General features: G+C 37.4%; 2 protein-coding genes, 1 long non-coding RNA gene and 1 pseudogene across 6 annotated transcripts in view; 3 read left to right on the forward strand and 1 right to left on the reverse strand.

Annotated features, from left to right (window-relative positions):
* Window positions 1-21567: 21567 nt before the first annotated feature.
* Window positions 21568-29525, forward strand: TSLP (thymic stromal lymphopoietin). Of its 4 annotated transcripts, none has more exons than XM_072597378.1 (6): window positions 21568-22994; window positions 23184-23329; window positions 24082-24120; window positions 24874-25017; window positions 28530-28653; window positions 29320-29525. In XM_072597378.1, exons 1-6 carry the CDS (start codon window positions 22955-22957, stop codon window positions 29355-29357), a joined length of 531 nt encoding a protein of 176 aa, XP_072453479.1. In that variant the 5' UTR covers window positions 21568-22954; the 3' UTR covers window positions 29358-29525. The 4 variants fall into 4 exon arrangements, with proteins under 4 accessions (XP_072453479.1, XP_072453482.1, XP_072453481.1 ...); XM_072597381.1 differs by having other exon boundaries at window positions 21569-22547; XM_072597380.1 differs by having other exon boundaries at window positions 21570-22311.
* Window positions 29526-43822: 14297 nt separating this feature from the next.
* LOC140496963 (uncharacterized) lies at window positions 43823-55431 on the reverse strand. The gene is made up of 2 exons (XR_011964478.1): window positions 47012-55431; window positions 43823-45753 (listed from the first exon to the last, which is right to left on the reverse strand). It is a non-coding gene; the product is annotated as an uncharacterized lncRNA (long non-coding RNA).
* Window positions 55432-55694: 263 nt separating this feature from the next.
* On the forward strand, window positions 55695-56941 carry LOC140496961 (dnaJ homolog subfamily C member 5 pseudogene; annotated as a pseudogene).
* A 6610-nt stretch (window positions 56942-63551) lies between these two features.
* WDR36 (WD repeat domain 36) overlaps window positions 63552-72089 on the forward strand; it is a 58349-nt gene continuing 49811 nt past the window's right edge. Inside the window, exons 1-4 of the mRNA XM_072597382.1 lie at window positions 63552-63892; window positions 66569-66596; window positions 69900-70000; window positions 71640-71757. Coding sequence (XP_072453483.1) covers window positions 63716-63892; window positions 66569-66596; window positions 69900-70000; window positions 71640-71757 — 424 coding nt within the window. The 5' untranslated portion in view covers window positions 63552-63715. The remainder of the gene's footprint in view (window positions 63893-66568; window positions 66597-69899; window positions 70001-71639; window positions 71758-72089) is intronic.

Genomic DNA, 72089 nt, shown 5'->3' on the forward strand with positions numbered 1-72089 from the left:
TCAACTCCCCTTCTTTTTACAGATAAGGAAACTGAGGCCCATCAAAACTAAGTAATTTGCTCATGGTTGCGTTAAAAGAAAATCATTGGGCATTACCGTTATGTAACAAAAAGCACGCCAACATACACAGGGGGGCTGCTATCATTAGATCTGCATTCATAAAACGAAAGCAGTTTTCAAAGGGTTAACAATCACTTTAATCAAGCACATGTATCATTCCTTTAACCAAGCACATATACCATTCATCTAGTTCAGGGGTGTCAGCTCCCTGAACTTCAAAGAAAATACAGAGAAATTCAAGATCAACAGACATGGTTTCCTCTGTCTGAATTCAACAGACACCTCCAACAGTCTGACCATAGTTACCAGAGAGGGAAGCACTGACATCTGGGTTTTCAAAGTCAGGGGGCTCCTTAGTGGCTTCCCAGAGTTCTCATCTGGCCAAGCAAACACTTCCAGTCAGTAACGCCAAAGTAAAATCTCAACTCAGAGTATTTATACCTTTGTTAGAGCCAGAGTGCATCACAACCCTTGAGAACCAGGGCCTCATTAACAAAAGGCTTGGGCCTTCCCACAAATCTTCCCTAATCAAACTCCCTTCAATGGGCAGGCCCATTAATGAGTGGGGAAGATCTTTAATTACATTAAACTAATTAACAATACAAATATATATATATGTATACACACATATGTATATGTATACTGCTTCTAGTTAAAGAAATTCTTGTTTCTGTACTTTACTCTTAGTAAAGACTCTTGATTGATAAAGACAAGATTCATTCAGAGGCACTTGATTATACTAAAACAAAACAGCAAAAGATCTTATTTTGCTTGCCATCGCACCTCAATAATGAAACAAACTCAGGAAGAGAAAATTAAAAGAAGTTTATTAAGCACATGAAGGCAACACTGTTACATGAGGTTGGCTAATAGTTTCAAACTACTCACAGCTTTTATAGACAACTTTCCTAAGAAGGGAAAGACAATCCTGATAGGTGCACATTTCTAACAGGGGATGGGCTATTCACAAAAAGATGGGATCAAAACATAAATAGCCTCCTTTTTCTGTGGTTTGCTTGGCATGTACTCCAAAGGTTATGGAGATAGGATCACCCTTTCCTGTGGGTTGCCTGGCACTTAGTGGCTGATTATGCACAATAAGTTCCCCCTTTAGTGTAGCACTGCAACCAGACCTATATTGCTCTTCTATCCTCAACTACCTTATCCTAATCTCTGTTGTTTATAACATATCAGTTTGAGTAAGCAGTAGTGGTTATAAGCTAGGGAACTTAAATTTACTATAGCCATGAGTAATACAAAATTCATAATCCCATGTTTTCTTCAATGTAATAAAAGTTGAGCAAACTCAGTTAAGTATAGTCATAATCTCATACATCCCTTAAGAAATCAAACCTTGATAAATAGATTCTCTAGATAAACTAAGTTGGAGTACAAATTAAACTCCCTAAAGGACTTACCATGGACTAATTTTAGTGATTTACATGTCACCAAGGTAACCAAGAAAACTCAGTGTAAGGGAAGTCCTCTCTTATATAGTTAATCAGGGTAATAACTAATTAATTTTGAGGGAGCTTCAAACTTCTCTGGCTTCAACCTGAGAAATGTCAAAAAGTTAACAGTATTAATCCATAAGTCAAGTTTTGGTCAGGTGAGGTTAATATAAACAGAAAACTTTCAGTTACCAAAAGCTGCAGGAGGAATGATCCTTGTCCCAAACAATAAATAAGAGGGATCAGGACATACCTTTCTTCCAACAAACATAAACACCATGAAACATTGAAACCAAAATAATACAATAATGATCATCATTATTAAGCATTAAATACCCTTGTAACATGTGTTCCATTCTTTATGTCCATTTAATGAGAACATTTCAGGTTAATCCCAGATGTCCCATGCAGTTGTCTGGTCCTTGAAAACATCTTCCTTCAAACATTCTCAAATAGGCCTCATTCTCAGGACAGCTCTGAAGGGGGATCTTCCTAGTAGATCTGCTTCTCTAGTTCCAAGTCACTTGCAAAAATATTTAGGTAATTCTGCTAAAATCTGCCAGGAATGAGACTCAATACAATTTAGTACAATCTTCCAAATTTTCTTTTCTAATAACTAATTCATGTGGTGAAACTAACTCAAATCCTGTAGAACAGAATTATACAAATTATACAACAGTTATACAAATTAGGCATTCATAATTCACCTGATACTTCAGAGAATTTCAGTTTTTACCCATCACTTACTCTTTCTATCTTTACCCAAATATTGTACCTGATATCGACAATGCCACCAAAAAGCCCTTTTATTTAGTTGCTTAGGATATGAAGTTGATCAGAAATCGAGATTAACAATGATAAGATTTTTCCTACTTCTATGCAATTACAGCAACTTATTTATTTTAATATTATTCTATTAATGGAAAGATTTAGTGTTGCAATAGTAAAAACTTCTACAATTCACAAATCCTGATTATGTACTTGCTATGAAAGTATAATTCACCTACCTTGGTTGTATAAATTTACTATGAAAGGAAGAAGGAATGATCAATCAATGGTTATGATGTCAAGACTGTTTTTTCAAGGGCACAGATAAATCTTACATTTATTACATTATTTAGAAAAAAATTCCATTAGCATTGTTTGATTCCAGGCTAGAGCCATTGTTAACATACAATTATGCAACAAAGTTCCACATTATTCACTGGGTATCACAGCCAGGCCCAGAATTAGTCAGGTCGGGGAAATGTTCTGTTCAGAAAGAAAATAACAATGGGAAACTGAGTTGAGAGGATCTTACTTTTCCCTACTCAAAATTATCCCCTCAACTTTTCCCAGGTCAGACATCCACCTGTAGCAGTTCTTAGACTGAACTCCCTTGGGCAGTACATGACATTCCCCTTGAATGGTGAACATTGGTATTCAGATATTTGCACATGAAGTTTAAACTTAAAACAATGTCAAGTTATAGACCCAAGAAATTTTACCTCAAATAATTTTTTTTTTTACTAATCACCACTTAGGACTAAATTATTATTAATTTTCTCATGTTTCAATAACTGCTAACTCATCAATGAGCACATAGAAGTACATTTCATTTATCATTCATTTATAAATTAAGAGTAGTCACTTTGGAGTTCCACACATATGATGAATACATGCTACTTGACTCAAAACCCCAGAAAATGTTATCTGTTGTCAGTTTCTAGGCTAAAAGATATTCATACTACCTATTAATCCCTAAGGCAAAATTAAACCTTTGACTCTAAGGTCTCTTTTTACTAAGTTAGTTCAAAGATGCAACTTCAATGCATACTATTTATTAACAAGCACAATATCATAATAATCACTAATGATAACCAAATAATCTCAGATAAGCTCACTCTTTACTAAAACTCAACTTACAAGTCTCCTACTTTGAATGAGAGTTATCCTAGTTTCTCCAACTTCATTACTTTAGCATTTTACAATATGCTGTCAGTAGGGCTAATAATTTCTTATAACTCTGCCTGAAAAGTCCCCCAAACTTCACATAACAACATAAAGAGATCTTAATTTACTTGCCCCCTAAACAGTAAGTTATCTATTTTTAAGCAAAATATGCCCAATTAAATATTTAAGTTTTCAAACAATTTGACCACATTCTTTAACATTTAAAGTCATATCTAATAGTATACAGGTTAAAAAAGAAATTACCTTTCTAATGATATTTCTGACACAATGGTTTCCCAAATTTTAAAATGTAAGAAATTCAGAAGTATAAAAATAACAAACAATATTATGGATTCTAAAAAAAACATAAAAAGCCCTTTTCACCAAACAAATAATATCAATTCATTTGAATGCATCTCTAAATCCACTTATATAGAAAATCACCATCTATCACTTTGGTTTTCTATATTAATCACATTCAAACACAGTACAAAGTAATTACAATCAATAATAACAACAGCCAACACTTCTATAGTGCTTTGCATGTGTTACACATGCTGCCAAAGCATTCACAGCCTATTCCATTTTCTACTCACAACAACACTGGGAAATAGCTACCATCATTATCTCATTTTATAGATGAAGAAACTGAGGCAAACAAGTCACATAGCCAATAGATTTCTGAGACCAAATTTGAATTTAGGTTTTTCTGATACACGCTGTTTCTAAGCATATCACCATCATACCAAATTTCAAATGTATTTTGTGTTAAATTCTGATTTACCACAAATATCCCAATAGGGAGAACACATCCCACTTTAAGTGAAACCATATTATAATTTAGTTTCAGGACAAACCAACCAAACCAAATCTGTATTTAAAATTACTAGCAGCACTCCAATAATTTTATGCTGCAGAATGACTTCTAAGAGTTTCCATTAGCAAACATTATAACTTAATCAAATACTGTCCATCTGAAATTGCTAGCAGGAATTTCCCGAAAAAGTTTCTCAAATCTTCCTTATCTAAATAGAATGAAAAACCTTCTCAGATATCTTTCCAAAACTCCAAACTCTTAACTAAACCATGACTTGGAAGTTTACAATAAAGATACTACATGTTAATTACAAATTTTAGTGTCTAGTTTATAATAGTGTGGATTTCTACCAACCAGAGGGAAAAAAAGAAAGAGAAAGCAAAGTAAAAAAATCCTTCCTCTTCTTATCTGTCTTTATTTCTGCAATCTCCAATCTGGCCAAGGTTGAGAAGGCAGAGAGAAAGAAAGAATCTCGCAGCTTTCCTCCTGTCTTCCACCGACAGTTTAATCAAAAGTCAGTGACAATAAATGTCTGCTTAAAATCACTGACAGTTGAGTTTGGTATTCTTGCTGATTTGAGGCAGAGGGAGAACTCCAAGTTAGCAATGAACTTCCTAAGAAAAAAATCCCTAGGACCAGAAGGTTTCACAAGTGAATTCTAACAAACATTTAAAGAACAATGAATCCCAGTACTATATAAAGTATTTGGAAAGATAGACAAAGGAATCTACCAAATCCCTTTTATGACACAGATATAGTACTGATACCCAAACCAGGAAAAGTCAAAAAAGAGAAAGAGAATTATAGGCCAATTTTTCTGATGAATATTGGTGCAAAAATTTTAAATGAAATATTAGCAGAGATACAGCAACTTATCACCAAGATCATACACTATGGTCAGGTGGAATTTATATGAGAAATGCAGGGCTGGTTCAATATTAGGGAAACTAGCAGCATAATTGACCATATCAATAACAAAACCATCAGAAATAATTCATCATTTGACAAAAACTGCTGGGAAAACTGGAAATCACTATGGCAGAAATTAGAAACAGAACAACATACCATATACCAAGACAAAATCAAAATGGGCAGACAATTTACACATAAAGGATGATACCACAAGCAAGTTAAGAGAGCATGGCATAGTTTATCTGTCAGATTTATGGATAAGGGAAGAATTTAGAGCCAAAAAAGGTATAGAGAGCATTACAAAATGTACAATAGATAATTTTGATTATATAAAATTTAAAAGTTTTTGTGCAAAGAGAAGCAATGCAACAAAAATTATAAGAAAAGCAAAAAATTGGAGGGAGATTTTTACAGTAAATATCTCTGATAAAACCCTCATTTATCAAATACATAGGCAACTGAGTCAAATTTATGAAAATACAAGTCATTTCCCCAGTTGATAAATGGTCAAAGTATATGAACAGGCAGTTTAGAAAAAAGAAATCAAAGCTAGCTATAGTCATATCAAAAAATACTCTAAATCACTATTAATTGGAGAAATGTAAATTAAAACCACCTCACATTTATCAGAGTGGATAATGTGGCAAAAAAAGGAAAATGTTGGATGTTGGAGGGAATGTGGGAAAACTGGGACACTAATGTGTAGCAATTTGGAACTATGCCCAAAGAACTATAAAACTGAGAATGCCCTTTGATCTAGCAATACCATTACCAGGTCTATATCCCAAAGACATAAAAAAAAAAGCAAAGAACTTATTTGTTCAAAATTATTTATAGCAGCTCTTTCTATGGTGGCTAAAAACTGGAAATCAAAGGGATGTCCATCAATTGGAGAATGGCTAAATAAGCTGTGGTATAGGATTACAATGGAACATTATTGTGCTATAAGAAATGACAAGCAGCATGATTTCAGAAAAACATGCAAACACATGAACTGATGCATAGTGAAGTGAAGAGAACCAGGAGAATGTTGTACTCAGTAACATCAATATTGTTTGGTGAAGAATTACGAATGTTTTAGCTATTCTCAGCCATACATTGATCTAAGACAATCCCAAAGGACTAATGATGAAGCATCCTATCCACGACCAGAGAAAAAATGGATATTTATTGAATACAGACTGATGCATCTGGTTTTTTTGCTTTGTTTCATTTTTTTCTTTTGAGTCTTCTTATACAAAATGAAAATTTGTTTCATAATTGCACATGTATAACCTATATCTGATTGCTTACTATCTAAGAGAGCGGGGAGAAGAGGAGGAAAGGAAGGATAGAATTTGGAACTCAAAACTCCAAATAAAAATTGGAGGGAAAGTCTAATGTACAGTTGTGAAAAGTAATAAACAACTTAAAATTATTGATTCTATTTTCTTTCCTACTTCAGGGGGTTCAAATATTCCTTTGGAAATGAATTATTTTACCTTTAGCTTTGAATTTCTTCTTCAAAAACCTTTTATTAGTTGTGATTTTTCTTGGATGGTATTGAGTAAAGAATGTTTCATATATCTACTTTTCTAAGTAGCATGTCTAAACTCTTAATACAGTTTTAATTCTTAATACAGCTTTAATCCTCAATAGCTTAAAAAAGTCTTAGAGTAGTTTTAACATATTTTTAATGAAATTGTTATGTTTTACCTTTGGGCATATACATTAACTAATGGAATTATATCATTATCAAATTTTAATGCTTCCTTGTCTAAGATCATGATTTTTAGCCCTAATTTTTAAAATTTGCCTAAGGCATAATAAATAATGATCAGTTCCCTCCCTGATTGTAATTTTATATGAATCTTTATGTTTCAAGGTATTTATTGTAGCAACATATTGTTGGAATCTTTTTTCTAATCCATTCTGCTACTCTCCTTCATTCTCATGCTTGGTTATGATTTTTGATTGTGTATTTTCTTCTATTAAATCCTCTTTTCCTTGGAAGGAGAAAAAATAGTTAAGAATAGAAGGTAAAAAAAACTTTTTTGTTTTTGCTTGTCCTTCATTTTTGAAGAGGATCAATGACATCATGGGGTGATGTCTTGATTTGCCCATGAACTGGATGTAAGCGAGGCAGAATTGCACAAAGCCTCTCTTTTCAGAATTGTTGAAGTCCCAGAGCAAGAAAAAAGTCAGGATTAATGGTGATGGCTCAGGATGCAGTGGATGACCTTGGCATCTTTGATGTCTAACCAAATTCTGAATGCTCCACAATATCTGCTTCAGCTGCTTTCAAAATCAGTAAAAAAAAAAAAAAAAAAAACAACCCTCAAATAATAGATTTCTTGAAAAATAGAATGGAGCAAGTCACACTCAATAAGTTCACATAATAATAAGAAATATTGGAACAAGATCAAAAGTTTGTTTTTTAAAGAAAAGAAATCAGGCCAAGGAAAGGTAATTTGAGAATCATTGAGCTATCTAAAAGAGATAACCTTTCTTTGCTTCCTTTATCCTTATTTCCACAGAAGTAGGTGGTGAAAGGGAAAGAATGTGATAAAAAGAAATTGATCATCTATAACTGAAGTAAACTGTTCCCATTCCTTTGAAGTATGTTCTCTTTAGCTACATTATGCCCTGATCACTGCTTCTAATACTTGCCTATTTTTAACATTCTCTTTAAGATCCATTCTCCAAAGTTGAAGCTTATTTTATTTACAACTATTCCCTTACTCACTCCACCCTTCTTGGGAGGAGAAGTGAAGCTGGTGATCTTGCCCTTTCCCTTTCCCCTTTCCCTTTCCCTTCCCAAAACCTTAAACCTACCACACTCTGAAGCCCATAGATTGGACAACACAAGACCCCTGGCCAATCTCCTCTTAAGGGCTGTTTTCTGGACCCTCCTGGCTTATTATCAATAGTTATTGTTGCTGTTTCCCTGATGTAGTTATTTTTCTTTGCCTCATTAAAAGAGCCATCCCCTGACTACTTCTTAAACAGGCCTACTCACTCACCCTAAGTGAGTACCCAAAATATCTTGGCCTAAAGGGGCCAAGATCTCCCATTGTATCCTGAGCCATCTCCTGTTATCCTGATAAATATCTGGTCACTGGATTCAGATGGCTCTGGAGGGTAAGTGAAGCTGGTGACCTTGGACAGCCCTCCACTCAAAATAAAGTCAAGTGTAAGTCATGTCATCATTTTTCTGATGGTATGGTCTTCTTCTGCAGTGAAGGATGAACACAAGAACAACAACCACCCTTCTTGGACCTCTCTGTTCACACTTTTTTTCCCCATCGAGTTTAATATTTTATTATACCAAATTGATATATGAGTTCAACCCTTCTTTGCCTGATTCAGACAAGTGTGAGGTTCATGAGATGTCCACTTCCCTAATCCTTTCAAAAATTCAAGCCAGCTCTGGTGTTTTTAATTAGAACTGCTTGAAACTTATTCAATTTTAAATATGCATTTTCAGGGTAAGTTATTCTTAAAAGTATACCTTTATCTTTTGCCTTTTGGAATACTCTAAGATTTTTCTCTAATTTATCATAGTTGCAGAACCTGACAAAAAGATGGTTATTTGGTTTCTTGGTTCTTGAACTTTTTATGAATGCTTGGAATATTTTTTCTTAGACTTGGAAGATTTGGATTTTGCTATGGCTTTCCTGGATGTTTTTATTTTGTTTGTTTTTTGCATGTTTATTTTGTATGTTTATTTTGATGTCTCTTTATCAAGATGACTGCAGATTTCATTCCATTCTCATTTTATCCAATTGCTTATCAGTATCAGTAGAACTGAGCAACTTTCTTATGATTTCTTGAAATATGGCTTTCAAGCCACCCAATGATTATTAAATTATCTCTTCTTGACTAACTTTTCTATTTTTGGTCTTTTGTGTTGTTCTTATATATGTTGTTGTGTGGTATCATTGTTTGATTTGCTCCATTGTTTTTCAAGGAGTTTACTAATTGGATAAGGTTTTCAACCTCCTGTTCTCCTAATGTTTCTTTCTTCAAGAACTCTAATTCAATTCTTTAACTCTTACTTCTTTTATTCCATCCACCCCTGGAATTCTTATCGTCAAGCCACTTTTTCTCCTACAGAATTCCTCTTGTAGATCCTATGGAACTACTCAGCTTAGTTAATAATGGTCTTTCTTTGAGGGACCAAAACCCTCATCCATGGAAGCCACTAGAAAGAGAGTGAAACTGTCTCATGTTGACAGTTTTAAAGATGCAACCAATTCTGACTACCACCCAATGGAAATAGGTTCCCACTCTTGTAATAGGGAAATTTGGAATGTCTTCTACAAGAAGCAGTTCCTCCACTGTAAGTAATCTGCGAATATGCTTGGTTACACCAGAAAAAAAAAACAAAACTTTACTTAACATTATTCCTATTGTAATTTGCAAATTCATATTCAAATGCTAGTTAATTTTTTCTTATGGAGGCAAGGATATTACAATTGAAAGGTTATTGAAAAAGTTCAGAGATAAATTGGAGTGGCAGTAATGTGAGGGGAGAGTAGGAATGGATGTGAGGGATGTTGTCATGGAGTGTGACCTGTGCATTGTCAGGCTCTACAGATGGCAAGAACTAGTAAGTCCTCTTAATTGCTTCTCAATAGAAGTGATTACATTAACTTCTAGAAAAATATAGAACCTCCTCCATTAGATTTATCACTAATCAAAGAGATTAGTCAAATATTCATACAATAATCTATTTGCTTAAGAAAATCTAATGTCTAGACCATTGGTATAGTAGCAATCCACTGAATTAGACCACCAGTTTTGGACATTATATTTTAAACATTTTCAATGCACAAAAATTTAGGTTTGGAATGGATCATGACCTTGACTTAAAAAATAAGTATGCTGAGGCCTAAAAAGGTGAAATAATTTGCACTTTGTCATATAAGTAATTAGCAGCCAAACTATGTTTCAAATCCAGGTCTCTGATTATAAATCTAATGCATTTTCCACCACATAGTAATAGGGGAGTTATTTTGAGAGACCAAAATTCTTCAAATTTTAACATCTTACTTTTCCTGGAATAATTAAAGTTCTCATCTCTTTTACAACTTTGTTTAGTAACAAACATATCTCTAAGCAAGACTGACCTGAAATGAACTGTATCTCTTATAAACACTACTTCCTTTTTTCTTTATCTTTTAAAATAAATGGTTTATTTTTTTATTTTTATATCACCAGAATTTCTCTGAATATCCTTTCCTTTGCCCCCTTCCAGAGAACCATTCCATATAACAACTATTTTTTAAAGAAAAAAGGAAGAAATCAGCAAAGCTGATAGACATATTGAAAAATTTTGGAAATCTATGCAATGTTCCCTATCTGCATGTGAATCTATCACCTCTACAGGGGAGCGTGGTAGAGGTATCTTCTTATTACACTGAAAAAAAATTTGCATGTGAGCTGTTCCACCTTGAGAAACTGACAAATGCTGGAAATCATGCTTGATTTATTGTATTATTGATTATCTAGACTTAAGGAAGTGATGGGGGAAAGTGTTAATAATAAAGATTAAACATTATTATATATTATATATTATTCATTATTCAGTATATTATTCATACATGTTTAGAGAATTAGTTATTAAATATTTACCAGCACTCTCCTGGTTGTAGTCACTATGTATATTATTTCTTTGTCTTTCTTTATATCACTCTGCATCAGTTAATACAAGTTTCTTGATATTTCTCTATATTCATAACATTTGGCATTTCTTATAGAACAATAATATTCCATTACATTCTTGTGCCACAAATTCTTAATTTTTTCCAATTCTTTGCTATTAAAAAAAAGTGTTGCTATAAATATTTTGATGCATATTTCTTCTCATCAAAGACCTCCTCTGAGTATATGCTAGTAGTGAAATTTCTGGGTTGAAAGAAAGGAGATTTTAGTCATTTTATTTGCATAATTCCCAACTGCATTCCAAAATGGTTGTACCATTTTATAACTCTACCTAATGTACCTATCTTCAAAGAACCCCTCAACATTGACTGTCTTTTGTCATCTTTGCCATTTTACAGAGTGTAAGGTAAAACTTCAGAATTGTTTTGATTTACATTTCTCTTATTATTAGGTTTTGGCATGATCCTTCATATAGTTATTAATAGTTTATATTTTGAGAAACTTTCCTTAATTTTTTTTACCACTTCTCTATTGGGGAATAGTTTTTGAATATTACTTGAAATATACTATTATGCGTAATGAAGAAAAAGCCTGACCTTAACAAATGTCAAATCACCATTTGGCACCAAGTCAAATAATGATACTCTAATACATTGTTTAGAAACAATTAATCTTAGGATTTTTTTTACCTTTGCATATTGTATTGGCTAATGAGAATATAGGACAAGTTTCCCTCATTATACTTTGAATTACCTTGATCTTTTTTATAAAGAGAATCCAATTTTCCTATTGCCTTTCAGTACAGTCTTAGATATATTGTCACAAAGACAATACTCTAATAGTTGAAAACTTGAGGTGTGAAAGGGTCTTTTAAAAAATTATTAATGTGTTTTTTTACATTGCAAACATTTCCAGATTACTCTCATTCCACAAGAGTTCTCTTGTAATAAAGTAAAACAATTAAGAGAAACCTATAATATCATGACCTCATCTGAAAGTATATATGCAATATTTCATATGTGTAGCACACAACCTCCCCCCAGTTTCTCTATTTTTACGGTGTTTTGTTTTCTCTTCTTCCATTTTTAAACTTAAAAACAAAGAAAGGGACCATCTTGCATAAGTGGGATACAAAGTGAGATGCAAAAGTAAACTGCTTAATTTCTTGTTACACATTTAGGTGGAGAAAATAAACATTAGACACAGACTTCTTCTAAGGCTGTGTCTAAAGATAGGTGTCTCCTTCCTTGTGTGTACCATTGTGTAATCACCTCAGTAGATGCTTTTAAATCTGTCTGACTTGCCCAAACAGAACTTTGTACCCTTACTTTATCCAAATTCAGCTGTGTCCTCTCTACCCACCAAGCCTGGGACTATACTAAGTGGAAATCAAATTGGTGGTTAAAAAGGGAGAACCTAGAGTACACTAAAGGGGAAAAGGCCAAAGTATTAGCTTCAGAATGTGAAAAAGAGAAAAAAGGAAAGCAACATTAATTAAGCATCTGCTATGTGCCAAGTAGTCTTTTAAATGTTTATCAAAAAGTTGTCCTTTTAGGAGTTTTGATTTATTCACTCATTTTAGTGTTTTTGATTAATAGAAATTGATATTGAAAAAAAGAAAGACAAATTCCTTGTAGTAAACATGCCTAGTCAAGCAAAATAAATTCCTTCATTGGCTACATACAAATATAGAGGTGAGGAGGTGAAGAGTATATCTCATCCTTAGCCTCCAGAATCATAGTTGGTCATTGTATTAATCATAGTTTTTACAGCTTTTAAAGTTGTTTGTCTTAACAGTGTTGCTAATGTATAAATTGTTTTCCAGCATCTATTCATTTCTTTCTTCATCAGTTTATACAAGTTCTCAAAATTATTCATTTTTATAATAGTGATGTTGTAATATAAATTGTTCTTCTAGTTCCACTTATTTTGCTCTGAATCAGCTTATATAAATCTTTTCCAGACTTTTAAAGGTCATCTATTTCCTCATTCCTTAAAGTTTCATATTAGTTTCTATCGCATTCACATACCACAACTTATTCAACCATTCTTCAATTGCTGGCCATCAGTTTTTAGCTCTTTGCCACCATAAATAGAGCTACTTTACATATTTTTATGCATGGCAACTTTTCCTACTTCTTTAATCTTTTTTTAGGGGTATGGGTCTCAAAGTGGTATAGCTAGGTCAAAGGGCACATTATTTTCCTGTATAATTCCAAATTGTTTTTAAAAATGGTTATATCCATCACAGGTCAGCCAATAGTATATAAATGTGCCTGTTTTGCCCCAGACTCTCCAATATTTGTCACTTTCCTTTTCTATCAATTTTGGAACTCTGATGGATGTGAGGCAGAATGTCAAAAACACTCATTTGCAATTCTCTAATTAGTAGTTATTAGGACATTTTTCACATGGTTATATATAATCTGGATTTCTTCCTTTGAGAATTGCCTGTAACTATCCTTAGACCCTTTATTAACTGGAGAATGGCTCATATTCTTACAATTTGAATCACTTCCTTGAATATCTTATAAATGAGAACATTATTAGAGAAACTTGTGAAGATTTTCCCCAGTTAATTATTTCCCTTTATATCTTAGCTTCATTAGATTTGTTTGTCCAAAAGCTTTTTAATTTTACGTAATAAAAGTTATCTATTTTATCTTCTGTGTTCCCCTTTATCCCTTCAATTTAGTACACGTTTATTAGGGGTCTACTATGTGCCAGGCACTGGGGATACAAATAAGAAAATGAAAGACAGGCCCTGAAGGAGCTTACGTCTTAATGGGAGAAGAAAACACAAAACGAAGCTGGAAGGGAAGGGACAACACCAGGGGCACCCAGCAATGGGGGTGGATGGTGTAGTGATTCAAGTTCCATGGAGTTCAAACCAAACAAGCTACAGATGGAAAGTTAGCTGAAAATTCCAGATCCCTGCCCCCTATAAAGGAAAGCTTTGAAAATTTAGTGTTCTAAACTCCAATCAGAGGGGAGAGGAGAATGAGTGAGTTGAGAAGGTGTTGAGTATCCCAAAGCTGAGCTACCTCCATGATGATGAGATTTTAGGTCATCAACTTCTCCTCCTAGAAATGTTCCATAGACTTCAAACCTAGCAGTGCTGCAGATGAACCTTGTCATTAAATTTTCTTCTATCTATAGATCTTAAAGGTAATTTCCCTCATGTTTCTCTTGTTTACAATGTGAACTTTTATATCTTGGTCACATTCATTTGGAACTTATCTTGGTATAAAGCATGAGGTATGTCTGTTGAATTATTTCTAAACTGCTGTCTAATTTTCCCAAAAATATAAGAAAAAAATCAAATAGTGAGTCATTTCAGGAACTAGATTCTTTGTGTATGTCAAATGCTAAGCTACTATATACATTTTCTCCTAAATATTATATGCCTAATCTCTTCCACTGGTGGATCTATTTTTAAATGAATACCACATTTATTTCAAGAATTATAGTTTTGCAAATAATGGTAGTTCTAAGCTCCCTTTGTGACCATTTTTATCGCCATTTTTTGAAATTATTATTTACCTCCATATGAATTTCAACACTTTTTCCTAATTCTCTGAAATCATATTTTAGTAATTTGATTGGCATAGCATTAAATAAGTAAATGAATTTAGGTAGTAATGCCATTTTCAGTATATTGACTCATTCTACTAATATTTCCCAATTACTTAAGTCTATTTCTGTAAATATTTGTATTATTGTGTGCAATCTCCCAAGTATGGCATATATTTTGTTGTACTTTAAAATGAAATTTCTCTTTCCTTCTGTTCCTTTTCAATTTTATTCATATTTATCATGCAAGCTTGATGGCATTATTTTACCTCACTTTAGTTAATTCTTTAGGGTGTTTTAAATTCATCATATCATACGCAAAAAGTAATAATTTTATTTCAGCTTTACCTATAGTTATTTCCTCAAATTTCTTTTTCTTTTTCACCAGAATAATATTCTACTACAATGTCAAATAGATATAATGATAGTGGACATCCTGTCACTTCTGGTTTTATTGAAAAGGATTTAAGTGCATCTCCATTAATTATAATCACAGCTCTTGGTTTTCAAAATATACGATTTATCATTTTGGGGCAGCTAAGTGGCACAGTAGATAGAGGGGTCTGAAGACATCTTTCTGAGTTCAAATCTGGCCTCAGACACTAGCTGTGTGACTTTGGGCAAGTCATTTAAGTTTGTTTTCCTCATCTGTAAAATGACCTAGAGAAGGAAGTGGCAAACCACTTCACTCTCTTTGCCAAGAAAACCCCAAATAAAGTCATAAAGAACAGGACATGACTAAACAATAGCAACAAACTTGTCATTTTAAGGAAAGATTCACTTTTCCTGTTTTCTATTGTTTTTAACAGAAATGGGTATTATATTTTGTCAAAAGCTTTCTCTACATCAATCATTATGATTTTGTTATTAATACGGTTAATTCAGATTATGGTTTTCCTAACAGTAAGCTAAGTTATCTAATATTAAATAGAATTAGAGTTAGAATTAAATGCAGAATTAGGGTTAGAGGTAGAAGCAGGGTAGAAGTAGGGTTAGAGTTAGGTTTAATTGACACTGCATTTCTAGAATCCCAGAATGGTTGGAAGATCACTTGCCCCAGAGTACACGATGCTTTCACAGGAGCTATTGCAGGAAGTAGAATCCAGATGCCCTCTTTAGTAGCCATTCCAACCACTGGATGAGGTTGCTGCCATATTGCTTGATCTTGCTTCTTGTTACAATGTAACTTGTGGCTAATATTTCCTAAGTAGTCAGTCTCTATCAGGCAGTACGCTACTGTGAACTATCACAGGTGACTTTTCTTGAGAAAGACCACAGAGCTCATTTGTACAAGAGATCATAGGTATTGCATAGGTATTGCCCGTGGAAAATGAAAGAATTCTTTGAGTTTTCCTTACTTTTTGTTTATAACCTCATTCACATTATTCCTCTCCATATATTCTGTTATGCAGCCAACAAGGACTTCTAGTTATTTCCTGAATACGACATGCTATTTCCTTCCTCCATTTATGTAGCCTCCTTTTCCTCTCTCCTCTTCGCATCATTTCTAAATCCATTTTCTTCTTCAACACAGGTCAGGTGTCATGTTGCCTGTGAAGGCCACCCTGATTCTATCAACTGAAGATGCGATTTATTCCCTCAGATTTCTAGGAGAATATTGTTTGGATCTTTCTTTTGCTCCCAACACTCAGTCAGGAAACAAACATTTTTTAAAGCAGCTACAAAGAAAATCAAGACAGCTCTCCAGGAGTTCAGAGTCTGATGTAGGGAGAGGAGGCACATGAAAACAACTGTGTACAAAATGAATTAGAGATAACACAAGGAATAACTAACATTTAAGAGGAATCAGGAAAAACTTCTCATAGGGTTTTTAAATGGGACCTGAAGGAGGCCATGGAAGCCAGGAGGCAGAGATAAAGAGGAATAGCATTTCAAGCACTGCAGACTCAAGTAGGGAAATGGAGTAGCAGGTAGGCCCATGTCACTAGATCACAGAGTACATGAAGGGAATGTCATATAGAGGAGTTAATGTGAAACGAGGCTGGAGAGACAGGATAGAACCAAGATTTGGAGAGCTTTAAATGTTAGGTTGAGAAGTTTGTATTTTGTTCTAAAGGAAAAAACTACCGAGAGTTTTTGAACAGGGCTCAGGATTATGCTTTAGGGAGAATATTTTGATAATTGCGTGGAAGATACACTAAGGCCAGGAAAGACTAAAGACTCAAAGAGAGGGATGAATGTGAGAGGAGATGAAAAAACCTAAACACTGCTCCTCTATGTATAAGAGACATAGAGGAGCAATGGGAGTGATTTTATAGAGCTGACTGGGCAACTAAACAGGATGAGGAAGATCAAGAATAACTCTAAGGTTCTTATGAAAAAAATGGTGGTGAAGGTGATAAGTAAGTTTGAAGGAAGGACAGATTTTTTATTTTTTGTTTGAAGGAGAAGAACAATGAGTTCTGTTTTGGTAATGTTGAATCTGTGAAGCTGATAACCCAATACAAGCTCCTCATTCTAGAAATGAAGAAACTAAAGCCAAGGAAGATGAACAGACTCTCCCAAAGGTCACCCAGATACTAAGTGTCTGAGAACAGATTAGAACTCAGAAAGATGAGTCTTCCTGACTCCAGGCCTAGCACTCTATTCACTGTGTCACCTAGCTGCCCCATACTTACAGTGTACCTTAACATATACGAAGCATATTCTTCAGAATCCCTATGAGGTAGAGAAGGAGAGTACTATTATCCTTCTTTTGCAATTGCGGAAATAGACTCAGAGAGGTTATGGCTTATCAACAGTAATTCATACAGCTACTGAGAGTAGCAGATGAAATTCAAAAACAGTTCTCCTTGTGGCAAAACTCTACTAATTGAAAGAAGCCTAACAAAGTTATCATGGGAGGTCATGTTTATTTTATACAAATTGGGGTTTATATGGAAAAGGAACCTGCCATGGTGAATGGATTGCTGGATTTAGATTCAGGAAGACCTAACTCAGGCAACTCTGTAAGACTTTGAGAGACAGTACAGTGCAAAGGAAAGAGTTTTCTATTTGGATCCAAAGGACTTGAATTAAATTGCAACTCTTCCATTTACTAGTGTAGGACATTCAGCAACTCTCATCTCATTTCTCCGGACCTCAATTAAGCTGAAGCTTAAATACATAATGAGAAGATGGGACTCATTGAAAAAGACCAGGATGTTGGGAAAGATTGAAGGCAAAAGGAGATGGCAGAGGATGAAATGCATAATATCATGGAAACAATGAACATGAACTTGGACAAACTTCAAGAGATGGTGGAGGATAGAAGGGCCTAGTGTGCTATGGTCTATGGGGTCACAAAGAGTCAGACTTGACTGAATGACTGAACAACAATTTAGAGCATTCAGCCAGATGACCTTTGATCTTCTAGCAATAAATCTATGTTTCTATGATTCTACAACCTGCCAAATTACAGATGATTTGTGAGTTGGTGGAGGCAGTTCCCATACCAATAAAATCACATATTCTTGAAATATTGAAGTATTTATGGAGAAATGGAACACTCTGCTGCCCTGATCTCTCTGTCTCTGTCTCTTTTTCTCTTTGTTTCTATCTCTCTCATCACAGAATGCTCTAGACAAACTGTAGCATAGGCAGAATTGTTTGGTCTTCAAGCTGGCCTTGCTATTCAGGGTCTTTTCCATTCTTTGTTCCCTAAAGTTGCCCTCCCCATCCTCCAGATTTCAGGACTCTCATATTGCTCTATCTCTAGTCCTTAAAGGAGGAAAGAGCTCATCAATCTGATGTACACTAAATTAGCTTAATGGGGTGTGTGTGTGTGTGTGTGTGTGTGTGTGTGTGTGTGAATGTTTTTCAAAGGAAGTTTTGCCAGAGATTGCCTAACTCACAGGAATGAATTGCTAATGATGGGATTTCATGGGAGATGGGCCTCTTCAAATACAACAGTGTTGGAAATCATCCCTGAACTGACTCACATAACGGTCACACTACTTAGAATGCTTTTGGAAAATGAAGGTCCAGACATTAGACATAGGCAACTACTACATAAAAAGCTTCATTAGGCAAGCTGACATTTACAGTAGTCGTCAGAGTTCCCAATTAAAGAATGAGACACCCAAAATTAAGGACATTTACAGCATTTACTGGAACCTGCCATTCACGGTGTAAAGAAGTCATCACATCTTTGTGGACAACAATTTTTAGATCTTTTTTTAAATCAATCTAAAATAGAGATCAACCACTATGCAAGAGTTATCATTACCCATTTGTAATGTTATAGCTCTGGACACATATCCAAAGCAGCTGGTGGTGCATTGGACAGAACATTGAGCCTACAGTCAGGAGCACCTGAATTCAAATTCTCCCTCAGACATCCACTGTATGATCTTGGAAAAACATTTAACTTCTCATTGTCTGTTTCCTCAACTGCTAAATGGAAATAATAATAACACCTACCTCACAAGGTTGTTGTGAAAATCAAATGAGATAATATTTGTAAAAGTACAGTGGCTGGCCTATAGTAGGTGATTTAAGAATATTATTCCCTTCCTTTCTCCTATATATTCAGAGGATGTTGAAAAAATGATGAGCATAATGAAGTTATTTATTCAACACATATTTATTAAGTGCTCAATATGTGCAGAGTACTGGTTAGGTTCAGGAAAAAATATAAAGTTTATCGATATGACATATACAAAGACAGATAACCAAAATGAAAAAAAAATGAATGAAAAGGTATAGGAAATGGTGCTATGCTAAGTCTGAGAGGAATAACGTAATGCAGGGAAATCATATTTTGTAAGTATGCCAACAGAAAGCCAAGGCTCTAGAAATTTTTTGTTTCTGTACCTCAAAGGCTATTTGAATAGCTTCATGCCCTTGGTTGCTAACTCTATTGCCAAATGTCAAATCTACTGAATTTAAAGGGCCACCATTATGGAAGAGTGGTTAGACATAATTTCTCTAGCCTCAGAGGTCAGAATTAGGACCTATAAGTGGAAGATGCAGAGAGGCAGATTTCAAGTTAAAATAAGAAAAAACTTCCCAATGAATAGAACTATCTGAAAATTGAATGAGTTTTCTCAGAAGAGAGAGGCTTCCACCTCACTAGAGGTCTTAAAGTGAAGTCTGGAAGACCTCCTGATGGGTACATCAGAGCAAAGACTCTTGTTTGCATAAGTGTTGGACTAGAAGGCCTCTGGAGCTATAACTAGAACAAAGAAATCAGGGCTCTGAAGCAGAGCACAGAAATATAAAATAATTATTTCTAATGATTGTATAATTCAAGTGTTTAACAATTATATATATATTAACAGTATTTTTACACCTTCAGGAGCATAGCATAGAAACTAGGTAGCAAGAATAATTAAATTGGGAAGTTACCAGATAGTATCGCTCTTAGGTTAGTTGTCACATAACAGGTAAGTTTTTCCCCACCTGGGTCTAGTCTTTCTTTTTCTTCATAGTAACCCCTCCACTAGCACATCTTAGGTGCCCAAAGGGTAATTTTGTATCCTGAGGTCACTGTTTCTCTGCCTCTTCTTCACGGAGCAATCAGTGTACTGGAGTTCAAATGTACCCTATGGTTCATTTGAAGGATTGTTTAGTGTTGCCTGTTTTAGGCATCATTTCTGGTCTCAGACACCAAAACTGCTTGTTATTGCTTTGATGTCCTCTGAGGCACCTTCCAATTATCAGATTCTGTGACTCTGTGATATCCATCCCTCAGTTCTATTGAAACATTTCAAGAATCCTAAGCTGCTCCTTATTCTCCTCATCTCCTCATTGTCCATTGTAAATTTTTACCTGTTGTGGGGGGAAAGAGACTGAAGGAAATAGGATCTTCTTGTGCTTCCTGGAAAAGGGGTCTGCCACCTATCTTCAGGTATGCTCTATATCATCTGATAGCTTATATAAAGAGGAAGTTTCCCATATGTGAAAGAAAATCCTTCCCATTCAGGAAACTTTGAAAACTATGGGAAATTGAGAGACCAGAATTCATCACATATATTAAAAATTAGGTTTCCCACCCTATTTCTCCTTCACTGGTCCCAACCATGCCCACACATGAAATAAGTGTTGTATTATATTGGTCACTCTGAACTGCACACTAAACTATTTTCACATTTGTTTATATAAAGACTTTCTTGTATGTAGTAGAGACTCATGTGGTTGAACTAGATGATCTGTATGGTTTCTTCTGTCTCTTAGGATTCTTTGGTTCTATGATTCTTTCTGCATTGGAACTGTAAAATGCAACAAATTTAAGAGTATTGCAATGGAGTAGCAGTGCTCTAGTTCAAACCATCATGCTTCCACATCCATGCAAAATAAGTAGAAATGTACATCTTTCATAAAGCAAGCAATATTTTGCCCCCAATTTTTCTGCTAGGTGTAATTACACCAGTCCAGATGTGGATTGGCAACTTATTTGTAATTTACCATTTTCTCTCTTTTTAAAAAGTGTCATTTTTACATCATTTGTTTATAAATATACCCTTCATTCCCCAAACCTAGTTAGCATTCCTTTATAGCAATTTTTTAAAGTTCAGCAAAGCTAAACAATACATAGATTGTGCTTTACATCATATGCAACATTTCACACCTATCATTCCTTACTTCTCTGATGAAAGAAAGGAGGTGCATTCTTTCTGAGGTCAAGTTTGGTCATTATAATTTTACAAGGTTCAGTTTCATTTCATTGCTATTTACATTTACCATGAGTTTACATTAACCATGAATAAGGTTTCATTGGCATCCCACGGTACCCCCGAGTGGTTAGAAAAACTAGTTTCATTTTTTCTAGGGATACAAGGAACTAAGCCCCAACTGGCGTTGCCCTTTCCAGTCAAATCTTGCTGTGAATCATCTGCTGTTCGCTGCTCAAGTCGTATACACATTCCCTTCTCTCAGTCCAAACACCAGCAATTCCGGGTGAGCATTACAACTGACAGCTGTTTTACAAAGCCCTGGATCTGGTTTCTCTCCCATCCAATGCCCTTTCCTCTCAATTCCACTCCACCCACTCTTCTGGTTCCCGATATCTGATGCCTGTGACCTTTGCCGAGATTCATGTAGGGTGCTCTACCTCAGAGGCTCCAAGTGATGACTCCTAGGAACTTCCCAAAGGCTAAGAAGCAGCAGGATACAACAAGTGGGGGGCGGGGGGGGGGGGGGGGACGGGGGATAGGGAGGGGTATGAAATGTATCGGGGGCGGGACTGACTGAGAGGTGGGTGAGCTTCCTTGATGCCTTTGTCCTCCGAGTCTTCCTTCAACTTGGAAGTTAAAAGGATGCCTTGTTCAGGGACCTTCACAGTGAGACTGAGATGTCTAGAGCCTCCCCCCTCCTCATCTTCGCGTCCTCCTCTTCCCTTCCATCTCCTCCTCTTTTCCCTTTCCCACTCCATTTCTCTCTATCCCAATCTCTCCTTCTTTTCTTCCTTTCTCCCCCTCCTTTTTCCTCTTCCTTCCCTTCCCTCCCTTTTCCTCATTCCCTCATCCAAAGCATTAGACCTGAAAATGGTCAAAACAAAATCCAAGAGCAACACCCGATCTCTTCCCAGTTCTTTTGAAAATCCCTGCCCTCACTTCACTTTCTTGAATCCTAAGCTTGGTTAGTATTTCAGTTCGTTAACTGTCTGACAGCAGCTTGCGTCTCGTGACTGAGAGCTGGGCGTAACAGTATTGAGGAGCTCTCTGCTGCTTCTCCTACTTCTGTGTTGGACAGCACCTCTGTACCTCTTTCATGGAAATTTGACATTGGTGTCCAATATCAAATCCCTTTACACTCATTTGGAAACGATGCAATTAGGGAGAGAGGAGCTGGAACTCGAAGGAAAATAGCTCTTTGTCACCAGAATTTTACAAATACTTCATGCCAGTGCTGTGCTGTGCTCATAGCCCCATGGCTCCTTCCCTCTATATTTTAATTTCTGATGATTAGTCTCTTGAAGTAGGTATCTTCTCTGTACCTGTCTGTGAAAAGTATCTCTCCAGAAAGCAGAGGCTTTGTTAAAAACAAACAAACAAACAAACAACCCACCAGACCATTTCACTTTAAACTGCACCTGGTTCAAACATGGTAGCTCTAACCAAAGCTATTGTGATCTCCTTCAACCTGGCTGCTAGTGTCAAGCCATGATACTTCTCCCATCTCAAATGCACAATGGACTTTCTCCTATTCACAGGGTGAATAAAATGCCATTGAGTAAAATGGGAGCCTTCAGATGTTGTCAGATAGAAGGATGGTGGTGTCAAGTCTCCCCCAAAAGAATGATGTACTTAGGAATATCTCTTTCTCATTCTGTTAAGGTGTCTTTTCAGATCAAAGAAATTGTATGACTGGAGATGCTTCTTTGAAATGAATATACTTTTAAAAATCAGGATTCTTTGATAGATGAAAAGAAGGAGGGAGATAAGGGAAATTCCTGGTGATTTTACTTATGTTAAAATTCCATAGATTTGGCTGCTTCTACTTTTTTTTTACATCAGCAATAGAAAGTATGACATGCAAAAACATCATTGGCCTGTGAAAGAAAATCAAAATTCCCCGTAGGCGTCAAGGTACTTTATATGTAAGAGTCAGCCAAGCTCTGATGATCAACAGGGAGACTCCAACTTCTGGAAACAACATGGGTGAATATAAGACAACTTGGTATTCATTATTGAAAGGAAGGAAAGTCTTTCAGCATTGAAGTTAGTCCAACAAGTGCAGTGACTCAAAGTACAGGCATTGTATACTAGTGAATAGACCATGGGAATAAGATTAGCCAGCCAGGGGATTCCAAGTGGGATGACTGAGTCTTAATATATTTGTTTTGGTAGTTTTTTTCAGGTTGATCACCTTATTTCAACTGACTGGAATGGTGTTATCCTACAACTTCAGTAGCTGTAATCACTACCAAATGGCAAGTGACTATGAAAATATAATATATAATAAGAAACTGGAAACTTTGTATGATTCGGAATCGGTGAGTGACGGGATTTAGGATGAATCCCCATAGAAACACTAGTTGCAAAAAAAATTGTTTTCCAGTTTTTAAATTTAAGAAAAAACACAACAGTCACTAGGACACCAGGAAAGAGGGAATAGCTGAAGCACAGGTTTATTATAGACTTCCTAAAAGAGTCCCATTATCCCAGGGAAAGCTTGTGTTTGTGACTTCCTGGAAGTAGTTGAAAGATTGTTCTTAATTTATTTTATTGAGAACTTTATTCTAAGTTAATAAGATGTGAAATACAGTCAATGAATTTAATGCATACTCAATATGGGAATAAGGATGTTTTGTTGAATGTGAGGATGTGTGTGTGTAAAAGGATGTCTACCTTAGGCCAAAAACTTATTGAGTGTGTCTTGTACATATGCTAATTTTAAAAACCTGTTCTGACTTTTGAAAAAAGAATTTAGAAGTTTCCTAACTGAATATTTCTTTAGCTTGAAGGGAAGAAATGTGCCTTTTATGTGCCAGGCACAGGACTAAACAATTTACAAATATTATCTCATTCAAATATGGTAAAGGACCAGAATAAAAGAAGAAATTTCGCTCTGCCAATACTTCTAAACAATTCTAATTCTTTGAAATGGGTTGAAATAGGTTTAATGGAAAGGTTTGGTAGGAAGGCAATTATTCCCTTTTGATGAGATGTCCCTTCCTCTATACTCAGATTGAGAGCATTCACTCTTAGGAAAATTGCTATAGTAAGTTTGTCTTTTTTCTTCTAGTTATCGTCTGAAAATAATAATTTGTTCTGTGAAACCAAGGTGAGTAGTGTTATATCTGTTGCTGGGGGGTGAAGAGAGGCAACTCTGCAGTGGGATGGAAGTGGAGCTGTTGAGCTTGAGGAGGCAATGTTTAGAGATGGCTCTTCAGTAGGGACTGAGCCCCTGGACTGGATCGATCACATTTTAGGAACACAGACAGGATTCTTAAAGGGGATGGAGTAGACACCTTCTGGAAGGCCATGACTTTGACCTAATTAGAAACCTCAAGTAAGCCTCACTTAAGTTAGAGGGATCCTTCCAGCACAGATTTTCTTGGATATGGATGTGGGGAGGGAAGTAGGGAGGGAGCCAAGGGAGGAGGAGGAATGAAGGGATCAGAATTCAGTACTGGGAAGGTCTAGGGCGCCACCTATGGTTGTCACTCTGACAGTGAGCTTTGGGTCTGAGACTTCAGTAGCTCTAGTGAATAAAGGAATTTCGGAAAATCTAGTAGCGCCTTCTTCTCCTGGGCTTTCACATTGTTCTCTTTTTCCTCCTTCTCCTCCTTCTCCTCCTGCTTCTGTTCATACTCCTCCTGCTCCTCCTCCTTCTCCTCTTCCTTTTCCACCCCATTTACTCATCCCTCCTACTCCTCTCTGTTTGCTTTTCTTTCATTTCATCTTTCCCTACCACTCCTTTCCTTCCATTTCTCTTCCTTTCTCTCTCCCCTGCCACTCATTTTCCTAGCTTTCTCTTTTGCGGACTTTCCCCTTTCTTTGTTTTCACTTTCTCTTTCAATCCTTTCCGAAACAGAGTGATTGTCTAACTGTCATAGAGCAGCTTGCCCACAATTGGTCAAACAACTGTTCCTCTGAAATGGGGGAAACTGTTGAAGATTTCGTGAATAGGACTCGCATTGCCCTGAAGAATTATTGTCCAGTCTTCCAGGGAAATCAGGTACAGGCTGGCATCGATGGGGTTCCAACTCTCCATCATCAATACCTTAAGCTTTGGGGCTAATACTTAAGCAGTACTAACTGAACAAGAATTTCTGATCTGGGGTTTCTACAAAGGAGGTCTTTTGCTCCTCCCCCCCTTCCTCCCTCTTTCAGCACTTTCCACCTAACACTGAACAATAACTACGGTTTCGAGAACTTTGTAATTGTTCATGCTGAATAGAAAGTGGATTGAACCTGCTGTGAAAATGCAAAAACTAGTTTGGGAGTGTATTCTCCCTGCTACACCTGAGGGTGACTAATGAAGGAGACAGTCTGGTAAAGCGAAAAATGTATGACTTCGGGGGGTCTTCAGTTAGACTTCTAGCTCTACTATTTTAATTGAGCCTACGTGCATTAAGCACATGCATGACACTGGGTAAGTCACCACACTTTACCGGGAAAGGTTGCAGTTTCCCCCATTTGGAAAAGAGGGGGTGGGATAAGACCATCTCTAAAATCCAGCTCTAAATCTGTAGCTCTACGGCCATTCTTGAAACCTTAAGAGAGTCTAATCTTTCACTCTTTCCATTTTATAAACCTTCAGTGAAGCTGTACAGGGTATCTTTCAACCTTCCTTTGAACTAGACAGTCAGTAGCTTTGAAAATTTCTTGTGGTGGTGGTGCAGGCTTGTGTGTATTTTAAAGCTAAGTTCTTTGCTACAACACAACAATATTTTGCACATATTTTTCTAGGAAGGAAGGAGGGATGGAAGAAGAGAGGGAAAGAAGGAAGGAAAAATTACTGGTGCTGTCTGCAGGGAAATGAAACAAAAATAATTCCAGGATTAAAAAGATTAACAATTCAATTGAACGAACATTTATCAAGTACCAACTGTGTAAATATTACTGTGTACTAGGTAATAAGGAAATGCAAAGCATAGATAAGGTGCAAAATGCTCTCATGAAATTTATATTCTCTTTGGTTAAGTACAAACACAGATAATTATAATATTAAATGAGTCCACTACCAGCAGAATATTCCTAGTTAATAACTTGCACCACCTTTCAAATTGTGACTCTCTAGGAGTATCTGTGCCCATGTCTCCTCTCTATATATCTTTGTTTTAGGATATGGCTGGAGCTACAGAAGAGAAGAACTGGTTGGAATACAAATATAAGCTAATTTTGTTATAACATTCATAACAGCTGGCATTTTAATGGTGCTTGTCAGAATGTAAAGCTGTAATTGGCAATATGCAGGCTGGTAATGTCTTTCTATCAATCAGTCAGAAAGAGTGTGGTAGTAACAAAAAGAGCTCAGGAGGTAGCAGCCAAAGATCTGTGTCCAGATCCTGAGTCTGCCTATTAGCCAGTGTGACACAGGCCTCATTTGTAAAAGGAGTTAACTCTTGCCTACCCTGCCTCACAGGACTGCTTTGAGGAAAATATAGTTAACTTAATAAACATAATCTATTATTATTTTCCCCAAAAATGATTATATCCTGAACTGAGGGCATTTTCAACCTTCCACTGAGTCAGCTAGGTGGTCAGCACTGAGCCTGGAGTCAAGAAAATCTGAAGTAAAATTCAGCCTCAGATGAATACTAGTCATGTGACTCTGGGAAAGTGACTTAATTTCTGCCTCAGTTTCCTTTACTATAAAATGGAGATAATAATAGCACTTCATGGGACTCCTGTGAGGGTCAAATGAGATAATATTTATTGTTATTTACATCATATTACAAATATTATCTAGCACAATGCTTGGCTAAGGCATGTAATTGTTGTTCAGTCACATCTGACTCTTTATGAATCCATTTGGGGTCATCTTGGCAAAGACAATGGAGTAGTTTGCCATTTCTTTCTCCAGTTCCTTTTACAGATGATTAAACTGAGGTAAACAAGGTAAATTGACTTGTACAGGGTCACATAGCTAGAAAGTGTCTGAGGCCTGATTTGAACTCAGGAAGATGTCTTCCTGACTCCAGGGCCCAGGCCTCTATCCACTGCTCCACCTAGCTGCCCTGGTGCCACATAGCTGCCTAGCTTATAGTAAGTGCAAAATATATATTTATTCCCTTCCCTTTATAGTAAGATTATGAAACAGAATCCAGAAATTACAGTGGTTGCAAGCATGGGTCAGGAACCAAATCAGTGGAAGACCTATTTGACTTTTGATTCTGGATGAAGGTTGTCCAGCCCAATCTCTACATATTAAGTGGTCAAGAAACCCTTATGGATTGAAATGAATTCTCACAGATGGAACAAGGCAATGACAATACTAAGGAAAAGAGACTAATCAATGCCTGTAAGACCATGATACAGTCTAAGAAGAAGCAATCCTAGATGATATTTCCAAGTTCAAAGGAGAGATTGAGACCAATAGGACTATATCTTTAATACTCAAAAATTCATGATTTCATTAGTGTGGCTATACTTTTTCCACATCTTAGTTAATGATTTTATGAGCTATTATGGTTAAAAAGTCATTTCTCTACTCAGCCACTGAAGTAGAGTATTCATAGTAGAACAGAACTACAATCCAGAAAGTAATGAACCAAAATGGTTAAAATCAAGTCATACACAGAGAGATTATTGGAGGTTTTTGAGTTCCTAAATAACATGTTTTAGCACAGAAGAGGAGGTCAGTCTACCCCTGATCACCTACCACATGCTAGGTGGGATACAATTACTTTTTGAGCTCTTGGCATGTGCAAAATATTGTACTCAGATCAAGGAGAGGGGGTATGATTATTGACTGAACATCAGTAAACAAGACAGTATATAGTTAAGTGACAAGTTGTATGATTCATAATATAAATGTTGTAGGAGTTTTGAGGAGGACCAGAACAGTTAAGGGACATTTCATGAAGAAAGTATACCTTAAGCTGGCCTTTGAAAGATGGTTCAGGTTTAGATCGAGGGGAAAAGGAAACAACAGCAAAAAAATAAAAGATACAAAGGCAATGAGCACTGACAGGATGAAGCTGATCCGACTATACAGTAATAAAAGTAATAACAACACCCTGGAAATTTCAGTCTATATGGAAAAAGGTCTGAAGGATCCAACAAATCCCTGGGATGACAAGATCCATTCTAGGGCTGACTTGAAGGCTTAAATCTGTTTTGAGAACAGGCTCTTGGAAACCCCAAGAGTTTTACAATAAGCTTCCAATACCTCCAAAATATTCAGTTGATTTCAGAGCCTATTCGTTTTATTTTTCCTTTTCCATCTGGAGATCACCAAACAAAAGGACAACTGACATTCATATAGTTTTACATAGGTTTGCAATATGCATTATGTATGTTATTTTATTTGTGTTTCAAAACAGCTTCTTTTATTATCCTCATATAAGGAAAATGAGGCTTAGAGATGTTAAGTGACTTGCCCAGGGCAATACAACTAATAAAGGTCTGAGACTAGACTGGGTGCACGTTGGGGGCCAACCTTTGGCTTATAGCTTAAGGCTATAAAAAAGCAATTTTATAACTTGAATATTAGTATTCATTTAATATTCTCTTATTCCACAGACAAACCATATGCAGACACCACAAGAGAATATAGAAGAAAGAATTAAAAAAATGACGTGCTCTGAAATAGCTAGAAACTTATTAGAAATTTGGAGAGAATACTGGAGAGAAACTGAAAAGTCAAGTATGTATACTTTCAAAAATGCCTTGATGTTTTAAAAATGCTGTCAATAGTTTTTCTTGTTAATTACAAAACTTTTAAGAGCGTATTTTGTGAATATTTTAACACATATTTTCAGCTGATTTGAGGGGAGAGGTGGTCCCAGCAAATCAGGCTCCCTGGAAAACTAGAAAAATGCTGTAGGAAATTTCTCTAGTAATTCACCACTTACTAAGTCATGGGCTTTAGGACAGTGATTCTACTTTGAAACTCTACAGAAGTGTGATTCACATGGAAAAAGTAGAGTGGAGAGGAGTGGTCAGTGGTTCTGTTTGATATTTTGATAATAAGAGGAGAATAAATGCAGGCTCCAAAACCAATTATAGGCACCTAAGCAATATATACAATCTATGGAAAATGCAGTAATGACAAATAACATTAATGATCCCATGATTTGAAAATAAATTCTTGATTGCATAGTAATTATATCCAGAGAGTTTTGTGTTTTTAGATTCATTACATTTTATTCTTTCTTTTGTACCTTTTTGAACAGTAAACCTATGAAGATATGAGAAATAGTTGTTGGTTAAAGAAAAAAGTATAATGAATATGTATCTAAATTTCAAAATATTTCTTAAAGTAAATCATTTCACTAAAGCATCTTATTAATTTTGTACTCTTACTTCACAGCTAGAAGAGGGGGGAAAAGAAGAGAAGACAGAGTTTGAATAAGTGATATAAAACTACTGAAAAGAACTTGCAAGGAGAAAAAATGTAACCACATTTTTAGCTCAGATTTTTAAAATTCTTGGAATAAGAATAATGAGGTCAAATATGTATATCAATCCTGAAAAGTAGCTTTAATGTTTATAAAAATTATTTATATTTTTGAAACATTTGAAGAGTTGATTTTTAACTTGTTTTGTGAACACTTAAAATATGTATTGTCCTATACTATCATATAGGGTCAATATAATGGTTTTGCTGAACTTTGTTTTGCTTTTTTTCATTATTTGTAACTTAGGTTACTTTTTAAAAAAAAAACATTTTTGTTTTTGAGTTAACTGTGAAGGAGATGGGAGAGATAGCTAGAATTTAATATGAGGTAAAAACAAAATTAAAATAAAATATATGTACATTCAGGGATTTTGCAAAAGTTATTCCTTGCCCTGGATAATTGACTAAATGACCTCTAATGAGCCTGAAGCCAAGATCTTATGATTCTTTGAATTAGTTTGCATGAATAAATGTTGCTAGGTGGAGCAGTGGCTAGAGGGCTGGACCTGGGGTCAGGATTACCTAAATTCAAATCTGGCCTCAGACACTTACTATGACCCTGGTCAAGTCAAATAATCTCTGCTTGCCTCAGCTTCTTCCACTATAAAATGGGATAATAATAGCATCCACCACTCAGGGTGTTGTGAGGAACGGGTGGCTCGTCGTAAGTACTATGTAAGTGTTAGCAATTATTATTATCATGTTAGCTCCTTTTAGTATTCAGGGATGCTGAGGGGTTTTCTTTCTTTTCCTATTCACCCTTCCATGCTTGTCTTGGTCTGATCAGCCACAGTCTGACGCACTGTAACTTGACTCTAGCATAATGATGTCAGTGTGGTCCTCTTCAAGAACAAAGGACAACCACCATCACCACCATGACTAAATATAAGATAGCAGAAAAAAGGCACTGAAGTCTCCTGCCCCCTTAGGCTCTTGCTGACCTTCCCTGCCAAGCCCCAAGTCTGGAACATACTCACCATCCATTGTATTCACTCTTATTCATGTGCCAAATGAATAAGAATATGATTTTTTTAAGGGAGCTAGAATAAGTTGCAAAACTTTGCTGACTAGGTCCACTAAAAATCTATGTTATATAGCTTCAACTGAGCCTTCCCTATGGCAAGGCAATTTATTTATACATTGACCCTGGTGTCCTCTGCTCTTTCCCTGCTATATTATTTTGCTTGATTTCATTAGCTCCTATGGATTCAATTATCACCGTGTAAATTATTTTCAGGTCTATTTATTTAGTGCTAATCTCTTTCCTTGCCTCCAGTCTTGCATCTCCATCTGCCTGTTGGATATCTCAAACTGGATGTCCTGAAACCAAACTCATTTTCTTTCCCCAGCTTTCTGTCCCTTCTGTCAAGAGTGTGTGGGATGGAAAGCATGAATCCCTCTTACTCAGATTGACTGCTCAGAGGTGTCTCAAGATAAAAACAGAAAATCTCCTTTATTCGGTTCTCGCGAGAAACTGGGCAGTCCCTTCACCAGTAAAGCTGGAGTAGGGAGGCACCTTACAGAAGCAGAATGGCAATTTATATAGACCCTGACCCTGACTGAAATTCCCCTCCCACAGCTGACCATTATTCTCATTGCCTGAAAAGCACAGTCTTACATTCTAGGTGCGAAATCTAACCAATCCCTTTTGAAACCCGGTTCAAATTTCCTGCTCCTGGACGTTACAAAACCCGGGAAAATACAGGTCATTATATGCAAATTAGGCATTGAAAATATACGCAAATGAAGCATTGATGACTCATGCAAATTGGGCATTGAGAACTTATGCAAATCAGGTGGACCTGTGTGAGGACTGCAGACTAAATGCGCTTATGCAAATTAGGTATTGAGGAGTTAGTGAATCATATCCAATCTGATCCTAATGCAATACATAGCCTTATATGGGAATCACCTGACTCTGGAGGAATGGAAACCTGGGCCTAAGGTCTCTTCCACTCCAGGGAGAAGACTCCATATTCCTGAGAAGTCTTCACTAAATCTGTTCCCATTCAAGGGCATTACCATTCTCCCATCACACAGACTCCCACAACTTACATGACATCTTAGATTCCTTACTCTCCACACCTAATCTATTGATAAATCCTGGCCTTCCTACCTTCATAGCATCTCTCATATGTTCCCTTCTCTTCACTAGGCAGCTAAGTGGTACACTGCATAGAGTGCTTGACCTGGAAGACCTGAATTTGAGTCTAGCCTCAGATACTTACTAGTAGTATCACATTACAAGTAGTATGTTGGCAAGTCACTTAACCTCTGTCTGTATCAGTTTCCTAAACTGTAAAATGGAAATAATAGTAGTACCTACCTCACAGGTTTGTTGTAAGGATCAAATGAGATAATATTTGTAAAGTGTTCAGCAGAGTATCTAGCATATGGCAGGCACTTTCCTTCTTCCTTCCACTGTTACCAGCGTGGTGTAATACATTACCACACTATTGAACTACTGTGGTAGCTTTCTGCTTGGGTTCTCTCTCTCAAATTTTTTCCCAGTCCAGTCTATTCTTCCCTCAGCTATCAAAGTAATCTTCCTAATGTATGAATCTGACCATGCCATTACTCTGTTGATTAAATCCCAGAGATTTCCTATTACCTCTAGGATTCTTCAGTCTGCCCCTTTCCAAACTTAGTCCTTTCCCACCTTTGCAGTTGTCTTGCACATTACTCTTCTCCACATACTTAATGGTCCGGTCACTCAAGGCACTCCATCTCTTGGTTTCATGCATAGCCACTGGATGTTTCCTACGCCTAGAATTCTCTCCCTTCTTACCTCTGTTAGCTTCCCTGACTTTCTTCACCTTCTGCAAGAAGCTTTTCTTTGTCTTCCTTAATGTTAGTGCCTTTCCTCTGTGATTATCCCCAAATTATCCTGTATATATCATTTGTATATAATTGTTTGCATACTATTTTCCCTCTATTGAATTGTAAGCACCCTGAAAAGCCTTTTTTATACCTTTAGTATTAGCACAGTGTCTGGCATACAGTAGACACGATAACTTGTAGAGCACAGTGTCTTCAAAGGACCTGAGGCTCATCTGGGCTACTACCCCTAGGGTGCAATATCCCATTGGAAAAGTCAACCTGCTTCTGGACCAGATGTAGCAAATCACTTGGTGGTTGTGCTCATTCCTCACTAGACTCTGTTTGTGTGTGTTCCTCACCAAAATCTGCTGCTGCTGGACTAGGATGGGCAGGATGCTTAGCCTTTGTGTTGTTCTTAAGGTTGTGAGATGTCAAGGTATGTGCTAAGTGCTGGGGACTCAAATAGGAAAAGAAGATAGCCTTTGCCGTCAGAGAGTTTACTATCCACTAGAGGAAGATAATACACAAAAGGAAGCTGAAAGGGATGGTGGAGGGCACCAGGTGGAGTTAAAACCAAGTAGAGTTGCTCATGGAAAATGAAGAGTTATCTGGAAAATTTAGGTCCCAGCCTTTGGGAGTTTTTTGGTTTACCCTCCACTCCTCTGAAGTGGAGAGACAACTTAGGAAGTTGAGAAAGTGTTAAATATCAAAAATTGAATTCATCAGCATCGTGATTAGATATCAGGTGATCAGCTTGTCCTGTGGAAGATGGAGAATTACCTCATACCTCATTTACTGATTATCAGTGACCTCATTCAGATATTGCTTCATAATTTTACTTAAATTTGATCTAGAGGAAAGGAGTTGTAAAAAACAATATCTATAGTAAGATGTGACCTTACCTTTAAGCCACATGTGCTCTCTAAATATGTGTACTTGGGAAAAGGACCTTGTACACTCAAAAAGAGTGACCTTCCACATGACCACATGCCTTCCTTCTCCTGATGCATGTTCCCTAAGGGAAGAGGAAGAGGGAAATCTGTAGGGAGCAGGACTTCCTTCTCCTACATGAATTCTGTCTCTTGCTGAACTCTAGCCTACAGGACTCCTCTTTCTTATTCAACAAGTTCAGTACCTGGCTAACAATTCATATGTCCTCCCCAACTCCTGCATTCATACTAGAGAATGTCAACATACATATTGACAATATCTGAAACACCCTAACTGTTCAGTTCCTCAACCTACTAATTTCTCATGACATACTCTTCTACACACTTCAGCCAAACACAAAAAAAGATCATACCTTTCATATTGCCATCTTGCCCCAAAATATACCATCTCTGTTCATGAATTCTAAAATCTCCTTGCCTGATCACAATCCATTGATTTTTTACCTCTCTATCTGTCTTTCCTTACCAAACCATACTTTTTTGGTCTACATCATGACCTCCAATTCCTTGATCACTCAGTTTTCTCCCAGGTCATCACTTTTGAACTAGCCATTTTCTCCTGTTTTCCCCAACTTGACCTTCTGGTGAACCAGTTCAATTCTACATTGCTTTTTTCTCTTGACTCCCTGACCCCTTTATCATCTTGTTGATAGTGCTTTCCCAAGCCTTAGCCTTGGATTATCACCACCACCCACTACCTTCACTGTTATTCATGTGCTACTGAAAAAAAGTGGAGAAAATCATGCAATCATTTTGACTGCATTTACTACAAGTTTATGTTATGTGACCTCAACTGGGCCCTCACTGCTGCCAGGTAATCTTTCTATACCTCTTCTACCAATTCACCATTCCATTCCTCACAGTGGCTTTTCTGGAACTTTTCATCCCTCCTCAAACTCAAATGACTCCCCTCCTCCCACTCTCTTAGCTGAGAACCTTGCCCCATATTTTATAGAAAAAATTGAGATCATTCAGTATGATTTATTTTATTTATGATTGTTCTTACACTGCCTTCCATTCCATTCTACTACAAAACCTACCTTTCTATTATAAATACAACTCAATTGTAGACTGTTGTCTGTTTAATATGTTGTAATCTCTTTGCTAATCTTTTATTCAATATTTTTGGGTTGATAGTCATTAGGGATATTGGTCTATAATTGTCTTTCTCCATTTTGTCTCTTTTTTTTTTAGATATCAAGACCACATTTGATAGCATGTGTTAAGCAAAGGCCTGACTCATGCTGGTATCCTGTTAATTTATGTTCGATGTTGGGATAAAACTAGGTACTCAAGGGTCATTTGACACTGAACAAAAGGAGATTTACTTAGTCCATAACATGGAAAGACTATTCACTCAACAAAGATACTCCAGCACTTTAATTTCTGGAAAAAAGAGCATGATGTGTTAATGCATGAAGTGTTGGAATATCCACTAAGTCTGAAGGACCCAGGTCTCATATAAATGGGCTTTTTTATCCCCTTAGTTGATCACATCAGTAAATAATTGGGAAAAGTAGTTTCTGCAAGTTTCTTTTAATTCATCTCTAATTGTTATAAATGTTCCTTTTTTTCATTTCTTCATACCTGTTTTTTAACCAGAGTAACTACATGTTATTATATTTTACTAGCTTTTTTTTAAAACTTTAGAAAGCTACTTCTACTTCTACTTATCAATTTAATGTGTTTTTTCTTTTAATTTTGTTGATCTCTTTCTTGATTTTCAGAATTTCTAATTCTGTTCTAAAAACTTCATTAGTTTTTGAAAAAAATTGCATATCCCATTCATTATTTTGTTCTTGCTCTCTTTTGTTGATGGAAGTATTTAGAAATATAAATTTTCTACTAAAGATTGCTTTAGGTGCATTCCCAAACATTTCATAACATTTTCTATTGTTTTTCTGTGATTTATTGACCAATCAATTCATTTTGTAGTTTTCTCTCAATTCCTGTGTTTGCACTTCAAAGCTTCTACTCAGCTTTGGTCTTTTCATTAGGAATGCTTGAAAGTCCTCTATTCTATTAAAAATCCAACTTACCCCTATAGGATTACATTTAGTTTTTCAGGGCAAATTATTGTTGGTTATAATCTCTTCTCCTTTTACATTTAAAATATTGTATTGCAAAATCTTTTCTTTATAATGGTAACTGACATATTGTGTGAGATCCTAACTGTGGTTCTTGACAAGTAGATGGCACAATGGATAGAGTGCTGGACTCATGAGTTCAAATCATGCATCCAACACTTGCAAGTTGATGCATGGACAAAACATTTAAACTATTTCTGCCTCAATTTCCTTATCTATAAAATGAGAATAACAATATCTACTTCTCAGTATAAATGAGATAATATTTGTAAAGCACTTTGCAAATCTCAAAACACAATATAAATGGTAGCTATTATAATTGCTTAAATTCTTTCCCTCTGCCTTTTTGCCTAGAAGCTCTAGATTTGGCTATGACATTTCAGGAGATTTTATTTTGAGCTTCTTTTAGAAAGGGATAATTGAATTATTTCCGAGGCAATTTATGAATTTTTTCAATTGGTATTTCATTTTCCACATTCACAAGTTTCAGGAAAGTTTTCTTGTGCTATTTTCAGCATTATGTCTTTAAGGATTTTTGTCTTTTAATGTTCTTCTGGGAGACATATGATCTTTAGGTTGTCTCTATACATTCTGTCTTCAAAATCAGTATGTTTTGTTTGCATAGTGAGAATGCTTTCTTTTACTGTTATTGTTTTTTGCTTTTCTTCATCTAAATTTTTTTCACTTCTGTGTTTGTAGTCCCAATCTATCATGCTGTCTTTTGCGTCTTTAGTGAGATGTCATTGCAGAATTTAGTTTTTCTATTTTGTTCATTACTTTTGCTCTACATGACATTGATTCTGCACTCATACTTCTCATGTCTCTCTTTTTTTCATTTTTAAAAACTTGTATATTTTCAGTTTTCAACATTCACTTCCACATAATTTTGAATTTCAAATTTTCTCCCCTCTCCCGTTCCCAGGACAGCATGTATTTTGATTACCCATTACTCTAATCTGTATTCCCTTCTATCACCACCACCACCATCCCCTTCCTGTCTGTTTTTCTATAAGGCAAGATAGATTTCTATATCTCATTGTCTATGTATCTTATTTCTTAGTTTCATGTAAAAAAAATTTTTAACATTCATTTTTAAAGCTTTGAGTTCCACATTCTCTTCCACCTCTCTCATTGAGAAGACTACTATATTTCCCCTCTATCCTGTCCCAACCTCTATTCTATTCTCTCCTTTGACCTGTACCTCTACCAAAGTGTTTGCTTCTGATTATCCCTTCCCCTAATCTGCCATCTCTTCTATCATCCCCCCTCTCTTATCTCCTTCCCCCCTGCTTTCCTGTAGGGTAAGATAAACCTCCATATCCAACTGAGTGTGTGTGTTATTCTCTACTGAAGTCAAATCTGATGAAAAGAAGGCTCACTTATTTCCTCTCATGTTCCCCTTCTTCCCCTCCATTGTAAAAGCTTTTTCTTGCCTCTTTTAGGTGGGATGATTTACTACATCATACCTCTCCCTTTCTTCTCCTAGTACATTCCTCTCAACAGTTTTCTTTTTTAGATACCATCCCTTCATATGCAGCTCACCCTGTGCCCTCTCTCTGTCTCTCTCTCTCTCCGTACATATACATACATATACACATATACATATACACACACACACATATATAACATATCTCATGTAAGAATGCAAACAGTTTAATCTTAGTAAGTCCCTTATGATTTCCCTTTTCTGTTTACCTTTTCATGCTTCTCTTGATTCTCGTATGTGAAAGTCAAATTTTTTATTCAGATCCGGTCTTTTCAATAAGAATGTTTGGAAGTCCTCTATTTCATTGAAGTTTCATTCTTTCCTCCCAAAGTTTTATACTCAGTTTTGCTGGGTAGGTGATTCTTGGTTTTAATCCTATCTCCTTTGACCTTTGGAATATCACATTCCAAGTCCCCTGATCCCTTAGTGCTCGTTTCTCTTTTGAATCATTCAGGAACAATGTATTGTGGGTCCATGTTCTTCTCACATTCTACACGTCTTCTGTGTCATGAAATATTGGATCATTTTCCTTTCTTCTGCAACATCTATTCATGCCTAAAATTGTTTATTAGATCTAGGTCGTATTTCTTCTGTTAATTTTTTCTCTGTTGTTTCATCTGCTTATATTCAAGGTCTTTTGAGTTTTCTTCTTGAGATCTTGGTAATTTCAGTCTCTGCATTGGTTTTGTTTGTGCAGAGTCTTTTTATTTTTATGTAATCAAAATTATCATTTTACCTCCTATGAATATCTCTCTGTCAGAGGCCTGGAAGGACTTATATGACCTGATGCTGAGTGAAAGGAGAAGAACCAGGAGAACTTTGTGCACAGCAATGACCACAGTGTGTGAGAGTTTTTTCTGGTAGACTTGGATTTTTGTAATAACATAAAAACTTCTTATAAAAAAAAAAAATCCCAAAGGTGGTTCTCAAGGCAAAATGCCTTCCACACTCAGAGAAAGAAATATGGAAGTCACTCACAAAATGTAGCAGATCATGTTTTTGTATGTGTATGTGTTTGTGTATCATGTTCTGATTTGTTATACGATTTCTTTCATTTATCTTAGTCTGACTACATAGCATGACTATAGTGAAAATATACTCAATAGGAAAGTATATGTAGAATCTATACAGAATTGTATGCAGTCGTGGGGAGGGAGGGGGGTAGTGGGAGGTAGGTGGGGGGGGATAAAATCGCAATTGTATGGCAGTGATTGTTAAACATTAAAAAATAAAAAAATAAAAAAAAATAAAAAAAAAAAAGAATATCTCTCTGTCTTTGTCTATCTATCTGTCTCTCTTTTGGTTACAAACTTTTCCCTAACCATAGATCTGATGAGTAATTTCTTCTGTATTCAACTAATTTGCTTATATTACCCTTTATGTTTAAATTATGTATCCATTTTAAGATTATTTTGGTATCTGGTATGAAATGCTGATCTCTAGTTTCTGCCATGCTCCTTTCCAGTTTCCCCTGCAGTTTTTGTCATACAGTGAATTCTTAGCCCAATAGCTGGGATCTTTGGGTTTATCAAACACTGGTTATTGTACTCATTTGCTTCTGCAAATTGTATGTCTAATGTGTTTCCCTGATCAATCTATTTCTTGTTATTCAGTTGTTCAGTCTGACTCCTCATGACCCTATGGACCATAACACACCAATACTGTCCATGGGATTTTCTTGGCAAAGATACTAATTTGCCACTTCTTTCTCCCATGGATTAATGCAAACAGAGGTGAAGTGACTTGCTCTGGTAACATAGATAAGTGAGGCCAAACTTGAACACAAGTGTTCTGACTCCAGACCCAGTGCTCTGATCCACTGAACCAACTAGCAGTCTCTATTTCTTACCTAATACCTAATTATTTTGATGATTATGCCTTTGTAGTATAGTCTGATAACTGGTACTGCTAGGACTTTTTCTTTTCATTATTTTTTTCATTGTTCCCCTTGGTATTCTTGACCTCTTGTTTTTCCAGATGAATTTTATTATTTTTTTCTAGCTCTATAAAGTGATTCTTTGATAATGTGATTGGCATAGTACATTTATTTTTATTATATTCGTTCAGCCTACCCCCAAGCAATTAATATTCCTCCAATTATTTAGATATTATGTGAAAAACGTTTTATAATTGTGTTCATATAACTTGGCAGGTAGACTCTGAAGTATTTTATACTATCTATAGCTATTTTAAATGGAATTTCTTTTTCCATCTTTTCCTGCTAGGTTTTACTGGTAATATACAGAAATTCTGATAATTTGTATGGATTTTATATCCTGCAACCTTGATGTAGTTAATTTTTTCAATTAGTTCTTTTACTGTATCTCAAGGTTTTCTAAGTAAATCATCATAGCATCTACAAAAAGTTATGGTTTTATTTTCTCTTTGCCTATGTTTATTCCTTCAGTTCTTTTCTTCTCTTATTGCTATACCTAACATAGCTAATACCTAGCAAGTTACTGAATAGTAATAGTGATAATAGACATCCTTGTATCACCTGTGATTTTATTGGAAAGCTTCCTAGCTTATCCCCATTAGATAATGCTTGCTCTTGGTTTTAGATAGATACTACTTATCATTTTAAGGAAAGCTTCATTTATTCTTCTGCTTGCTAGTGTTTCTAACAGGAGAAGGTATTTTATTTTGTCAAAAGTTTTTTCTGCATCTGTGGTAACAACCTTGATTTATCTTGTTTTTTGAATTAATTATGTGGTTAGTTATGCTTATGTTTTTCTGAATTTTGAAGCAGCACTGTATTCACGGTATAATTTAAGCTATGTCACTTTAATGTACTTCTATAATCTCCTTGCTAATGTTTTATTTACATTTTTGCTTTATATTCATTAGGGAAATTGGCCTATAGTTTTCCTTCTTTGTTTTGACTCTGCCAGGATTAGGTACCAAGATCATATTTGTATCAGAGAAGGAATTTGGTAGGATTCCTTCCTTATCTATTAAAAAAAATGTTTATGTAATATTGGAATTAATTCTTCTTTAAATGTTCAATAGAATTTGTTCATAAATCCATCTGGTCTAGGGTTTTGTTTTTCTTAAGGAGTTCATTTATGACTTGTTCAATGTCTTCTTCTAAGTCCAACAGGATTATTTAAGTGCTCTATTTCCTGTTCTGTTAATCTGGATAATTTACATTTTTCTGAATATTAATTCATTTCATTTAGATTGTCTGCTTTATTAACATGTAATAAAGTCAAAATATGAGTCAAAATAGCTCATAATAATTACTTTTATTTCATCTTGGTTGGCTGTGAATTCACTTTTTAAATTTTTCTTTAAAAAATCAAATTAGTCAATGCTTTGTCAATTTTATTGGTTTTTCAAAAAGTGAGCTCCTCATTTTACTTATTGGTTCAATTTTTAAAAATTTTCATTTTTGCTAATCTCTCCTTTAATTTGTTGGGATTTTTATTTTGGAATTTAATTGGGAGCTTTTAATTTGTTGGTTTTCTAAGTTTTTTTAGTTGCATGTCCGATTTGTTAATCTGCTCTTTCACTTTTGTTGATATAAGTGTTTAGAGATATGATTTTTTCCCTAAGTACTGCTTTGGCTGCATCCCATAAATTTTGGTATGCTGTCTCACTGTTGTCATTATCTTTAATGAAATGATTGATTGCTTCTATGATTTGTTCAGTGGAATATATTTAGATAAACAATATAGTAGCAAGTAAGCATAGTAATCTAGTATTTGATAAACTAAAAAATTAACTATTGGGCCAAGAGATCACTAATGACAAAAGCTATTGGTAAGACTGGAATATAGTCTAGCAGAAACTATGCACAGATACATGAACATCTAACACCAGATACCAAAAGAGACTAAAAATGAGTACACGATTTCAATCAGGAAATACTTATTAAGCAACTACTATGTTTAAACACTATGCTAAGTGCCAGGAATATAGAATGAGACAAAAGAAAGCTCATGCCTTCAAGGAGCTTACAATTGAACAGGGGAGACAATATGCAAACAAATATATATGAAGTAAGTTATATACAAGATAAATAGGAAATAACACACAGAAGGCACTAGAATTAAGAATGATTGAGGAAGACTTCTTGTAGAGGGTAGAATTTTTACTAGAGACTTAAAGCCAGGGAAGTCAGTAGCCAAGACCAGAGAAGGGAGAGCATTCCAGGCATGGGGCATAGCAAGAGAAAATGCCTAGAGTCAAGAGATGAAATGTCTTATTCATGGAACTGGTAGTGTCATTAGGTGTTAGAAGGATGGTGTAATTAGATCCAAGAATACCTGTTGGGGAGTAAAATGTAAACAGTTATTTCATAAGCAAATTAGAAAAGCATTGAAGAAATTACTTGTCAGATCCATGTATAAGCGAAGACTTTCCCACCAAACGAGAAAGAGAGGGTCACTGGAGATAAAAATGGATCCTTTCTATTATATAAAATTAAAATATTTTTGCACAAACAACTAATGCAACTAAAATTAGAAAAAAAATCAGGAAACTGGGGGAAAATTTTACAGAAAGTTTCTCTAATTAAGGTCTCATTTCTAAGAAATAAAAGAAATTTACTCAGATTTACAGGAATAAGATCCATTCCCCAAATTATAAATGGTCAAATGATACGGGCAACAAAGCGATAAAGCTCTGAGTCTGGAGTCAGGAAGACTCATCTTCCTGAGTTCAAATCTGACCTCAGATACTCACTAGCTGTGTGATCCTGGGCTAATCCTGTTTGCCTCAGTTTCCTCATCTGTAGGATGAACAGGAGAAGGAAATGACAAACTACTCCAGTGTCTTTGCCAAGAAAACCACAAATCAGGCCATGAAGAATCAAAAACAACTGAAAAATGGACATCAAAGGTTATGAACAGGCAGTGTATAGAGGAAGAAATCTAAGTGATCAATAGCCATATGAAAAAATGCTCTAAATCATTAAAATCAGAGAAACGCAAATTAAAACAACTCTGAGGTACTATCTTACACCTATCAAATTGGCTAAGATGACCAAAAAAATTGACAAATGTTAGAGAAGCTATGGGAAAACAGGCACTCCAATTCACTGTTGGCAGAACTGTCAATTGGTCTAACTATTCTGAAAACAAATTTGAAATTATGACCCAAAAGCCATTAAACTGCATATCCTTTGACCCAGCAATACTGCTTTTAGGTCTATACCCAGAGAGATCAAAGAAAGAGGAAAAGGACTCATAGGTATAAAAACATTTATAGCAGCTCTTTCTGTGGTAGAAAAAAAAATTGGAAACAAGGAAATATCCATCAATTGGGGGAATGGCTGAACAAGTCATGGTATATGAATGTGATAGAATATGTTTTCTTCTTTTTACCCCCTGTACTCCTCATTACAAAGAAGAAAAGGGTAGTGAAAAAGAAAAAATGTGATTATCACTTGCAATATATAATTAAAATGGTCTGCTCCCATTTGTTTGCTTAGTCCCAACCCCAATTGATGGTTCATACATTTTCTTTTTTTTCCTTTATGTTCCATCCTTTAAAGCTAAAGTTTGCTTTGCTTGTGACTGTTCGTTTACTGATTCTATCAAGCTTCCTAAATCTTTTTACCCTCTCCTTAGCCATGCCTGTTTACACACACATCAAAACATGTGTGTGTGTGTGTGTGTGTGTGTGTGTGTGTGAGGGAGAGGGAGAGGGAGAGGGAGAGGAAGAGGGAGAGGAAGAGGGAGAGGGAGAGGGAGAGGGAGAGGGGGAGAGAGGAGAGAGAGAGAGAGAGAGAGAGAGAGAGAGAGAGAGAGAGAGAGAGAGAGAAAGTGAAAGTTCAGACCTCCTTTGTCCCACTCAAGGAATAGTGAGATTCATGCCATACTAGATCTCTCCATTCTCCATACTGAATCCCAGAATCTTTTCCTTCAGCTTGTCAGCCTGAAGGAGATTCTTACTTGGAAAGTCCTGAAAGGGAACTCATGCTTGAACAGTCCCCAAAGAGGATCAACTAAGAATTGAAGGTCTATCTGTCACCAATTCCATCTCTCCCCTTAGGCAGGGCAATGTTTTAATTTCCACCAATAAGGCGAGAGTCCCATACCACTGGGCTTTGGGACAGAAGTTATATTTAAAAACCCATTTTTTTTGCTGTATTTATGCTTATGGATAAAAGATTCCTTCACTTGGAGACAATGAGATCACGTATTAAAGAGGGAGAAGGGGGCCTCATCCACTTCTTCCCCCCATTGGTCATGTGCCTTGAGAAAAGGCCTGGGGATTTGGCCTTTGCCTCGGACCCTTTTCATTCTAGGTGCAGAGAGTAGAATCTCTGACTTGACAGTCGAGCCACAGAGATCCAGGGATTCAGGAATCCAGGCTGAGTCTTATAGTCATACACTGAAGAAGTTTTGACAATCAAGGGTCTGGGAAAAGTAGCCCACTATGGAAGAATTGTGCTGTGCTGACAGTCTGATCCCCACTTCTCCTCCTGAGGAAGTGTGGTGGGGATTATGTCCCAGAGGTGGTGAAGGAAATGTATATATATTTGATGTTGCTCTGTCTTTAAAGCAGATGTTGCTTGGTAAAAAGCAATCTGATGTTCAATGGTTAAATGGAGCTGGTGTGTTACTTTTAAGATCCCCAAAATGAGATTAGTTGTAAAATGCTTGGCACATAATAGGCACTATGTAAATGCTTATTTTTCCCAACTTCCTTCTCTAAAATGGGGGTGGGAATACAATCTATGGGGCCTCAAGCCAATTGCAGGGAAGAGAGACTATCCAACCTTCTCTAGTATCTGAGAATCCTGATGGGAGGGAAAGTGGAAAGAGGATAAAATGTAAAAGAGACTTGGCCTTGAGAGGGTAGAGCCAGTCAAATGAGTTACAAGTGAAATATTTTTAAAATACGCAGAAGAGAACAAAAGGAAATTCAGAAGGGAGTACATATAAGCTTTGTTTTTCTTTAAAAAAAAAATGTGTAATAGAAATTCAGTTTCATTTATACAGTCTTCTTTTTCTGTTCTACTTTGTGTAGCACCACATCTATAATTGATGATTCAATACCTAGAAGACTTAGACTTGGAGGTTGTTGACCTGAAAACTTGGTTAAAGAAAAGGCAACAGGCTAAATGCATACATATTATGATTTAATTAATTAATTGATCAATTCCCTATTAAAGAAAATGGTAACATAATGCTTTATGGAGCCAGAAATGTTCTGGCTACCCAGTGCAGAAATCTTCTGGCTTATATACATTTTGCTATGAGAAAGGAACTCTCCTAGTTGAACAAATCATAAATTCAGTAAGACAAGACAATTAACAAAGTAATGTCAGTTGGGCCTTGCGATTCCAGGCTGTGTAAACATATGTCTTGGTGACAATGAAAGAAATCCCACCACTAGTGAGTGGCAGGCTTCCTGCCCTAAACAGATAACTGACATAGGAAAGGGTGCTGGGGATGGAAGCTCAATTCCATGTGGACAGTCTCGGGCGGGTAAAGGTGGGAACTTCTAAATCTTAGAGTTCTCATGAGGCCCCCCATAAAACAGCAGGGAATCGAGGAGTGAGACCGAGCAATCTCGTGTATTTCCGCCTCTTCCAGTGAGAAACGTGATGGGAGGAGCATCCCCCTCGAGACTGTCCCGGATCTGGGCACACCTATTGTTATCTAACAGGCACGGTATTCAGGTGCAAACTATGCGGCTGGAGAGCTTAATTAGGATCAGGAAAGCCTGAAGGCTCTCTTAGCTCGGGAGGGGCCCTTACAGGACAGAGGGCTCCGTTTTCCCTCTCTTCGCTCTCTCCTCCCCCTCTCTCCCCACTTACACTTCTGCTTCCAATCTCTTATCGTAAGATCTTTGCCTCCTTGGGAGATTTTCTCTCTCCTTCCTAAGAAAGAGCTTCCCCTGCACATGTAACCGAGACCCTGAATAAAGCCTAACCCTTGTTCGACTCCGGAAAGTCTTCTCTCATACGTTTATCCGGTTTGGCCAGCTGAAGACCTGCGATAGAGGTAAGGTAAGACTCGGGTAGCCCTCAGGCCTCTAGGCCTGGCAAAAGGGTAAACAAAGTTCAACAGAAATTACGACCTAAGATGTCTACATTTTCTTTACCATTAAAATACCATAACATAGTATATGTCTATAGATAATAAGTGTTGACCTAAGAACTTGGTTAGAGAAAAGGCAGCAGGCTAAATGCATACATTTTATGATTTAATTAATTAATTGATCAATTCCCTATTAAAGAAAACAGTAACTTAATGCATTATGGAGCCAGAAATGTTCTGGCTACCCAGTGCAGAAATCTTCTGGCTTATATACATTTTGCCGTGAGAAAGGAACTCTCCTAGTTGAACAAATCATAAATTCAGTAAGACAAGACAATTAACAAAGTAATGTTGGTTGGGCCTTGCGATTCCAGGCTGTGTAAACATATGTCTTGGTGACAAGGAAAGAAATCCCACCACTAGTGAGTGGCAGGCTTCCTGCCCTAAACAGATAACTGACATAGGAAAGGGTAAACAAAGTTCAATAGAAATTACGACCTAAGATGTCTGTGTTTTCTTTACCATTAACATGCCATAACATAGTACATGTCTACAAATATTAAGATATGGAAAACGTCCCGTTATTCAAGATAGTGTCTTAGGTTAAAGGTCTCTTAAGGAATGTTAAGTCAGCCCTGGCTGGCTTTTGTTGACATAGGAAGAGGCATTCTCTGAGTTTGCTTCAGAGAGAACAAAGAGATTATTCCAAAATTTTATATTAAACATTATCATTCCCTCCTTTTGGTCAAAGGCAAGCCGAAGGCTTCGCCTGTAGACCAACAAAGATATGAAAAAAACCTCTAAATAACCAATAGTGTGAGAGTTACTCTTCATGCAAATCTGGTCCAGGCTCTTGGGAAAGTTGTCTATGTCTGATGGCATCTTCTTCAGGCCTCTTCAAAATTGGAGGGCACAGTCCACTCAGGAGTAGGAGCAATGGAGGTGACAGATGGATCCAAGAGTCTATACAGAAAACTTGACAGGGTCTCCCAGAAAACATGGTTTGATAACTGAAATGAAATAATACAACATAGTTAACATGGCTAAAGACACTTAGCAATAGTTCAGCTTCCCAGCTATGCAGGGCTAGGTTCAAACAACACAGTGAAGATTTTTTACAGTTCACAAATTATATTTTTACATTGTCAGGTACAGATTAAAACTTAGATGGCTCAGAATAGACTAGTTTTGGAAGGGAGATTTACATGTCACCAATATAAACAAGAAAATTAAACATGAACCATACAAATCAATGCAATTATTATTTCAAAGTTAATTAACATTAAGTTCCTTGTATCCCAGTAATCCATTCTTAATTTTCATTTAAATTTGAATCCCAGATTTCTCATGTAGTTATCTGATACCTAGATATCTTTTCTTTGACAATAGGTTTTATTCTTGGGACAGTTCAAAAAAGAGAATTCTGCTTTTCTGGTTCAAATCTAGAAGTTCCCAGATACTTCTGACAATATAAATTAGTACAATTACTTAAAATTTGTTCTCCATTTTTGAAATTTCAGAAAATTTCGGTTCACATTATTTGCTGTTTCTGTCTTTATCTAAATCTTGCACCTGGAGTAAGAATCTTTTAAAATGTGAAGGTTCAACTACATAATGAACTCATCTGCCTTTTAACTTATTGGACAGATATTTTAATGGAGAAGATATAATTTCACTTGCTTTTACTACTATCCTGTACCAGTTTTATGCAAAAATCCATATTTGAGGTCTTATTATCAAAAGTATGACAAATTTTAGAAGTCAATCATATGTATTTGCATATAATTCTTAGAGGAATCAGGCTGATCCTGTTATTTTTACTCAAAATTTTGTTACTCTATTTAATTAGACATCTATCACATTACATCTTTGTCTTATTACCTGATCTAATCATTTCCTCGATGTTATCTCTATTATATTTATTTATTTGGCCAGGATTATAGGTTAAAGTTGTAAGCTATTCATTCCTGCACCCCATTATAATAACTCAGAGATGCTCCAATTTCCATTTATTATTTGATAGACTTAGTATTGTACTTTCAGAACTTCTTGATTATAAAGATTTGCCATAAAAGAAAAAGAGGGACAATGTTAACAGAAGGAAAGAATCTCCTTAGTTCTGGTTGATTCCAGGAATAAGCTATTATCTGACATGTAATCATGAGGTTACAAGGTGCTGAAAGCAGGCCTTAGAGGTAATCAGGTGGGGAATTTCCTTTTTCAGAAAGGAAATAGCACATTTGGAAAATAAAGTTAGGAAGATCCTACCTAGGCCGTGTCCAAGGTCGTCTTCAAAACCTTTCCAAGCATCCACCGTTATCCTGCAGCACATGTCAATTGGCTTTATGATAACTTAGACAAGTATTCCTGTAATTAGAGCTTCAAACAATAGTAAATTGCAGTCCCAGTCTTATATAGCAAATAAATATTGGCTGGTATCCCTCAGATAAAATGCTTCCTCACTCTTTAAACCATCTGAAACTGACACAAAAGTATCCAGAACAACTATCTAGGAGCAACAGAGGTTAAGAGAACGCATATTTATACTTAAAATTTATCTAACTTTCATAGTTTTAAGCGGAACTTAATTTGTCTTTCCAAATCTCTCAATCCTATTCTTCCACTTGCTTTTACATTTTACCCATAAGACAAGATAGCTCATAAGTTATTACTTTTTGCTAGCATAACTGTACTGGAATCTCATTCCAGCTTAAACAAAACAAAGAGGTTAATGACTAAATTTATAGTTTGATGGAATTATGTCTGTTTCATAAGTTGTTATTCTTCCCTAATTATACTTACTCTGGAAGAATGAGATACTTCAGGAATTAAATATTTTACATATAATAAGTCCAAATGCAGATTTTAACTCTAACTTAGACCACAGAATGACTACAAATTCAGATCAAAACAGCTTAATTTTAACAGTATATTATTTTTGAAATTTTAGTAGGCTTTCAAAGAATCACACATGATTTTTTCAAAATATGTTTTCTAAAAGTATTTCCCTTTCTTAAAAACAGTTTAAAATTTACTCTGATGTTCACTAAACTCTTATGAAGAAAACTAGTTGGAAACTTTTAAAATCCTTGATATCTCTTTTTTTTTTCTTAAGCAGAAATAAACCTTTACAACTGGAATTCATTAAAGCTGAGTTATTACAAAAATGTTCTTAAGTAATATGAATTTCCAAAGTATTATAACAAACTGAATTCTTAATTATTACAGTATTCTTAGATATGAGACTGACTCACAGAAAAACACTGTTGCTTTTAAAATCCTTTTAAACAATGGGAACATCTTAAGATAAGTCTTAAGTAGTTTACATAAACTTCTGCCCATGTTCTAATTTCAGATAAAAATAATATTAGATTTCCCAGTAAGATTACACAAAAGGCTCACATGTTTTGCTGGTCACTTGTTATTGACCATAGAAATTTGCTATAGAAGGGAAAAGCAGGGACATATGACATACAAAATATGACAGGATAAAACATCTTTTACTCTGTTTGAATTCAGATAGGAGTGAAATTCTCCAATCATGCACTATCTTTTTCATAGCCAGACTCAGGAATAGTCAGGTGAGAAACATTGCTTTTTAAAGGAACACAATAGGGAAACTGAGCCAGGGGGATCCCATCGTAGATTGAGTCTAGAATTGTCCCCTCAGTGTTTAGTCAGGTGAGAAATATTCCTTTGTGGCATGTGTCTCAGATACTGATTTAATGCAGACAACTGTACGCAAATTCAAACTCAAAACCAAAAATAGTTATGGTACCAAATGCCTTTTTCTTTAAACAGCAAGTCTCACTAATCACAACTTACAGTCAGATAACAGTTATTTCCACTCTCTTGGAGTTACAATAAACAATAAAGATTTACCAGGACACACACATAAGGGATTCCATTTAACATCTTTCCTTCTCAGATTTAAAACTTTACTAATGTAAAAGCCAATTATTAAAAATTTTCTCTATCTATTACAACTTCTGCACAAGTAATATTCATTGTTTAGAATTTGCATTAACCAACCAAATTCCTTTACTAAGACTGATGATCTTACCCACAGGAATGGGAGGACTGTTCTGAATGAACAGAAGGAATTTAAATAAAGCTTTCACTCCATTGTGGGACTGTTCTGAATGGGCAGAGGGAACCTAAATAAAGTTTTCACTCCATTCCCTCCTTTCCATACACAGGAATCACTTAACAATTTTAGGTTTCAGCATTAAAACAATAATCCCAAATAACTTAGTTAACAATCCTACAACTTCATAGAAGATATCCAAATTCTTTAGCTTTAACCTCTTTTTTTTTTTAAACAAAGGTGAAAATACGTGATTTTCCTAAATGGCAATTACAAAACATCATAAGACAAAGTTAGCAGGACTGATAAAGCAACATAACTGGTGTTACACAATTTTCCCAACATCTTTTAGTTTCAACAACATTCAAATTAAAAATTGCTTTGTCTAACACTATTTCTAGATTACAGTGGTCACTCAATTTTCACAATCTAAGAGAAATTCAGAAATACAATCCTAGAAATACAGTTTTAACACAACAATAACTGCAGATGGTATAATTTGCATTTCCAGAAATTATTGATCTTATTACTTTTAGCAATTAAAACCACTTCAAAGGTAACAATTACATTAGAAAGATAATAATGTTGTATGTAACATATACCAGTCATTACGTTAAGCATTTTACAATCATTTTATCATTTTGATCCCATAAAAAACAAGCATAATTGTTTTTACAAATCAGAAAATGGGTCAAACAGAGATAAAATACTTTTTGCGACTGAACAGAGAAGTGAAGCTTACCACGAGCAGAGAAACTGATGTCCCAGTGGTGACTTTCGCAGGCAGAGTTTAGAGAATGCTTGCTACAGGCCTGATTTATCCATCTCCCCCAACCCCCCACAGCAGCAGAATTTACTGAGCCCCTAAGGTGATATGCAGCTGCTGGGACAGGGTGGGAGGAATGTCTATGACCTAGGTGGCATTTCCAAGCTTTACCTAGAAAGGTGGGCTACTCACAATGTTAGGAGTAATTTCAAATGATCAGTTCCCAAAATATTTCTGATTAATTTACAACATACAAATCTGCTAAAATGATTTTACCTAAGGTGATCTAACTTTCCATTGTAATTCCAGGTTGGCTAGACCAGAACAACAAGGAAAAGTGTTAAAATTTTGTTTGTTAATTTATTTCCCTAGCTGCAGCTGCTGAAGTCTGGCTGCTTGCATTTAAATCTTACAAGATAACACACTCATTCACAGCACACATGATACAGACAGGGATATACACCAACAGACAAACTGACAACAGGACAAATACAAATGTAGTCACAAAAAAACAACCCAGAGAGAGAAGGCAATTAGAAGCTTGCTAGAAATCCCCATTGTGAATTAGCTATTATTCTGAGGAAAGGATATTGCAAGAATCCAAGGTCTGATAATAAAGGGGAATCCTGTAGCCTTTGCTCAGAGCACCCCTGAGGTCTTTGGAGGGTTGGGGAGCCTTGGTGCCCCAAAGTTTATGACTGTCTTAAAGAAACAGGCCCCATGGGAATAGGTTCAGGCCTCTAGTTCTTAGGTGGATTGTAACTGTCCTTTTCAGGACCAGAGCCCTTACGGGAAAGCGGGGAGGGGAAATGGGGAGGAGGGAGGCAACAGAGGCTTGAACAGAGGCTGCCTTCCTCAGGTCTAAGGTAGGGGAAGGCGAGGGGGAAAGATTGCATCTAGGTGCCGTCAGTTTCCCCAGATCAGATGCCTTCAAGGGGAGGGGGAGGAAGGAAAGGGGTGAGGAATAGGACGGAGGGAGTGAAGGGAAGGACATACTGGAGCCCTTGAAGAAGAAAGGATTTTTGCCAGGACACGGCTAGGTACTGAAGCAGCTACCAGCCTTACAGGGAAGAGGCTACCTGTCTTTTGTTCTCATTCATCCAAGTCAGCAAGCCCAAGATGAAACACTCTCGCTGCTGGCTAGTTGTTTTGTTGGCCTTTCTTAATTTGGTTGTAAGATAAAGTAACTTTGACCGGTCCAAAAGAGCCCTGTGGTGGCCAACATCATTTAGGGCTATCTTTAGTTGATTGACAATAGTGCTAGCAATACCTGTACTAATTTTCCTGAGATCGATCACCAGAGGAGACCTAAGTAATACAGAGCGATTTAACGCGACTTGGTCTCCGGTCCCCAGAGTTTCCCTTAAAGGGAATTTAAAGTGAGAGTTCCTTGGAAGCTGGGAATGGAAGGACTTACCCTGACCCCATCAAGGCCCAGGACTCTAGGAAAAATAGTTCCTATTGGCGCCAGAGTCCTGGCGTTGGCGAGATGAGGAAATGTCCATCGTGTTCCTCTGTTCCAATCCACGTTTGGGCGCCATAACTGTTGACCTGAAAACTTGGTTAAAGAAAAGGCAACAGGCTAAATGCATACAATTTATGATTTAATTAATTAATCAATTCCCTATTAAAGAAAACGGTAACATAATGCATTATAGAGCCAGAAATGTTCTGGCTACCCAGTGCAGAAATCCTCTGGCTTATATACATTTTGCCATGAGAAAGGAACTCTCCTAGTTGAACAAATCATAAATTCAGTAAGACAAGACAATTAACAAAAGTAATGTCAGTTGGGCCTTGCGATTCCAGGCTGCGTAAACATATGTGACAAGGAAAGAAATCCCACCACTAGTGAGTGGCAGGCTTCCTGCCCTAAACAAATAACTGACATAGGAGAGGGTAAACAAAGTTCAATAGAAATTATGACCTAAGATGTCTATATTTTCTTTACCATTAATATGCCATAACATAGTATATGTCTATAGATAATAAGATATAAAGGAAAGTCCCATTATTCAAGATAGTGTATTAGGTTAAAGGTCTCCTAAGGAATGTAGAGTCAGCCTTGGCTGGCTTTGTTGACATAGGAAGAGGCATTCTCTGAGTTTGCTTCAGAGAGAACAAAGAGATTATTCCAAAATTTTATATTAAACATTATCAAGGTTTACATTATGGGTCTTTACTCTTAATACTATAGTTCAGAAGATCCCTACTGGTGTATTTCCCTTAACAGTTAGACACAAAAAACAATTGGCTCTTAGCCAAAGTATTTACTAAAATTACATAGCAGGAAAAGTAGCTATAAAACATTCTCTTCCTTCCACCTAGGGGTACATACTCCCATAAATACATGCAATGTCCACAGGAAAAGCAGACTCTGGGTACAATAGAAATGAGGCACATTATATAGGGAATACAAGCGGCCAAGTCAACTCGCCATTCCACAATTCAAGGACCTCCAAGTCCGTTGTCTCTTTGTGGAGTCTTCTCTAGTTTGATTCTCCATTACCAAGTCTATCTCCCTCGAGTCATAATTGACTCTTTTCTTTGCTGCTAAAGTTCTTACCCCATGAGGATGACTCTAGTCAAAAGATTGTCTCTGTGTTCATGATGTATTGAACAATATGGCAATGGGGGAAAGAAAAAGAAATTCCATCCTGTGAGAATAATTTTGATACCCTTACTCAATTTGATAGTACCTGCCCAGTTCACTGTGATTTATAGGTATCAGGGATTGTCTTTAATTAAGATAAGTAGGATGGAATTAAGTTTGTCAGGATAAGAATTATGCATGTTGGAAATAATTAACCCACTATGTATTAATGATAATATCCATGCATTGATGATTATATTGCTTTTAAATGATTTATAAGATAATTTTATACCAAATATTTAAGCTGATGTTAGGGACAGAGGTAGAGACTTGCTATAATACCCTTTCCTTTCCCCTCCCCCAATCTCCTCTCCTATGAATGTACTTTGGGAGTTGCTATGTTCCAGAAAATCAGTTTCCCCATTTTCAATGTTCCTTTGCACCTAATGTTCATAACATGCTTATGGAAAGTCCCAGAATCCTGTTGCCTAAACATGGACTAAACAGTGACATTTGAGGGACATCTCCCTTGACTTAATACTGGAGTTCCTTCCTTTAGTCAAACATGGAATTCCACTTCTTCTCCTTGTCCAATCATGTAAATTTTCCCTCTTTGGAATTGACCAATCAAAGAATTGTTCTACCTCATTCTATTTTTAGTGCTTTCTCATTCCCTCAAGCAGGAGGGATCCATGACTACTGAGGTGAGTCTTGGATCCAATTTCTTAGGGACCACTGGTTTCCCTAATAAACTCAAACTTCTAGGAGTGAGCCTCAGTGTCTCTTTGTTGTAGACCAGAATTTTGAGAGTGATTACTTTTCAGGGACCAGGTTCTTCCTCAATTGCTGGCCCTTTCTAGACTCTTTTAAGCTAATAAATTCTCAGACTAAGCCTTTTAAGGATCACCTAAGAATACAACTAATATTTGTTTTTCTAATGCTATTGCTTCCTCAAATGTCAGTCAGGGAGAGTTGTTCATACCTCTCAAAGGGATGACAAATTGTTAATACCTCATCAAGACATTGACTTCTCATCATCTGTGATTTCATCCTGTGACTAATCAATTATACTGGAAAACCTAAATCCTCTCCCCCAAGAAAAATTTTCATATTTGTCTAATTCATAATTTTAATTTAATTTTTTAAATTTTTTCAGTCAGCAAAAATATGTCTCCTCTCCCTTTCCCTCATTCTCACTAATTAAGAACAGCAGCAAAACCCTATTAAAAAGATAAGCAAAACAAGCTTTTGCACTGGTGTAAGTTTAACACATTATGATCGCAGTTAGGAGCAAGAAAGGCTATATTCTCAACTGATACGTGGGCAACAGCCAGCTCCATCCTGGTTGAACATTGTTAGACACTACTTACTTTTACTTAACCCTCTCCCTTCTTAAGCAGTTTCAATAAAAATCATGAACAGCTTAAAGACTAAGTCCCTGCATGGACTTATACCAGAGATATTCCCTGCTTTCTTGCTGTCAGTCACAAGGGGCTAACTGCAGAGGGCCTCTTGTAAGTAAGTCCCCTGATAAAACAGGAACTGATCACCTTGGCTTTGTGTGCCTTTTTCCTTTAAATTCCTTTGTCACAAGCAGATGTAATTGGATACTTTGGTGTCTTGATCCACAACTGTTATGGTCTGTAAGATTCCCAGGAAATGGCTGGGAAGTGCTAGTGAGATTCCTGATAGCCACCTACAGGAATGTGGACACCAGTGACCTAAGTAATAGATTCGTATGGGCTACATAGGAAGTGGGGAGATGCCCCCAAGACTCCACAAGGGTTGAGTTTGCTTTGCACTATGTCACTGAGCAATAGTCAGCTGCTGAGGCTAATCAGAATTAGATGTAGAATCAGAATCAGAAAATCAGAATCAGAATCAGAATCAGAAAAAGATGTAGTGCTAGAAAAAGATATGTGGACTACTTCTTCCCAGTTAATGAAGGATATGGCTGTAAAAAATGAAAGAATAAAAACACATTTGCAAGGGTTATAGAGGGCACCAAATACCAAGGTAAAGATATTATAATGTGTTATAACATCTAAGAATTGGGACTCTGAGAATAGGCCCTGGAGAAAATGGATTCAGATGAGGAGTGAGAAACAAATCTGAGTCTGAGGAGGAGACAGAGGATGTGGACCCTCTGAGGTCATTCAAATCAGACTAGTATTAAAAAGACAGTTAAAGCAGAGATATATGGGGAATAATCAAGGTCTCCCACCTTCAGCACAATATGTTTTGAGCCTCAGAAACCATACCCCAGGAAAGTTAATAGATTAGTCACCAAATTACAATAGAAATCATGGGAATCCATTCCTGGGTGGACAGTTCAGTTATGGAATAGTAGAAAAGATGGAATTAAATTATTTGGGTTTGAAGCTGAAGAGGTGAGTAGTGTTACTACACACCCAGCCTTATGACAGAGATTGGCACAACTGGGGAGTCTCAACCCCAGCCTAAGTCTCAGGTGACATGTTCAGGTGATTTCTAAGTGGCAAGGGACTGGCACAGGTTTTTTGTCCCCTTCCTCATGTCTGGGGCCTTACTTTCTCCAGGAGGAACTGATGGAGTCTTTTTTATATATTGTTGAAGAGGTTTCAACATCCTCCACTTCTTTAGACAGTCCTTCCCCTACCAGACACTGGGACTGAGGGCAACCTTATTCATGGAAATCCATTCTGGTCCTCTGGTGTACATTGATGGTTACAGAAGCACTGCAGCCCCAGCAAAGAGAATTTAAGGTTGTGTTAGAAATTAGGCAGTGGCCTATCATATTAGATCTAGTTAATGCCCTTTTTAAAAATATTTTGTTCTTCCTTCACACTATGACTTTCAATCCCTTGATCTCAATTCTCTCTTGGCAATCTCCTCAGCACTAGCCACTCTCCCCTTTTCCCCATCATCACCCCAACTCAATCTGACTCTAAAGAATAAGTGGGTCAAAGAACAAATCACAGAAACAATTGATGATTTCATAAAAGGTAACGACAACAATGTGACAACATACCAAACTTTGTGGGATGCAACCAAAGCAGAACTTAGGGAAATTGTATATCTGTAAATGCTTATATCGATGAGGGAAAAAGACATCAATGAATTGGGTATGAAACTAAAAAACAAAACAAAACAACAAATGTAAATCCCCAATTAAACTCCAAAATAGTAATCATGAAAATCAAAGGAGATTAATAAAAATGAGAGTAAAAAATCTAATTGAACTAAAAACTCCTAAATTAATAACTAAAACTAGAAACTGGTTTTTTTTTAAAAGTAAAAGAGATAAAGCATTGGTTAATTTACAATTTAAAAATGAAAGAAGAAAACTAACACCAGTCTCAAAAATGAAAAGGACAAATGAACAACTAATGAAGATGAAATTAAAGCAATTATTAGGAACTATTTTGTTCAACTACATGCCAATAAAACTGGCAATTAACTGTCACGGGTAAAATCAGCTAGACTAAGGCACAAAGCTCTGAGCACAATCAGTTTATTAGTAAAGCATGAATTTGCTAACAAAGAGGGCCAAGTGACTGACCTCTTTCCGGCCAATGACCCAGAGGAGGAACAGCAGCCTTTCTTAGCACAGAACCAAGAACAGAAGGTGCTAGGTGGGAAAACAATGTGATTGGTTAAAGGACTGACAGCATCATAGGGACGGGGATAATATGATTGGCGGAAAGTCTGGACTATGGGCAGGTAAGAACTCCTCCCTTCCATCCCGGCAACGCTGATTGCTGTTACCCACCAGCTTACTGCAGGCACCGCGAACGGTGGGCAGCAAGTTTCCTCTCGTTGTACAACTGCTAGAGAAAACCTATTTCCTGGAATGGCCCCCGCTGGCTCACGGAGACAACAGGGGCGCTGCCGCCGCGGCCCAGGCTCAGGCGGAGGAGCGCTGACTGGGCAGTGCGGCCCAGGCCCGGCCCCGGGGCGCAGCCGGAGCACGCGGGGACCAGCCCGGCCCGGCGGAGCGGGGCCCAGCCCAGCTGGAGGGCCGGCCTTGGCCGGGGCGGATTAGCATAACATGGCCGAGCCCAGGCAGACTTCGCTTTCTACCTCTGGAGAGTCACTGTACCGCGTCCTCGGGCTGGACAAGAGCGCAACCTCGGACGACGTAAGAAAGTCCTACAGGAAGCTTGCGCTGAAATACCACCCGGACAAGAACCCGGATAACCCAGAAGCCGCGGACAAGTTCAAGGAGATCAACCAGGCGCACGCAATCCTGACCGACGCCACCAAAAGGACCATCTACGACAAGTACGGCTCCTTGGGCCTCTACGTGGCCGAGCAGTTCGGGGAGGAGAACGTGCACACCTACTTCGTGCTCTCCAGCTGGTGGGCCAAGGCCCTGTTTCTCGGCTGCGGGGCCCTGACCGCGTGCTACTGTTGCTGCTGCCTGTGCTGCTGCTTTAACTTCTGCTGCGGAAAGTGCAAACCTAAGGCTCCGGAAGGCGCCGGCCGAGAGCCCCACGTCTCCTCCGAGGACCTGGAGGCGCAGCTGCGGTCTGAGGACAGGGAGGCCCTGGGCACACCTATTGTGATCCAACCAGCGCCGGCCGCGGAGACCGTGCGGCTCACCGCCGACTCCCACCCCAGCCACCTCACCGAGGGATTTCACTAAGCGGACACAACAGGTGTAGTTAATGGTGTAGGAGAAAACAAGCTTCCTTGACAAAGAGTGATTGGCAGGTGGTGCTGAAATAACAGTTCTCTTTGAATTAAAGTTTTTTATGAGAGCACTGAATTTCTAAACTTAGCTCAGAGTACTTCTTTAATGAAAAGTAACTGGATTTTGTATGTACTCAGAGTTTTCCTTTAAAATGATTGATAGGAAAACTGAACTTTTCCATCTGGGAGAGGAAGACTGAACTTAACTCATGGGCTTCTTCACTCAGAGACCGAGTAAAGGACTTAGGGTGTTACACAAAATATAAAATAAAGTTACAGAACAGACTCATTTACCAAATGAAAACAAGTATAAAATAACAAAATTAACATTTTATTTTCTCATAATGAGATGAGTGAATATTTACAAACATATATATTGCCCAGATTAACAGAAAAAGAAATAGGATAAATTAAATAACTAAAGAAATTGAACAAGCTATAAACAATCCCCCTAAGGAAAAAAAAAAGAACAGATGGATTTAAAAGTGAATTCTACAAATATTTAAAGAACAATTAATTCCAATACTCCAATACTACACAAAATGTCAGAATAAATATGTAAAGGAGTTCTACCGAATTCCTTTGATACCTAAACTACAAAGAGCAAAAACGGAAAGTAAACTACAAACCAATTTCCCCAGTGAATACTGATGCAAAAAATTTTAAAGTACAAGCAAGGAGTTTACAGCAACATCACAAATATTATAAATTATGACCATGTTAGATTTATACCAGAAAATAAGGACTGATTTAATATCAGGAAAGCTACAACTGACCATATCAATAACAAAACAAAATTCACGTGAACATCTCAATAGATGCAAAAAAAGATTTTTTTTATGACAAGATACAACACTCATCCTACTAAAAATACTAGAAAACATAGGAGTAAATGGAGTTTTCCTTAAAATGATAAGTAGTATCTACCTAAAATTAGGAGCAAGCATTTTCTGTCATGGGGATTAAACTAGAAGCCTTTCCAGTAAAATTAAGAATGAAATAAGGATGTGTCTGCTATCACCATAATTATTCAACATTGCACTTGAAAAAGAATAAGCAATGAAGAAATAAAATGATCACCTTTTGTAGGTGATATGATGGTATATTTAGAGAACTCCAGGATCTCAGGAGTAGGCTATGTACCTGCAAATTTGCAGTACTCTTAAAGTGGTCTGGTTCAAGACAAAGTCTGATTGCTGCCATCTTGGTCTAAGGCAGCTCTGTAGGTCCCTGACCTGGGTTTGGGTCTGAGCACAAGGAGACTGCTGTTGGGCTCAACCATGATCAGTCAGCTTGTCATCTCTCCCTGCTGAGAGTAACTGAATTGCAGGCTTTGCTTTGGTCAGGGATTTCTGACCTGGTTGTTCCTCTGCTGGCTTCAGACTAGGCTAGAAACTGGAAGTGATACCCACCTCTGCTCTTGGGGGTCTCAGTTACACTCAGAAAGCACCTTGCTTTTGAATTTGCTTAAACCCTACAGACCATTTCCTACCATAGAATGTCATCCCTGGGTGCAAGCCTTCTCAGTAAGCCACAGATTTATAATTTGGAATGGACAACCAAGTTGCTTCATGGTAACTATCTGCTCCTGCACCCTGTATGGATACCCAGTATGAGTCTGAGAGCATGGACAATTCCTAGGGACTGGAGTGTTCTTGGTGTGCTCCTGGACAGACTACTTCCCCAGTGTCCACGGACCTCTCTGCTAAACTGGTCTGGACGAATTGTTGACTTTCCCCTGAATTTTCCCATCAGAATTCAGTCTGATGTCTTTCCTAGATCTATTTGGAGGACTTTGGGAAGGGATGGGGGGAGTTGATCTTACTTCTTCACAATAATATAAGATTCAACTTACTAAATATTGTAATAGTATTTACTTCCCTTAGCCTGGCATCAAAAGTCCTCCTAATCCAGGTCCACTCCACCTTTCCAGCCTTATGTCCTTTTACTCTATTATACGTATCTCATGGTTCAGAGATATTAAGACTGTTAAGTGTTCCCTGAATATGTCCAATGCTTTTTAGCTTGCACATCTTAATTTGTACTGTTTTCTCAGTTTGGAATACGATCCCTAACCCTTCTCTGCCACCCCGTCCCCCATCTTTCTGTCAAAATCTTAGCCATCTTTAAGGGCCAGCCCCTCCATGAAGTCTTCCATTATCAAACAGAATCTTTTTTCTTGAATCCTCAAAATACTTTGTACCTTAATACTACTTGTGAGATGTCATAGAGAAGATTCATGGTACAGTAACAAAAAAAAAAAAAAGTAGCTCTGGACTTGGATGGAACCAGAAGAACTAAATTTGGTCTCTGGTTTTGACATTTATTAACTGAGTGGTCCTAGGCATTTCACTTACTGAAGTTCAGGAAAGATAAACATATTTTTCAATGTTATATAGTTGGTAAACAAAAACCCACGAAGACACTAATAGCTTCAGTCCCTGACAGTCTCAGACTAAACCTGTTCAGTCAAGACCTGTAGTTCAGAATAACAGCACATGGTCCCCTCTGTTATGCTTTTCTTTCAAAGTACAGAGTAGGAAGTGACAAAGGGACTCAACTCAGGGTTCCCAGGATTTTTTGAGCTCATAGTCTCTTTAAGTATCTCTACTATTTGTATGGCTTATATGGAACACAACACTAGTATTTTCTTTTTTAAAAAATATAAGTTTAATTGATGAAAACCACTTCAGTATCTTTGCCAAGAAAACCCCATAGACAGTATTAAAACTATAAAGATATGAGTCCCTCAGGTTGGAAGGTGTCCAACATGCTACTGGGGAAGAGCAAGCACAACAAGCTGCTCTAGCACTAATTAAATGATTGGGCCAAAGCAAAAAGGAAGCTCTGCTGTGGATGTGTCTAGTGATGAAAAGAAAACACAAAGGTGTACAGATCAATATTGCACAGGAACTTGGAACGTAAGATCTATGAATGAAGGTAAGCTGGATGTGGTCGAACAGGAGATGGAAAGATTAAACACTGATACCTTGAGTGTCAATGAACTTAAATAGATGGAAATGGATGAACTTAATTTGGGCAATTGTTATATATAAGACAGTGGGCAAGAATCCTATAGAAGAAATGGAGTGGCCCTTATAGTCAATAAAAGGGTGAGGAAAGTAATATTGGGGTAGAATTTCAAAAGTGAAAGAAGGATACCTGTTTGAATACAAGGCAAACTGTTCAACACTAGATTAATGCAAGTTTATACCTTCCAGTACAAAATGAAGCTGGGCAGAAACTAAGTGTTTTGTGAAGATAACTTGCTGGTTATAGCAAAAACACCCTTTTTCAATAACCCAAAAAGTGATTCTACACATGGACATCATTAGATGGTCAATAATGAAATCAGATTAATGACAGATATACTTTGCAGTTAAAGGTGGAAAAGCTCTATACAGTTAATTAAAACAAGACCTAGAGCTGACTGTGGCTCAGATCATGAGATTTTTATTGCAAAATTGAAACTTAAATTGAAGAAAGTAGGGAAAACCATCACACCATATAGTTATGACCTAAATAACACCCCTTATGAATGTGAGGTAGAAGTGATAAATAGAATTAAGGGATTAGATCTGGTAGATAAAATGCCTGAAGAAATATAGACAGAAGCTTGCAATATTTTATTCCAAAGTAAAAGAAGAGTAAGAATGCAAAATGGCTATCTGATGAGGCTTTACAAATAGCTGAGAAAAGAAGGAAAGCAAAAAGGAAAGGAGAAAGGGAAAGATATACCCAACTGAATGCAGAATTCCAGAGAATAGGAAGGATAAAAAAATTTTTTAACTGAGTTATACAAAGGAATAGAAAACAATACAATAGTCAAGAGATCTCAAGAACATGAGAGATATCAAAGGAATAATATTTTATGCAAAAGTGGGCATGATAAAAGAAGCAGCTTAACAGAAGCAGAAAAGATTAAGAAGAGGTGGCAAGAATATGCAGAACTATACAAGAAAGATCTTAACATCACCAATAACCATAATGGTATGGTTACTGATATAGTCAGATATCCTGGAGAATGAAGTAGTATGCCTCAGGAAGTAGTGCTAACAACAAGGCTAATGGAGGTTTTGAAATTCTAGCTAAGGTATTTAAAATCCTAAAAAGTGATGCTGTTAGTGTTGCACTCAATATGTCAGCAAATTTGGAAAACTCAATAGCAGCCACTGTACTGGAAAAGATCAGTTTAAATCCCAATCCTTAAAAAAAGGTAATGCCAAAGAATGTTCAAATTACCAAACAATTAGGCTCATTTAACACACCAGCAAGGTCATTAACCTTCTGCAAGTGAGGCTTCAGCAATAAGTGAACCAAAAAGTATCCAGAAAGCAGGCTGATTTAGAGGAACTAGAGACCAAATTGCCAGCATTCGCTAGATTATGGAGAAAGCAAGGGAGTTCCAGAAAAAACATTTATTTCTGCTTCACTGACTTTACTAAAGCTTTTGTGGATCACAACAAATTGTGGCAAGTCCTCAAAGAGATGGGAGTACCACATCACCTTACCTCTCTCCTGAAGAACTTGTATGTGGGTCAGCAAGCAACTGAACATGGAACCAATTGGTTTTAGATTGGAAAAGAAGTATGACAATGCTGTATATTGTCACCTTATTTATTTACCTCATATGCAGAATACATCATGTGAAATGCCAGGGTAGATACATCAAAAGCCCAAATTAAATTTGTCAGGAGAAATATATCAATATCAATCTCAAATATGCAGATGATACCACTCTGATGACAGAAAGTGAAGAAGAATTAAGAATCCTCTTGATGAGGGTGGAGGAGAGTATAAAGCTGGCTTGAAGCTTAACATCACAAAAACTAAGACCTTGGCAAATTTTATATTCTTGTCCCAAAGATCTTGGTCCAACTGCAGTCATGAAATTGAAAGATGCCTGCTTCTTGGAAGGAAAGTTATGGCAAATCTGGACAACATATCAAAAAGCAGAAACATTACCTTGTCAACAAAGGTTTGTATGGTCAAAGTTATGGCTTTTTCCAGTAACAATGGGTGGCTATGAGAGTTGGATTGTAAGGAAAGCTGAGTGTCACAGAACTGATGCTTTTGAATTGTGATGCTAGAGAAGACTTTTGAGAGTCCTTTGGACAAAAGGAGATCAAATCAGTCAATACTTAAAGATATAAAATCAGGCTATTTATTTTATTTCATTAAAGAAATAAAATCAGGCTATTCCCTAGAAGATGAAATACTGAAGCTGAAACTTAAATACTTTGGACGCATAATGAGCAGACAAGACTCACTGGAATAGACCCTGATGTCATAAATGATTGAAGGTAAAAGGAGTAAACAGCAGAGGACGAAATGTCTAGATAGTGTCATGGAAGCAAGGAACATCAACTTGTACAGACTTTGGGAGACAGTAGAAGATGGAAGGGAATGGAAGGCCATGGTCCACTGGGTCCCAAAGAGTTGGACGTGAGGGAGGGAGCCAACAATAACAATAAAGTTTTCCTCAGTTTCTTTCCCTCTCCTCCAGTCATTCCACCTAAAAAATCCAGTATTTTTTAAAAACAAAAAAGAAAAATCAGCAACTGGATCGTTACATTTAAAAAGTAAGAAAACACAGGCAATGTGCAACACCTGTAGATCTCCCATGTCCAGGAGGGGGTGACGCAAGACTGCCCCTTTTACAGTTTTGTTATACTCAGTTTTGGTGGTGGTGGTTGTTCCTGCCATGTATATTGTTGCCCTCACCGTGTGCGTTGTTTTCTTGGCTCCGCTTACTGAACTCTGCATTAGTTCATACTGTCTTCCCAAGCGTTTCTGTATTATTCTGCCAGGGAGGTCATTAGTACGAACAGAGGAGGGAGAGTTCTAGGCATGAGGAACCGCCAGAGGGAAAGCTGCCACTTTGAACAGCCAGGAGGTCAGTGCCACTGGACTGAAGAATGAGTACATGTTGGGGAATAAGGTGTAAGAAGGCTGCAAAGACTGGAGAGGGGCGGGTGAATGCCAAATGGAGCATTTTGGAACTGCTCCTGGGAAGGAATAGGACGTCATGGACGTCTACTGAGTGGGGGGTGGATGGGAGGGGGCCTTGACTGGACCTGAGCTGGAAGAAAACCTCCTTAGTGGCTGCATGGAGGAGACGCTGGAGGCAGGCCCGCCCGACTGTGGCCCTATGGAGGCAGGAGGTGATAGGACCCCGCACCGGGACCGTGGCAGCTTCAGGGGAGAGAAGGGGGCCTATCTGAGAGACCTGGCAAGAGCTCGGACGAGAGGTGACATCCGCCTTGTGAGCCTCAAGGGCGGGGGGACGGGGTCGTCCTCTACGGTAATGGGGGGTTACGGGGAAAACATGATGAGTTTTGTTTCGGAGGCATTCAATCTAAGTTGTCTACTGGCCATCCTGCTACAGACTGGAGACTGGAGGTCGGGAGAGGGGGCGGGGCGGCCAACTACGAGGGGGGATGGAATCCAGGGGGAGTTGATGACGTCACCAGGCGAAGGGAAGAGAGAAGAGGGCCCAGGACGGAAGCTTGGGGGCCACTTGCGGCGAGTAAACAGCTCCTGAGACAGCAAAAGACAGGAGAAGATAAACCTTATTTGTTGGACTGCCGAAGGTGATCTCTTCCGTTCTCTGCCGGCTCCGGCGAAGGGCGCCCAGGGGTGATGCGGCAGGACGGAAGTCGGAGGCCCCGAGACGAAGCCGCGCCTTTTACTTCCCGGAAGTGAGCATGACGTCATTGCAGCAGCGCCGGAAAGTGGCGCTGAAGAGGCCGCCGTGTGCGTGCCTCTGCCGGGAGAAGCTGTCGGTGTGGGATCTGCAGAAATTCCGAAGCTCTTAGGCGGGAGCCGCAGCCGCGGGATTCTAAGGTCCAGATGTCCGAGCACGCGGAGGGCGGCGGCGGCGGGCGCAGCTCCGGCAGCGCGCTGTTCTGCGGCTTCCGCGCCCTCGGCCTCTTCAGCTCCCACATCCCCCACGTGGTTCGCTACCACGCTCGGCACCGCAGGTTCTACGTGACCACTTGCGTGGGGAAGAGTTTCCACACTTACAATGTAAGTACCCCCTTCTCTCCGCGCGGCCTCGCAGCTCCCCGGCCTTTGTGCTTCCGCTCGCACCCACCCGCGTCCGCGCGTGTGCAGGGGGCTCGCGATCGCCGTCCCAAGACCGGCTCCTGCCCCCTTCTGAGCCCCCGAAGACCCAGCTCAGCCTCGTCTTTCTCGGGCGGAATGAGCTCTGTGGATGGACTCCTTGGTCCCCGCAGCGTTTTACCGTATTTCGCAGTCATCCCTTCCCCTTCCACGCTCCTGCGTGCTGTCACTCTTTGGTTCCCGTGGCATTGCCCGCCCGTCCAGCTGCACTTGCCCTCGTCCTGCCGAATCATCCCCTCTTAGAATGCTCACTCCAGCTCCCCTCCAGGACCTCCTTTTGTTTGTCTATGTAGAGCTTTGACGTGCCACCGTGCGTTCCTACATTAACGTGACTGATGTGAACCAGCTCCTAAGCCCCAGCCTCTCTCCAGCTCTCCTGGCGTCACCACCAACTCAGCGTAGGGAGGGAGGAGCAAACTCCTTCTTGCTTGTTTGCAGCCTCGGGTTCCTGTGTGGCTTGTGTCCTTCAGCCTCGTGTGCTGCCAGGGGTCAGATTTACTTGTTCCTGCTGCAGTGTCTCTTCACTCAGAAACGCTGACCTAGTTCAGGCTGTCATCGCTTAGAGGTTATTGCAGTAGCTTCCTAATCGGTCTCCTTGACAACCAGCTCTCTCACTTTTCATTGTTACTCGTGCTCAGATATTCCATCTGTGAAATGGCTAGCTGGAGAACAGGAGCGTCATGGTCACTCCTCTGCTCAGAAACTCTCTGTGGCTCCCTGTTGCCTTTAGGCTAAAATGTAAACTCCTTATCCTGACTTTTGAGGTTCTCTCTGATGTGGCTTCAAAATATCTTTCCCATCCGATTTTCTTTCACATTACTTCCATTAGGTCAATGTTCCAGACCTCCCTAACTTAGTATGTATGATCCTTCATTCAGTACATTTATCCCATACTGACAATGTACTTTTTTCTCATATCTGCTTTTCAGAATCTGCTTTTTCTTTTAAGGTTTGATTCAGTGGAAAGCTCCAAGAAGCTTCCCGCGTGACCTTAGCGGATAGTATTTTCTCTTTCATCAAATTATCCTAAATCAGTTGGTCATACTGGCTCTCCTTTGCCTTTGTAACACTTTTACCATGTTATCTATGTAACATATTTATCTTTGCTTCAACCTTGCTTTCCTCCTCCCCCAAGAATTTAAAGTTGAGAGTAGGAACTTAAAAAGCAAATCCATGCATTTCCGTTGCCTAGTATAGTGCCTTTCATATAGTGAATGTAATAAGGGATGAGTCTTGAAATTAAAACAAAATGAGCAATTGCATTAATCTCCTTTGTGCAGTGTACTTTTAGGCTCTTGGGAAGATTCAAGGTTTAGATAAAATAGAATTCTCATGGCGCTTAAATAGAGGAATATATAAACATAGGTAAGTGTAATATTAATAACATGATAATATTAAATTACATGATGCAGGGATAGATTTAGAATTAGAGGAACTGGTGTCAAATTTCACCCTTTTCTATTTTATGATCTGTAGCAAGTCCCTTACTTGACTTCAGAGAGATCTGTCCAAGATTATATACAAATTTCAGTTTGGTGTTGTTTAAAATCCTTCATTACCTGGATTTTCCAGTCTTGTCACACATTGTTCCCTTTCCTGCACACTGCAATCCATCTAAACTGGCTTTCTTACTGTTCATTTTGCTTAAGCACTCTGTTTCCCTATTGGTGCCTTTTCATTGGCTCTCTCTCACACCTAGAAATGTATTCCTTTGCCTTTTAGAATCCCTATTTTCCTTAAAGACACATTGAGATGTGTCCACCATTGAGATGAGAATCCACATGAAGCCTTTCCTGATTTTCCCCAATTGCTAATACCTTTTTCACCAAAAAAAAAAACAAAACCAAAAAAAAAACCAAAATCCCGTCAACAACAAAACAAATCCCTAAAAGTTTTGCATTGATTCTCCACTCCTTCCCCTCAAATACCTTGAATTGATTTTGTTTCGATGTATAGATACCTGTTTTGTCTTTGTATTATGGAGTGCCTAGCATAATACCTGTTGCTTAATAGAGATGTCTTTTGATTGATGGAGAGCTGGAAAAACCAAGTGAAGCCCAAGGTCATCTTTGTGTGGTAGGAAGGGAGGGGTTGTGGGATGGGTGTGGTGTGTGTGTGTGTGTGTGTGTGTGTGTGTGTGTGTGTGTGTGTGTGATTCTTTTGTTTATGAAGATGAAAATAGCCAAGCTTGTTCCTCACCTTTAAGTCTAGGATCCTGGTTCCAAAAGAGATTTTATATTCTCATTTTGCTTCAGGCTGTTGAATGTCTTCAGTGGACAGTAGGCCACCTCAGTCCTCATGTAGTTTTTCATAGCTCAAGTCTATATTCCTAATCACAGTCATATTTTTCACAAATGTGCTCTTTGCCCCAAGGAAGAATAATGTAACTATACAAATTCATCACTACTAGAAAAATAAACTTTGAATCTTTGCCCTCCTGAAGTCTGTAGTTATTTTCATATGCAAAGGATGGCACATTATGTTAATTAGTTTTATCTTAATTTTTAAATATGATGTTATTATAGTTTTTTATTTGCCAAAACTTACTGAAAATTAAATGTCTTTTTTTTTTTTTTACAGGTCCAGAAGCTTAGTCTGGTGGCAGTAAGTAAGTATGCAATTCATTCTAGATTTGGTAACATTTTGTACTTTCTAGCGGGTACAAAATGTGTACTTTTGAATTACGTAATGAAATAGGAAATTTTGAAAATGAATGAATGATTGCTAGTAGAGTCTTCAGATCAACTGGCATGTTTTTAAGCAGCTGGAAAGGAGATAGGAGATGAGGCAGTATTGAAATTGGGACAGAATGGGAACAGTCTTCTGAAGAAGATGAGAAAGGATGAGATAAAGGCTGCAAAGAGAAGGGTTGGCTTTAATTGGGAGAAGGGCCTCTTATTCATCTGATAATGGAATGAAAGATAAAATAATGGAGGAAGATATATGTATGACCTGACATGAGAACAGGGGACAAAAGGGAGCTGTTGGCAAATGATCTCATTTTTTTTTTTGCTGAAATATGAGATAATGTCCTCGGCTGAGAGGGTTAGGCATGACAGTGATGAGAGTCTTGAGGAGGCAGGAAGGTTTGGAACTCTCATCAAGCTGTTAGCAAGATATTAAGAAAAACTGATAATTGCAATGCTTTGGGAACATGATTGACAGAGAAAAGGTTTCATTTTGTTATAATTTAAAACTGGCAGAGAGGACCAGAGCTTTCATTCCGATTCTCTTTTATTTTAGAGATGGGGTAGCTAAGGCCAGAGGTGTTAAATGACTTTCCCAGTCTCGTGAATAGTAGGTAGCTTGGCATATGAAATAACATCTGAGTTAAAAATTCTGCCTCTTACATTTACTGTGTACCCTTGGACAAGTCATTTAAACTCCTTTAGACTTATTTTCCCTATCTTTACATTGGAAATAATAGGATGTGCTTCACTGGTGTGTTGTGAAGATAAATGAATAAATAAATGTAAAGTGCTTTGCCAATCTCAAAGACTGTGATGGCTTCTGCCAGTGATGCTGTGTGGGTCCGTCCTTCGTTGCCAAAGAAGACCGTGCCATCAGAGAAATAATGACCTGACTTGCACCTGACTTTGTTTTGAGTGTCACTCCTCCTCCAGAGCCATCTGATATTCATCAGGATGACTGGAGATGACCCAGGATGAGGCAGTTGGGGTTAAGTGACTTGCCCAAGGTCACCCAGCTAGTGGGTGTCAAGTGTCTGAGATGAGATTTGAACTCAGGTCTTCCTGACTCCTGCACTGGTGTTCTACCCTCTGCACCACGTAACTGCCCCTAGCTAGTGATATAAGTAGTGAGGGGAAGGATGGGAATGTGACCCAGTTCCTTTTTTTGCTTGCATTCTCTCCAGAAGGAAAACTTTTAAAAACTCAGACAAGCAATGTATAAAGGAAATTGAAGACCAAGATGGGTGAGAAGATTAAATAAAAAAGTGTCTAAGGTTATCAGTAGTGACTGAGATCACCCTGAGTTATGATTTTCCAGAGTCTAAGATGTAAACTTCAAACTCAGACACACTTTAAAGGCACTGGATCATCCACTTTTCCATCTTCTCACCTGTCTTGAGATTTAGTTCGTTTTTTAAAAATTATTTAAATCTTTTCAAGTTTGAAAAGTTTTTCTGCTAGAAAAAAATGTAAGCAAGATAAGAATTGACTCCATCCAGCCCTTCTTACTAACATGTCCCAAATAATCTTAATTGTCTTGAGAGAGTTAGCAGGTTGGTAAATCAGTGGGATGCCATAAATAATAACGGTAGCAAACATTTGTATAATATTTTACAAAGTGCTTTGTATACGTCATCTCATTTGCTCATTTTAAACAACTCTTTGAGATAGGTACTACAAGTATTTTTATAAATCAGGGAAAGTGAGGCTAAGAGGGGTCACATTGCTAGTAAATATAAGGAAGTAGGATGTCAATTCAAGTCTTGTGACTTAAAGTTCAAGGCTCTTCCCCACTACACCAGACTGCCTCAAGCAGACATACAGTATCTGAAGTTCATCAAAATACTTGACAACCTTGTGAATAAGATGGTGAGCATATGGATTTTTTTATTATGTAGATATTTGAACAACTATAAACAAAGATTGTTAAAGGATTTATTATAGATCCAGAGCTGGGATTGCATACATGTAGTGTGAGATCTATAGTCACAAGTAAATAATCCTGTCTCTGTCTCTTATAACCAGTGGAGTGTCAGACAAGTTGCTTAACTTCTTTCATCCTCAGTTTTCTGCTACCAAATGGAGGTGGATTAGATGTTCTCTGAGGTTCCTTCTATCTATAAATCTGTGGTCCCATGATCTATTTCAGGAAAGTTAAATGATGGGCCCAGTATCATCCTGGTTGACAAAGCAGAGCTAGGTTTGAACCTGGATTCTGAGATTTATGAGTCAGAGCCCACTGTAATCTATGACAGAAGACCATATCACCTTACATGGGTTTAAGTACCTCAGTGCTAATTACTTCCAGATATATGTAATCTTTGGAGTACTACAGTGATCTGTTCTTAGATGAAGACCTGAGGGTCATACTTACTAGATTTTTAGATCACACAAAGCTTGGAGCAAAAACTATTATTACATATCAAAGACTCAAGTGTGCTCATCTGAATCAAAAAGGCAACTTAATAAAAATAAATCCTTTATTTTGGGTTTTAAAAATTCATTGCACAAATATAGCATGGAAAAATTTATATTAAAAAAGACAAACTGGAGTTTCAGTTGACAAGGAGTTTAGTGAGGAGGCATCTTGTTTTGGTGAATTGAATACTAGATTTAGAATGATGACAGGCCCTTTACGATTCTTGTGACCCTGGGAAAGTTACTCCTTTTATAAAACTTGAATTACATGATCTTTAGTATTCTTTTCAACTCAAATCCTAAAAATGTATGATATCTACTTTAAAAATGGATTATCTTATGTTTCATTAATAGAAATCTAGTTCAGGAGTACAGTAAGACACCCTGCTATACTGGCTGTTGGGCCTGCCTTAGAGTCATTATGACCTGAGTTAAAGTCCTGCCTTTCCTGTATACTGGCTGTGCTCTATGGGCAAGTCTCTTACTGTCCCAGTCAGTGCAGGAGAGTTGCTAATCTAAATTGGTAGGTTCCTCATTGGGAGCTCTCTATACAGATGAAATCATGGTTCAGAACAACACGAAAGTGTAGGTCATGAGGAGTAATAGGGTTACTTAATATATAGGGTTTTAGTTCTGCTGTAACTCAGGATCCTGAAAGCTGACGTCTTAGCCACCCAGGGAGCACTGACTGTAGGTGTTTGTCCCCATTGCCAGGGAAGTGTGTTATACCTCAAGTTAGAATATTTTCTTATATTAAGACCTGGAAAAAAAAATGAACTCTTTTCTTGTTTTTTCCCTCCTAGGTAATTCTGTACCTCAGGATATCACTTCTTTGGCAGCTGATGGGAGGCTGGTCTTTGCTGCATATGGGAATGTTTTTTCTGCATTTTCCCGAAACAAAGAGGTTTGTATCACTTGTTCTGGAAATGTTACCCATTCTCGAAAAAGTTACCTGTCTTCCTCATTCTCAGGCAGATCCTATCCCAGACCAAAGTACTATGTTCTCACTTCACTAATTGTCTAGGATGGAAGAGAGTGCCTTTGCTGTATGGTGTGATATAATGAGAAAAGAGAAGTGGCAATGTTGATTACCCCGGCAGTGATATACTTCGGCCACTCTGTGGTCTGTGATTTTTGACAAGGTTCTCACTGTTACACTAGGCACTCCTTTAAAGTTAATTTTAAATCCAGCAGGAAGCCTTTCCCTCTACCCCTAATCCCCAATGCCTTGGATTCCATATAGCTTATAACTGCATTTTTTACGTAGTATACGTGTACATGTCATATGGTCCTACTAGTACATAATTTCCATAAACAGCTAAATCTTGACTAATGTTATAAGTCAACTATAAACAGGTGTTCAGTAAATTTTTGTGGACCTTTTCTGTCTTAATGAGTTTCTAGAGCCAAAATAAAATCAGTACCTGATTACTAACCAGGCTAATCTGATGATAAGGGTTTTTAACCTTTATTGTTTCTTGGACCCCTTTGGTAGTCTATGGACCTGTTCTCAGAATGAAATATATAGGATTACAAGACAAACTAATGATATTGAAATGTGGTTATCAAAATATTTAAAAAAAACCAAAAACCAAGTTCACAGACCTCAGTTTAAAAACCCCTGCGGTAAGATCATACCTGAAACCTTTTCAGCTTGATAAGACTTGTCCAGTGGTTTGCTCTTTGTTTCTGTCTTGATTCTTCTCCCTACCTTTTCTACTGAGTGTCGTTTGCTATATCATCATTCCTATAATGTCTTTCTCTTGTTGGTGTACCCCTAAGATTGCCCTAGGCTGTCGAGGACTGTATCAGCTTGCATGGGCTTTAAGTATCATCTCAGTATTGATTACTTCCAGATTTATGTAATCAGCCTTGGCCTTTCTTTTGAGCTGTGGTCCTTCATCACAAACTGCCTGTTGGACATTTTGAACTGGGTGTCCTGTAGGCATCTCAAACTCAGTGTATCTCGTTGTCTTTCCACCAGAAACCAACTTTTTGACACATTTTCCCCTCTCTATTGAGGGCACCACCATCCTTTCAGTATCTTAAGTTTACAACTTTGTTATCATTCTCAACTTCTCACAGGAACTCATCTCACATACCCAGTCTTGTTGTGTCTGCTTTCATGCCATCTATATCCTTCTCCTTCGGCTAACACAGCTGCCAGTCTGGTTCAGGCCCTCATCGCCCTTCATCTGTATTATTGCAAGAGCTTCGTAATTATTCATTGTGTATATATCTATAGATGTATATGTTGTCTGGTTTGGATTGTAAACTCATTGAAGGCGAAGACTGGTTCATTCTGGCTTTGTATCATTTAATTGATTGATATAGTCTTTGAAAATGGAAGATTATCTCTGTGGTACATGACATATGAAAATAGAATTTTAAGGCAGGGCCCTCCGTGCCTTTCATTTGTTATTACTATAAGAATTTAATTATATAAAAAGTTTAAATAGTGTATTTTTTATATTTTCTAACATTAGTAGCATTTTCAGAATTAGCATAACTAATGGAAATAATTTGAACTTTTAATGTTATAGGTAACACATACCTTCAAGGGTCATAATGCAGAAATTCACCTCTTACAGCCCTTTGGGGATCACGTCATCTCTATTGATACAGACAGTGTTCTCATTATTTGGCATATATATTCAGAAGGTAAGAATGAACATTATGTAACTTATTTAGCTTGGGATGGGGTAAATAAATCTTTAGGTGGATAATCTTTTTTTTGGAGGGCTATCAGTATTAGCAGTAAATACTTTTTTACAGGAAAAGAATTATTCCATTTCCTTCCATTGATTAAATTTCCAAGCAGCAACCAGAAATCACAACTTTGATAGCTTTTCTGATTTTTTTGTATGTTACTTGTTTTATAGAAATATAACTTAAATATTGACATTTCCTGGGTTTAGTGAATTGTTACATTTTATGTTTAATTTGTGAGATAACTATCCCTACATCCCTATATAGTTCTTAAATAAAGGTCT

The sequence above is a fragment of the Notamacropus eugenii genome, chromosome 3, assembly GCF_028372415.1.
Source record: "Notamacropus eugenii isolate mMacEug1 chromosome 3, mMacEug1.pri_v2, whole genome shotgun sequence".
NCBI lineage: Eukaryota > Metazoa > Chordata > Mammalia > Diprotodontia > Macropodidae > Notamacropus > Notamacropus eugenii.

Bases quoted from the DNA above. Each gene is read 5' to 3' on its own strand.
- TSLP (XM_072597378.1), top strand. From the start codon at position 22,955: ATGATCAACAGGGAGACTCCAACTTCTGGAAACAACATGG. The intron at 23,330-24,081 runs GTGAGTGACGGG...TTTTTCTTCTAG, and splicing joins CTTTGTATGATTCGGAATCG to TTATCGTCTGAAAATAATAA. The intron at 25,018-28,529 runs GTACAGGCTGGC...CTTATTCCACAG, and splicing joins CAGTCTTCCAGGGAAATCAG to ACAAACCATATGCAGACACC.